The following is a 72,089-nucleotide window of genomic DNA, read 5'->3' on the forward strand; positions in this document are numbered from 1 at the left end:
GGTGGATGCGCATTACAACCTTGCGCACGCCAAGAAAATAAATGCCAGCCTGAATCAAACGTGCAGACTCATTACCGACTGCATGAGAACATGCATGAGAACAACCCCTTTAGATAAACTCTATAAAGCTTCAGGCCTTTCGGATTTTGACTTCCGTAGAACCGCCCACGAATTCACCGAAAGAACTAAATAAAACTTTGACAACTGCCACCCTCTTTTTGTCCTTTTGGAACCGTAATCTCACAGACTAAAATCAAAAAAGCGCTCCCTTAGCGCTTTGCTAGACGAACCTTCAACATGTTCCTAAAAAACTCCACAAAGCATGATTTCAAGCCACTGGTAGACGTGGCTTCTGTTTGACCGCTTAAAAACCAAGTCAAATCTTATCAAATGGGGAGTGAGGAACTGTGGAGCAATACAGAATATGGAATATCTAGTAAAGTTACGTGTGTTCTTAAAACTTTTTGTCAGAATCATTCATACACGAATTTACAAGAAGTGTGAGTTTCAAATGAGTGACACTCAATTCGGATTTCGAAATGGATTGGGAACACGAGCGGCTCTTTTTGCCTTAAATGATGCAGAGCCATGAATATATATGTATATGCATGTTTTATTGATTACCGAAAAGCATTTGACTGCGTTAACCATCAAAAGATAATCGAAATTCTGAGAACAACTGGAATTGATAAACAAGACTTGCGAATTATCTCAGAACTATATTGGCACCAAACGGTAACAATTGAAATAGAGAACACAGCATCCGAAGATATACGAATCCGACGAAGAGTGCGACAAGGTTGCGTTTTATCACCGCTATTATTTAATCTCTATTGGGAATCTATATTCAGAAAAGCATTAGACGAGGTTCAAGGTGGAATTAAGATTAACGGAACCAGCATAGACAACATTAGGTACGCTGATGATACCGTCATAATAGAAAGCAACGCACAAGAACTACAAAATATATTAAATGCGGTAGTTCGTCATAGCGAAATGTTCGGTTTACATCTAAATGTTTTTAAAACTAAAATTCTAGTATTTTCAAAGATACCAACAAACGTACATTTGTATGCCAAGGGACAAATAATATAACAGGTAATTTCCATAAAATATTTGGGAGCAAATATCAACGTTTATTGATATTTGAGCAAATATCAACGTTGATCGTTATTGTTTAACGATCAACGGGACCTCACTAGTTATTTCGGTTTCGGGATAGGCTGTTACTGATTTTATTACGTTGTGAAAACGTTTCTGGCTAGTTATATTTATAATCTATTTCAGGGCTTCCCAAACTTATTCGTACTGTGACTTTTGGGACTTCGCTATTTTTTTGCGACGCCCCCTCAACTCAACCTCCAATAATAATAATTTTAGTACTAGCCTAGTAACAGGTTATAGTTATAACAAAAACACTATTAAAACGTTATCGTTTGTATTAGAACTTAAGAACAAAATCAAAACATAGGCACAAACATGAAAAGGGATATTTATATAACTGGCTGGTTAATATGAGGGATGTGCTTGCTTTTTTGAGCACAGCTTATGAAACTGAGGCTCCAGTTTGGAAATTGCCACTCTCGTTTCTTTTTATAAGTTTATGTTTGACCTGTACTTGTTTTTAATTACTACAAATGCAGAAAAGCCCGTTTCACACAAGTACGAAGTCGCAAATGGTAATAAAACCTTTAATACAGCAGTGCTAATGGCGTGATATTCATGAGAAAGCGAGCTCCAAAATTGAAACAGTTTGTCCTTGTCGTATTGAAGCTTTAGGCTGGAATCACAGGACAATTCTGTCAGCTATTTTTCTTCCTCTGTTGAAAGTGTCGATGTCGTGAATGACAGGAAAGGGTTTCTGACTCAGTCATATTGCTACATATCAAAGGGTTCGCTCAATGATAACATGTGTTGTGTAATCATATTTTTTAAACAGGGATCAAGCATTTCTATCGATTTTTCGTGTAGAATACCTTATAAAGCAGGGAAACAATCAATTTGTTGATCTTCTAATTTTCTTTTCCATAAGAGCAACTTCTTTTGAATCCCAGTAATTTTATCTGAAAATTGCAGGATATGAGTATTGTTTCCATGCAAAGACTTATTAAGATCATTTAATTTGTCAAATATGTCACAGAGGTATGCTAATTTTATTATAAACTCTGAATTAATAAAGTTTAGCGCATTATTATGTGATTCTGTATGTAGATATGTGTAAAATTCATGTCTTAATTCGTATACACGTGCGAATACATTGCCTTTGGACAGACAACGAGAGTTGCAATAATAAATTAAAGATGTGTGCTCGGCCTCCATTTCTTTACAAAGTTTATGGAAAAAAGTCTTGATTTCATGGGTCGTATTTTAATGTAGTTCACCACTTTAATAATGCTATCCATTACAACACTTAATTCAGGTGTAACGTCCTTTGCTGCTAAGGCCTCTCTATGTATGATACAATGTGTCCATTTTACACTTGGAGCTTTGGTTTTGATGAGAGCTTGTAGTATACTGCATACTGTCCAGACATCGCTCGGGCACCATCCGTACACACGCCTACACAGTTATCCCAGTTAATATTATTTTCAGTCATATATGAGTTTAAAATTTCGAATAAATCAGTAGCTTTACAACTTTCACATATTTTTCTGCAAAATAACAAATCCTCGCATTTATTTGTTGCTTGTATGTACCGTACATAACATATCAATTGAGCGTCATCATTACTATCAGTCGCCTCGTCCAGTTGAATAGCAAATAAACCTGAAAGTTTTCTCACAATTTGCTCATTAATATCTTCTGCCATGTCGTGAATACGGCGACTAACCCTATTGTTTGAAAGAGGTACATTTTTTATTTCTTTAGCTGTCGATTCTCCAATCATCACTGTTACCATATCAACCGCTGCAGGTAAGATCAGTTCCTCAGCGACCGTATATGGTTTTTTACATTTGGCAACACGGTAAGCTACCATGTAAGAGGCGAGCAATGCTTTAGTAGGAATTGATGCTCTTGAAACCAAAACCGTGGTCTGATGTTTGAGCTCTCGCAATTTTCTTACAAAAAAGTCTCTTACTTTGTAACTGACTGTGAGTGGATTCCAAATGCCGTTTTAGTTTATTAGGAAGCTTACTTTCAGCCGCCAATACTTTGTGACAAACAACATATTGTTGAAAGTTCTACATTCCCTTTAGTAACTCCAAAGTCCAGTAAGTCCAGTAAGTCCAAAATCCAAATATTGGTCGTCATATTTCGTATATCTCTTCTTTTTACTTAAATTAACATTACTGCTCTCGCGTGATTCTTCACTTCGTTTTCCTTTTGAATATAAGTATCCATTGTTCATAGCAGAAAACTCAGCGTGCGTAATAAAACAAAACAAAAGATTGACTAAAAAACATAATAGGCGCGACAGCAGGTAACACGGGGGAGGGGAACCGACCGGCGAAAAAGAATAGGTACGCCCGGCGCACTCGACTCCAGGGTTGCCAATGTCCGGATAATTATCCGATTTTTGGATAATTTCGTGGACCGATCGGATAATTTTCGGATTGAAGAATTTTTTGAATTAGTTTGGATAATTCAAGGGTCTATCGACATGATGTTATATCTTTTCTTTGATTTGCTTATTAATACATACTTATTTATACATATAGGGCGTCGCGATGCACAGTTTGGGAAGCGCTGATCTATTTGATTCCATATTATGTGTTTTGAAGAGTCTGCTGGTGACTTCCAAGGTCGCCTATGAGACAAATGTTTTTCTTTCATTCTCTGTTCTTAATCTATTTTTTATTATAAAAACGAGTACAAGGAAATAATTAAATGAACAGAAAAATCTGAAGAAAAAAGTGTAAAAATTGATTATAATAAATTGATGATAAGAAGCGAAGTGGAAAAGTAATAAAAACATTTTTGTTATTAGTTAGAGTAATATGCTTTGAAGTTTATGAATGGCCTTCATCCTCTTGTTTAAAGAATTAAATTCTTCATTTCTTGCAGCATTATTATACATATATTGTTTTCAAATGTTTATATTATAAAACTAATTGTATCTTTCCGATCATTAAAACTCCATTTAAGTAATCTTTTTAACTAATATCATATCCTTTACCTCGTACCCAATTTTTTCCATTAAGGTAACTGTGTGTTTCCATGCGAGAAATCTCTCATTGGAGTAATAGTTCACAATTATCTAATTAATTATTTAATGAAGTTTAATCCTTTATTTTATGCATAATTTATTATGGGATTATTCATAATTAGAAAAAATATAAGAATAGAGGATGATACTTTTCTTTTACATTATCATTTTAGGTCGAACCCACTTTTGATAGCGATTATTTAACGCAGAGAAAGTGTTACTGACTGTTTTATATCAACCCATAGACGTAGCTATACAAACGTGGCATGAATATATCAGCTTACAAACAATGACATACTATCATAATTGAAATTTTACATAAAGTCTTAATGTAATATGAAAAAACTGGTTTTCTTTTAAGATAGAGAAACAGTAAAACTGTTTTAAAACATAGTGTCATCAAATAAACTGCAAGAAAACATGATGGAAACGAAACATTTTCTTAACAGTGGTAAGTTAATACAACAACACAACACTGAAAACTTTGTTTTAAAAACTTCCACAAAATTTATTATAAAACCTTATCACTACAGCTGTTTCGGCAAAGTGCTTTTCTCAAGTGATCTATTTTTGGATGTGTTTACAATTTATAGTTTTTAACGAAATAGGTGGAGGAGAGTTTGTCTCAAGTTGGTCAATCAGAATTATGTCTGTGTTTTTAATTTGTTAATTTCCACAGATTCTAATAAAGATAGCTTAAAGCCCTTATTGTGGATGTGAAGAATTTGAAATTCGTCATTAAAATAATGATTATGATCTAGAAGGTGAAGTGTATACAGAATCTGTTTTTCTATAATTGAAAGCCCTTTTATGTTCTGCTATACGTTTGTTAAACGTTCTACCAGTTTGACCGATGTAAGTTTTGGACAGTCGCTACATTTAAGTTTGTATACACCACTGTGTAAGTGCTTTTTATTTTGGCACTTGTTGTTTTTAATATATTTGCCTAAGTTGTTGTTTGTTCTAAAAGCTGGTATTACTCCTCTCCTTTTTATCTGTTTGGCTATTTTTGTTGTTATTTTGCCTGTATATGTAATCGAGCAGAATGTACTGGGTTTTTTCTCCGGTTGTGGAAATACCAATTTCAGGGCTTTCTTGTGTAGTTTTTGATTAAAAATTTTATTAATTGTTTGTTCGTTGTACCCATTGTTTACTACTATTTGCTTAATGATATTTATTTCTGTCTCAAAGTTGTATTTTGACATCGAAATTTCTATTAATCTATATAACATGCTATGATAGGCGGCCAGCTTATGTTGTGTAGGATGTGATGATAAATTGTGTATAGTCGTGTCAGTACGGGCAGGTTTATGATATACGGAGAACTCATGTTCATTTTCAAGTTTGATGATTTTTAAATCTAAAAAATTTATGGATTTATTTTGTTCTGTTTCTATTGTAAATTTAATATGATTATGGAGTGAATTAATATACGATAAAAATTGGTCAAGTTGTCTGTTAGTTTCTGTAAAACATACCAGTACATCGTCTACATATTTCCACCAATATAAAAAGTGTTTGAATACGGAATGTTTTGAAATCTTTGTCTCTAGATGATCCATAAAAATATCTGATAGCAATGGGCTTAGAGGATTACCCTATTTGATTATTAAATTATCTAGGACTAACTAGGACAATGTAGTCCTAGTTTACGCAAATTTCGAGAAGATGTAAAATTTCAGATGTAATGATTGGATTTGTAATATTATGGTCTAAAAGGTCTGTAGGAGGAATACTGGGAAAAAGATTTTTACGTCAAAATGAAATTAATTAAAATAATTTTAGTGTTTACGACAGTTTCCCTATTGTAGTTTGCTAAAAGATTATTTTTATATTTAATGCAAAGATATTTATATATTTAGATTTGATTATAATTTTACACTAGAATTGTATTACTATATTTTGAATTTAACGGCGGTCCGCAAAAAACAAGCTCACGGTCTGGATACGGACCGCGGTCCGCCATTTGGTGACTCCTAATTTAGGAGGCTGTGGATTCATGATGTGATATTTCTGCTCTTTTGAATTTAATATTGATTTTGAATTTTCTAATGCTAGTTTAATTTGTTTTTGATACTTTTTTGTCGGACCTTTGTTTACCGTTTCAATATTTTGAATATTTAAAAATTCTATTGTTTTGTTATTACATTCTATTTTATTTATAGCAATAGTAGTGTTACCTTTGTCTGCTTTTGTAAACACTATATTGTTTTCTATTGATTTATTTTTAATTGTAATGGCTGTTTGATTCTCTTTGTAATAGGACTTTTTAGTTTCACTAAGAAAAAGACGATTTTATAAAAGTCATGTTTCTTCCACCTAATGTGACTTCATTATTACAGCCCATGGATAAAGGCGTTATTGAAACTTTCAAACGGTTTTATAAAAAATAATTCTTACATAAGTGACTTTTGGAAAAAGAAGAGGGGGGAAAAGAAAGCCTGATAAGAAATCATAGAAAAATTGATTTAAAGGACGCGTCCTACATGATCGGAGCAGCATGGAATATTGTAAAAGAGCAGAACTTGAAAAAAGCATGAAATAAACTTTTGTGTTTAGTGGAAAATAGTGAAATAGTGGAAAAATAGAATACGCAAAAGAAAAATAGGAAGATAAGTCTGAAATAATAAATATGCTAAAAAACTCAATTACGACAGATGTGATGAAGAAGAAGTTCATCAATGGATGGATTTCGACGATGATAAGCCTGGATAGCAAATTATGCAAGATAGTGAAATTATAAAGCAAATGAATAATAAAACTGATACCACATCTACCGCCTTATCAACTGCAAGTTCCGATAATGAAGATAAAAACATAATTGGTGCTTCAGAAGCTTTTACTTACTTAGATATGGCCTTGCGTTAACGTTTAAAATATCTTAAATGGTCTTCAATATTACATCTAAAAATATGTTGTTGCAAAGACTGCACGTTTTTGTTTAATTGCTATATTTAATTAAAGATAAAAATAAATATGTAAGTATATAAATACGGCTTTCATTCACTTGTGGATAAATATGTATGACTATAATCAATATAGTTCGATTATCCGAACAAATCGGTTTTCCGAATACCTTGTAACATTTTTTTATATAATTAAAATATTAATTATTTTTATTCCTTTTACCCCCGTGATGATATGCTCATGTTCGGTTTACCGTCTTCAAATTTTATTGAATGCCCGGAATTTCCCTGCGTCCGAAAGGTTTTTAATCCTTTCCGTCTTAATCCGGAGTATGAAAGAAACTAATGCCTTTCGGTGAAGGCGGGTCTTTTATGATAGATTTGTAAATATTCCGAAGGCTCGTATAGTAATTTTTCTGTAAAGACCCAATCTCGGGATTTCATATTCCATCACATTTGTAGGTAGAAGTATACCGTTATGTTCAATGTTAATTAGAACCTTATCTTCTTAGAAATAGATACAGCTGGCCTATCATTTTTAGGGGGAAGATACCCTCACCTTTTCTTGGGTAGCTTAGTAAAATTTGAGAGGAACCAAGTCACTTCTCGGTGGGCACTCGTAGAGAAAACAACTTATTGGTGGGAATTCGTCGAGTTAAGACGCTTAGTTCACATTATCGTATCTGCTACCTTACCGTATCTGTGCATTTTCTTTATAAGTGTGTATACACTTGCTTATTAGAGTTTTTTTATCTTACACTATATTAGTTTAAGTATAGTTGTAAAGCACCTTTAAGGGTAATTAAATTCAGTGTTTAATACCAGTACAGTATTAACTTCAGTGAATTAAAGCAGCAGTCTCCAGGAATTACTGTAAGTGACATAATTTTAATATCTCCACCTATCTGGGCAAGTAACATGGTATAGCATCATATCATCTTCCATTATCTGGACGTATCCAACGATCATACCTGTCATCAAATGTAGTTGAGAGTAGCTACTGAATTTTGCAGTCAATTAAAGAACATTCTATATTTTTTTTGTTACGAACCAAATAATCGACTTAACCAAGTGCGGTTTGGTTAAATTTTTATGTTTTCACTTCAGTAACTTTTTTGTATTTAGTAAATTTAGACTTTATTAATTTTTGTTATCTTTGGTTTTTGTTATAATTTTTTATTCATTTTTTTTTGCTGTAATATCTCGAGATACGCCAAAACTTTATTTGTGCATGCTTGTGTTATACTTATATCTTTGTAAAGATATTTTCTAATTATATTTCTGCCTATTTTTATATATATACCACCATTTTATAGTTGTTGGGGTATGTTTATTACTTGTGTTGCATTCAGCAGCGTCGTAATTTTGTTGTTGTTTAATATATTGTTATTGTTTTATGTATGTATTTTATTTGTCGACTCCTAACAAAGTTCCCTGATATATTTGCTTTTTACCTTTAAATATAACCATACCTTTGACCAGTAGAAAGATCAGGCTTATTAAGTTTCGTAGGTAAGAAAGTGTAATACCTTATATATTTATTTTTTGTTTATGTAGAGTGTTGACCAAATTTATTGAGTAATTAACTGTGATATCTTTTCTTGGGTTTGATCTCTGAACCTAAATATCTTTCCTTATCTCTTTTCTTTTCTAAGGTTTCTTAATTTGCTCCTTAAACCCCAAAAAATTAAGTGGCGCCCTGTTCCCTATCTTGTCTTATCTTTGGTAATTTTACCCATCTATCTTTTTGTTTATTTCTGTATCTTTTCCAATATTTCTTATCGTATCTTTACTTATTTCGTCCGTTGGACCCCTTCCTGGTTCCAAAAGCTAGTTTCGAACCCACGACTCGCTCTCCACCAACCATCTGGCTGCCGTCCGCAGTGTCTCCTGGTGACCTTTCTAGCACCATCCAAAAAAGGTTTCCGAGGTTACAACCTATGTCTCAGAATTAGTTCAAATAATCGATTCTCTACTGTATATAATATATTGAGGAATTAGATAATGGGACAAACTGACAATAAAACATAATGAGAAACTATTACTCCTCTCACTGTACTAGGAGCTTACAATATATAACAACTGTTCTGTATTTCGAATTTAACTGTATCTTGACTAAGGATAAGCATATAGATAAAAAGAAGATCAAAGGTTATGTGAATTGTAAATGACGAAGTTATATGAAATATGATGTATATTATATTAAAAAAAAATTCTTATTTCGAAAAGCGGGGAAAGTAAACTAAGTTATAAGTTGGTTTCCGACCGCTTTGATGGTTAGAAATCCATAACCTACTAAACGACTGTCACTTATAATGGTTTTCAACGGTAACAACGAGTGAAATAGCAGTCTCACATTACTGGACACCAAATACAAAAAAAAATCTTGAGGAATACCTCTCAATGCAGATGTACGCCGCTGTTCGCCTGCATATAAAATCAAGCGAGTTATTTAACTGTGGCCGATGCAGAAGACAACCCTGCGTAGTGGGAAAAATGAGAGTAGGTGAAGCCAGAGTCGTAGAAATTGTGCAATTTTTTCGATTATCCGGCGTTTTTGAATTAACCGTGAACAGTCTAAGTTTGTGAGTTGGTTCACTAATACCATCAAAAATGTTCGGTGGACTTACGATTTTGTCACTTGTGTGCTTTTCAGCTGCCTTGGCTGCAGGATTAAACGAGGTATGAATTTTAATAGGAGTCGAAATGCCTAGAGAAAAGCGGTTATTGGCAAATATAAAACTTTCTTTAATAATAAAATCAGTTTACAAATGTATTATAGGTATTAACAATTATTATTATGGTATATTAAAGCTATTTTTGTTTTTATTTTAAATCAATTTCATGGAAATGTTACTTAATTTAACGTTTCAGTTTTTACAGCTAAAGCTATTTTCAAAGACTAATTCCAAAAAAAAACATACAAACTTAATCTAAGTACACACTTGAGAAGGCAAAACACTTTTCAAACTTGTTTTATCTTATCTTAATTTATCATCAAGATACTAACAAGGTACTGAGATTATATTGACATTTATGTATATGTATATAAATTTAACAAAAATGCTCTTCGTAGATTATCTAGACAAACAGAAATCAAGTTATAATATTGTCCTTTTAGATAAAGTACAATTTAGTGTCATAACTTTTATCTTTTGATTAACCATCATTTAAGTCAATTTTGTTAGATTATGGAAATCTCGAGTGATATACAGTATTCCTCTATTTGAAGTTTACCTTATTTGAGGATTCTCTTTAACTCTCTTTAACATCTCTTTGGTTTTCTCTTTTCTTATAACTCTATTTTTGCATCATTGGTTGGTAATTTCTATCTTTTTTGTTTCTGCATCCTGTCTTCCAGTCTTATTCATAGGCGGATCTAAGGGGGGGCTATCGGTCCCCCTCTCAAACCAAGTGATTTAATTTTTTTTAACTTAGTTCAAGCTGTATTAGAAACTTAAAAAAAGCAACTTTATGTTACTGTTGGTACAGTAATTACCTTCAAAAATGAAGCTGTTAATGCTGTTTAGTTACCATTTTTCAATCATATTTTAATTTTTTCAATTGGTAATTCTTTATCACTTTTTCTTCTTTTTAAAAGCTTCGTCAAAACTCATTGTAGTTCTTAAAAAAATGATAGGCCATCAATTCAGTGGTTTGTGCGGGACGAGATGGGCTGAACGTCACATCGGAGTTCTTCAATTTCGAGAATCTCTGCCACAAATTCACGAATAACTTGACACTATATCTTCGTGGAGTGATATATCATCATCCAGCCTTAAAAGTCCACTGCTTCTTCCTCGTGTTTCCAAGCTCGTCTATCTTGCGTTACTCTCATCCAGTTTCAGGAGTGATATATAGACTAATGCAAAGGCAAAGATATTAAAATCTTTTATATCTGAAACTGACTATTTTATGACCACTATCGGCTTATCAGTAGTACCTTTCTGCACTTTGCCATTAAATCAATTTTTTTACAAATAAAAAATCGATTTAAAATTAGTACGTGATATGCTTAATGATGTTTTGAAGATTTTAAATCTAAAACAAGAAAATGTAATGAAATGTTTTTAAGTTTAAAATGTGAAAGTCCTCAAGAAGAATTTAGATGATCTATATATACTCCTATAATTGATAACATCATCGAAGATTCAAAATCTCGCTTTTCTGAAGAAATAATAAATTTGTACAGTTTCTCAATTATATTTCCCGAGTTATTAGAAAAATCTGACGAATTGTCAATAGCAAATGCTGTTCATTTTCTTGTTGATATAAAACTTCTGGATATAAAACTCTAAGAGCAGAATTGGAATTGTGGGAAGCAAATTGACGAAAAGAACAATACGGCATTTCTTATGTTAGTTTAAAACTATTAGAGTTTTGTGATATTGATGATATCTATCCTACAATTCATATTTTCTTGAAAATGTTTGTGATATTACTTTTGACTGTATCTAGAGCAGAAAGATCATTCTATACTTTAAGATTAATTAAAATTTGGCTACGGTCACCCATGGCTGAAGAAAGACTAGTTGGCCTGGCATGGATGAATATTCATTATGATATTCATATAGATCTCGATAAAGTCATTGATCGTTACGCGCTTATAAGAACACATCGTTTAGATTTTGCATTGAAATTTTTATTACTTGCTTAACAATTAAATATTACTTTTTAAATTTTTTATTTATTAGCAATATATTATTATAAATTAACTACGTAAAATATGAAATGATTTAATTTTTGTATGTGAAATTAAAAAAAGTTAAATCTTCTTCTTAAAGTGCCCTCTCCTCAATGGAGGTTGGCTACTACAATTTTAAACTCTTCTCTATCTTCAGCTGTTCTTATTAGCTGTTCAAAATTTAGCCCTGTCCATTGTCGGATGTTTCTGAGCCACTATAGTCTTTTCCTTCCTAGGCCTCTCTTTCCCTCGATTTTTCCTTTCACTATAAGTTGGGCATATTGGTACTTATTATTTCTCAGTATGTGGCCTAGGTATGATGTTTTTCTAACTTTTACTGTGTTAAAAAGTTCTCTTTCCTTGCCTATTCTATGCAGCACTTCGTTTGAGGTATGCGATGTCCATGAAATTTTGAGTATTCTCCGGTGGATCCACATTTCAAAGGCCTCCAATTTATTTACGGTTGATGTTTTAAGGGTCCACGTTTCAACTGCATATAGAAGAGTCGACCAGACGTATCATTCTGATAAACGTAGTCGAATTTCGAGTTTTATTCGAGAATCACAAAGCAGTTTTTTTATTTTTTCGAAAGATTTTCTGGCCTGTTCTATTCTCGATCTTATTTCTAGATCAGGATTTAGGCTGCTATCGATCCAACATAACTTAAATCTATTGACCTGTTCTAAAATGTGCCCATTTATTGTGCAAGGTTGAGTTACGTTTTGGTTTTTTCGGATTGACATCACTTTGGTTTTTTTAATGTTTATTTTCATACCAAATTGCTCACAGGTCGAGTTGGTCTTGTCGATGAGTCGTTGTAGACCTTAGTCGGAATCCGCAATTAGCACTGTATCATCGGCGTATCTGATACTGTTGATATTTACGCCATTCACATTGACTCCATCCTTGGAATCCTCCAATGCTTCTTTAAATAGAAACTCGGAGTAAAGATTAAACAGCAGACAGAACACATCCCTGTCTAACTCCACTCCTAATTTCTACTTCTGCGAATGTGGAACCTTCGATCCTAACTCTGGCGTTTTGGTTCCAGTACAAGTTTTTTAAGAATTTGATGTCTTTTCCATCTAAACCGACTTCTTGCAAACGTTCTAATAGTAGGTCGTGTCTTACTCTATCAAATACTTTTTCGAATTCTATAAAGCATATAAATATATCTTTCTGTTGGTCGTAGCATTTTTGGGCGAGAACTAGTAAACTGAACAGGGCTTCTTTCGTTTCCATGCCGGCTCTGAATCCAAACTGATCGTCTCCGATGATTGTTTCGCACTTTCTATAGATACGATTATGTACGATTTTTAGTAGGACTTTTACTGCATGACTCATAAGGCTTATCAGACGGAACTCATTGCAGTGTTGTGGGTTTGGCTTTTTTGGTAGTGGGATGAATATTGACTCCAGCCAATCTTGGGGTATTTTGCCTGTATCATAAATGCCATTGAATAAAAGGACAAATATTTCGATATTTTCTTCGCTGATTAATTTTAACGTTTCTGGGTATATTCCGTCTGGACCTGGGCTTTTATTTGTTTTAAGATGATTAATTGCATTTATGATTTCAGATTTCAGAATTGTTGGCCCTTCGTTGTTATTTTCCAATCTTGGTTCTTCTCGTATGTCGTGAAAAAGAATTTTAATATAGTTTTCTCATTCTTTCAGTTTATCTTCCGTTGATTCTAGCAGTTTGCCATCCGTGTTCAGCATGGTGTAAAAAGTCGTTCTCTTGGTAGTCGATGTAAACTCTTTTACCTTTTTATGTAAATTAAAAAAATCGTGCCTTTGTTGTAGTTCTTCTATTTCCACGCATTTTGTTTCCAGCCATTTCTCTTTTGCTTCGGTTATTTTTTTTTCGAATTATTCTATTTAGTCTTTTGTATTCTCCGTCCTTGTCATTTTTTCCTTTAGATTCTCTTCGTCTGTTCTAAATCTAAATACTTTAGTTAGTAGTAGCTAAATCTAAATAGTTTTATACTGTCTACATTTTACGTCTACATGATTAATATTATCCAAATTTAGATATATGGCTCTCACTCCCTCTAAGAAGAAAATTCACTCATCCCAGATACCTACGTTATGAAAAGGATTATCATGCGTGTTATCGAGGATAGCGTGTTATCGAGCATTAGGGGACTTGGTATACTGGAGTGTCTCCCAAAAATATTTTCGTACACAACTCATGCAGACCCAGCTTTTTTATCTTATAGAGATGTTCATGCAGACCCAGCTTTTTTATCTTTTTAGGGGTTCTTCAGAAGGACCCCAGTAGTAGAGAAGAATAGGTATTGTCAGGATACTTTCCATTCTCCATTGTCTTCGTATTTGAATTTCCAGATCTCTGTACTTGACGATCTTTTCATTGTATTTAACACGCAGATTATTGTTCTTAGGTATCGCCACATTAATTAGTACTATCCAGATTTAGCCATACGACTCACACTTGGAAAAATTATATTATATATATATATATATATATATATATATATATATATATATATATTATATATATATATATATATATATATATATATATATATATATACAAAATTATATATAACTTAATTCTATAAAAAAATAAGTGAAATTAATTAATTAATTAAAAAAAAATTGTTTTATTATATTATCTAGAAATTTAGCCGATCGGTCTCCCCTTTTAATAATCGTAGATCTGCCACTGTTGTTATTGCTTTCATTATTTTTATGTCCTCTTTTATCTGGTCTTGCCTTTCTTTAACTAGTCTTCTTCTGTTTCTTAGTTCCAGTGAAATCCACTTGGTGATTGTTTTTTTATTTTAGAAGGTTTTCTTATTCACCCATTCTAGACGGCTTGATATGTATTTTACTACTTTCTCCTTTAATTTCTAATTATATTTATGTGTTGGTTCTTATTCTTGTTTCTCTGTCATAAACTATTTTTGGTCTTAATATTGATCCTATTATTTGTCTTTTTTATCTTCTTGGATCATCTTTTTTGTTATTGTCTCAAGTTTCCATTGCGTAAGTGATTACTTCTCTGATCAATATTTTGTACCTTCTGATGTTAATTTGCCCGTTAAGTTTATTCTAACATTCTTCTACTTCTTCTTCTAGTGCTGACTACACTAATGAAGGTTATAATAACCGTTGCAAATTCGTACTATCTTCTGCTTTTCTTAAAAGCGTTTGTGTGTTTCTTCCAATTCAATCGCGAATGTTTTTCAGCCAGGATATTTGTCATCTACCGGTACTCTTTTTTCCTTCCATTTTACCTTTCATAATCAGCTGCAATAACTTGTACTTATCAGTTTCAAGTTTTTATTCCAAATATGCTGTTCTTCTCCTTTTAATGGTGGTCAAAAGTTCACTGTCTCTTCCCATTCTGTGCAACACCATTTCGTTTGCAATATGATCGGTTAATGGTATTTTTAAAATTTTTCTAAAAAACACATCTTAAAAGCTTCCAGCTTTCTCATCAAGTCAACATCAATAGTTTAAGCTTCAGCACTATAAATAGGAATGGACTGAATTATAACATGTTACCATCCGATATCAGATTGGCAAATGAAGTCTTTGGTTACTTAGAAATCTCCTCATCTTGTATTGAATTTCTGATTTCGTATTTAGATTTAAATAATGTTTAGTTTTTCTGATAGCTTGATTACTCTTCTGAATTGTATCCTACTTCTGTCCCTAGTTCTGTTGCCTTTTATAATCCTAGGATCTTAAAGTACCTTTAAATTTTTAATTGGCAGTTATTACTTGTCTTTTTTCTACCCCCCTTTCAATGACATGTATTTGGTTTTGCTTTCATTTATTGCTAATCTATACTTTTTGGCTTTAAATTCTAGCATATTTATGGTTTTTGTTAAGTCTTTTATCTGTTACAATTGTTTTATTCTAAACTAAATAAAAATTATTTATTGGTTATTGTTATATTTCGTCGATTTCTGGTTCTTTTATTCCAATGTATGAATTACGTTTACCTCAGTACTTCGGAAACCCTCGGATACAGGACAGAAACTTTTGAAGACGACCTTAGCAAGGAAAAGAACTAGGAGAACAAACGAACAGAAGAAGTTGATTCTGGAAAACTGTAAACTCCAGATTATGTCAGAAAATATAAAACAGTAATTTAACGAAGGTACGTAGAAAAATCATAATGGAAAATATGTCACAGATATGCTATAGTGTAGATGAGAACATTATATAGCGATTATGTGGACCACCGAATTCTAGCACGATACCTATGGGATTTCCATACACAAAGAAAAGAAAAGAAAAGAAATTCTACCAATTATCGTAGAATCAATCACGTTTCCCAATTAAACTTTTAAACTGCTGCTAGGATATTTGCTAATAAGATTAAATAAAAATACATAATAAGAGAAGAGCAACAAGGTTTCTGACAAAACAGATGATAACATTCATGGTTAGTAGTCCAGTAGGGAATGTCATTTGACCTGCATGAGGAGTTACCACAAATTTTATTGCTCCAACCTTTAGGGAGGAGGTAAATAGTAGCGTAAATTTAAAATCGCGACTAAATATTTCTCTACTAGTTGTCTCAACGCAAACAAGGCATCCGTTGTCCTCCTTTCTGGCATAAACCCAAACTGTTTACCTTCTATCGGTGTATCTCTCCTTAACCTTTGCTGCACAGTGTCTAGCTTCTTTCTAAGTTTCTTTGTCTCTAGAAGGCCCTTTACCAGATTTTCTTACCAGTTTTTCCTAGCACTCGTTCCCTCTCCCACTCCCATTACAACTTTACTGTTGGCTTCTCACCAGTCATTTACCGTATCTTTTTCCTCAAGCTTTTCCAGCACTCTACTTTTAAAGACTTTTGTCAAATCCTTATTCTTTAACTTCCATCACTTTACTTATTGGTGTCCTACTTATTTTCCTTTCCGCCTCACCTTTATCTGATTATCCACTATCACCGGTTGGTGTTGACTATCTACACACTCACCTTTGATCACTTTACAGTTCGTAACCTCTTTTAGCTGAATTCTTCTACACAGCAGAAAATCTATCTGACTTTCCCTTCTCTCGTTACTATAGATAACATATTGTCTTCAATCTTTAATAAAGAACGTATTAATGACAGCCAAATTCAACCAAAATACTGGAAGATTTTGTACAGATGCAATATTAGTCATAAAGAAAATTACCGAAAAATCACTATAATTGACCAGCATTACTGTGCCTGACTTGAAAAAAGCATTTAACAGAGTGGGACTCAAATATGTAATCAAACTTCTTCACAATAGAAAACTTCCCTTAGATATAAAAACTATTAAAAATATATACGAAAACAATAAAATGGAAGTCAAAATAGATAGACAACTTTCAAAACCTAATACATAGGCAACGGAATAAAACAGGTGGACGCATCAAGCTGTATGCCCAATAAATAAGTAATATTGGTTGCCCAAGATGAAGATAGTCTGCAAAGACCAGTCTACATATTTAAAATAAGAGCACAAGAATTTGATATGACCTTTTCGACTCAGAAAACCAAAACAATACTCATCAGCAAAGAATTAACCGTGTGTAACTTAGAAATAGATGGCATCAGTATGGAACACGTAATGGAAATAATATACCTTGGAATTATACTGTCCAGCTATGGAAACCTGAAGAGAGAATTGCGGCATCAAGTACAAAAGGCAAATAGACTGGCAATATGACTTTATTACACTGTACAGCGAAACCAACATAACACAGATAAAATCAAGAATCTATAAAGCCATAAGACCAATAATGACGTATGCATCAGTAACAAGACCAGACACAGTTACAACATAAAGGCCACTGGAAATGATGGAGATGAGAGTACTGAGAAAAATTAAAGGAAATACGGTGAAAGATCGAAAGACGAGTGAAGACTTTAGAAGAAAATGGAACGTACAGAATATAAACGATTGGACACCAAAGAGAAAAAAAGAATTGAATGACCACGTAAGCATAATTGGGGAGACCCGTGTGGTCAAAATCGCAAGAAATAAATCAACAGTCGGTAGAAGTATCGGACTACCTTGCAAAATGTGCAGTGACAACCCTCCATAGAGAGTACCGATCCGCCATTGAGCAAGAAGAATTGAATTATTAGAAGAATAGAATCACAAATCAAAAGTGAAAAGATAAGAACACCTATATGTTGAACACCTAAATAAGTATTTCAATTCCAAATATTTCATTGGTGAATACAAGGTAAAAAAATATTCAGAAGGAGATAGAAGGAAAGGGGACAGGTGACAGCCAGACTGAGAGGACAGAGATGACCACTTGGAATCGGAGGTCGTTAAACATTAACTTACGAAATTTTATTTAACTTATAGTTATTGGCCAATAGGCCATCCTCGACAAAAACTTTGACTACACTATTCATCACTATGTTCTAAAAAAATTGTGACAAAATTTAGTAACAATCAACAATATTATTACTTTAATGATATGCACCAGCCTTGACTTAAAATTCCTAATAGACTATTATTTATGCAATCATAATTATACCCTCTTCAAGGTTAAAGTGGATATTCTTCAGTTTTGACAACAAAAAAAGTGAATCGATTTGAAACAATACATTTGGCGTGCTTCCTTTAGCGTTGTGTAACGGTAAAAGTGTTCCATAATATTCAATTTGGTACGTAATAAGAATGGTGTTGTTGCTAAATTAGTGGTAATTATCTTAAAATAGATTGTATCTGTTATTGGAACTAATATATACACCTAAATATTATTTTTAAGGTATTTCTATTTTTAGCGGTTTTAGTTTCACTTTACAGTTTATTAATTCTTAATGACTTAGATAGCGGTAACTTTCTTAGTTTCGTAGAAAATGTGTATTAGATTCTTAAAAATTTTATCATAAGGTCTACTTAACACTATAAAGAAAAAGTCTGCTTGTTTGATTGAGATTGGTCAAAATACGGCCAATTTACACAACAATTTACACGAGAAAAATATGCTTAAATTAACATTTTGTCATTTATATTTGAGGTTGTTCCAGAATTTTTTTATATTTTGTTTGCTTTATTTTCGATTTTATTATTAATTCCTACATTTGTAAAAATGGGGTAGAGCCAAAAAATAACTTTAAGTCAAGTGCTGTTATTGAACCTCTTGAAACTGCTACTGCTTAGGGCTGGAAAAATTCAATATCAATCACGTTCTATGTATGATATAACTAAACTTTTAATATATATATATTTAGGGATTCTACAGTATTCACTGCCTTCCCTCGCTCAACCGTTTCCATCTCTCTCTGTTGTTCCATTCTCCATCGTTCAGTCCTCTCTTACTCATGGCGTCGTCTACTTCGTTCCTCCAGGATTTTCGGGGTCGTCCTCTTTTCCTCCTTCCTATGGGGCTCCATTCGGTTATTTTCTTTATCCATCTGCTGTCGCTAGTTCTTCTTACATGTCCATACCACTTTAGTCTTTTTTGTTCTATATATGTTAGTATGTCTGTTTCTATTGATGTTCTTTGCTTTATTTCGTCATTACTTCTCCTATCCATTCTTGTTACTCTGCAGCATCTTCGCAGGCATTCCATCTCTGTTGCTACTATCTTACTGCTGGTTTTCTTGTTTATGATCCAATTTTCAGCCCCATATGTCATAATACTTCGCACTAATGTTTTATAAATCTGCGTTTTTGTCTTCATATTTAGGTGTCTATCCCACCATACTGAGTTAAGTTGTCGGATTGCTGTTCTTGTTTGTCCTAATCTTTGTGTAATTTCTTCCTCTGTTGTTGCCTTTTTCGTGATTATAAACCCCAGGTATTTGAATTTATCCTTTCCTTTGATTGTTACGTTGTCATCAATCTGTAGATCTTCTATGTCTTCTTCACTTGTAGATAGGTACTCTGTTTTCGCGAGGTTAATATCTAGGCCAGCCTTGGTATATTCTTCTTGTAGTTTTTTCATCATGTAGCTGAGGTCGTCTTGGTCTTGTGCAATCACTACTTGATCGTCTGCAAAACTTAATGTATATAGGTATTCGTTCCGTACCGGTACTCCCATGCCTTCGCATTTTCTTTTCCATGTAGTCAAGGCTTTCTCTAAGTATATTTTGAATAGGGTTGGAGATGTGGAACAACCCTGCAGGAGCCCTTTTGTTGTGGTGAAGTCTCCTATGATTCTTGTTCCCATTTTAATGGACACTTTATTTTCTTTATATAGAGCTTTTGTAGCTTCTATGAGTTCCGTCTGTATTTCTAATTTGTACATTGCCTCCCATAGTTCTGACCTTGGTACAGAGTCATACGCCTTTCTCAGGTCCACAAATGCCAAGTGTATATCTCTATTTTTTGCTTTTTTCTTTTCCAACAGTTGTTCCAGTGTGTATATGTGGTCTATGCATGATCTTCCTGCCGTGAAGCCTGCCTGATCCTCTCCGATTTTGCCTTTTATCGCTTGCTCTTTTAATAATTCTTATAAATACTGCTGAGAGTAATCGAAGCGCAATCTCGTCAGGTGATAAATAAATTGAAGCAGGTAATGACAGATTATTCTGAAGATTTTCTTCATGTAGTTACAATGCAGATAGCCGGTCAGATAGCAAAGCGGGCCAGACGGCCGATTATCAATCGCTTCACTGTCGAATGGTTCAGTGGATATGGGTTCAAGCCCCGGCTCGGTGCACAGAAAAATAAATGAGGCTAACGCAGCAGTTTAAAATTCTAAAACATATCTGCGGCTTATACTAGAATATGCTGGTGTCTGATCGGCTAGTGGAGCAGTACGACAAGAGATAAGGGTTTGCGGCTCAGTGATACTCCTCCATAGATCCCTACCGGAAGGGCGTGACGCCTAAATACCAATATATATATATATATATATATATATATATATATATATATATAATTATATATATGTATATATGTATATCTATATATATATATATATATATATATATATATATATATATATATAAAGTAGTGTTAATCAACTGATTAAGTTAGAAAATAAACTTTGAGACTCTTTGGGTAAACACAGTTGAAAGAATAGGCTAAGTGTACTCTTGTTCCTTTATTATTCCAATATTTCGTCGATAGTCATCGACATCATCAGGGATGAGCTACAAATAGTTATACATGAAACATTTGACAGTCTATTTAACTAAGTTACTTACGATTTGAGATTATCGCCGTAAAGAAAGCTGGTCAAAGTTATAAAAATTTTGTAAAAAACTGTATAAGTTTTTTTCACAAAATACATGTATTGTAAATTTACAAAGACTGGTACAAAGACAACGCACAATTATTACTGTTGTGTATTGGACAGTCCTGTAATGATTGTACAGATTGACTCCCATATAAATTTGTAACGACCAACGCGTGTATAGAAGTATAACTTCTACCGGCAGTCCCACTGGACTGCCACATCCGTTTTTTTTATATGTTGATTCGATATTTTAAGAGTACCAGGGGGGGGGGGATATCCGTCGGATAATTTGTTATTAACAATTTAATTGTTTAAATTATTGTATCTCCTAAACTAATATAGATATTTAATTTTACCAAAATGAAAATTGTTTCTTTAAAAAAATGAACAAAATGGTGTTTGGTAAACTATGATCCGGTTCTTAGAACCGGAGTTATACAAAATTTCGTAAAAAACAATAGAAAATAGGCATTCCATGTGGCTTTTTCAAGTATAACGCATCTTTAATACGGCGATTAACTTAATTAATTACGTGCGGTTTTTATTCGCCGCGAAAATAGAGTAAAATAAAATAGAATAAAACAAAATAAAGTTAAATAAAATTAAAATTAAATAAAATAAAATAGAATAGAATAAAATGCAATAAAACAAAAATAAAATATAATAAAATCATATCTTAAATTTTATCATTGACGCTCCGGGATCGACAAAAAAAAACAATACTAATTTTATTGTTATTGGCAAGGATCAGTAGCCGTAGCGTTGGCTTCATCTGAAGGCGGACGAATTGCATATTAAATTTGTTTTAAAATTACCGTTCAACATACAAAATAATGCAACACCAGATTGCAAAATCTCCCAAAATAAAGCAATGGCGAAAATTTTACAGGTATGCAAATTAATCGTTTCAATCAAAAACATTTTTGGTGAAGCCATAATTCTATTGCCAGACTGCTCCTTATTTAATAATTATTCCCCAATTAACTGATTTAGACGAACTAAACGCATGCCTAACATCATCCTATTTGTGGCGGCATGTAAAGACAATCCAATTGACAAATAACGTGCGAGTGTTTTTGGAACCAGATCAAAGCGCAATTTTGTTTTCGAAGCACTTGTTAGATATTGGAAATGGTAAAGTCGCTATTGACATATCGACCGGATTCATTTCATTACCCAGACAGTTCTGTAGCTTAACAGAGTCGAAAGAGGAGCTTATTGAACTTTGATACATTATTTACTTTTACGAATTAAAAAACAATAATAAGTAGTGCCAAAGATAAATAATGACAAATAATAGATTCATATTCGTAATAAGATTTTCACGAACAGCATTTAAGGTAATATGCCATAAACTTGGTGGCTTCAATCCGTGTAACTAAATTCGCGAACACCAGATTCTTAGCTTTAATGCGTAATAATTATAATTGCGTTTCCGTTGTTGTTTAAAGTATAGTTTCCACCAGAGGAACATGAAGGAACTTTTGTGTTTCTGTTGCTTGTTGCTTAAAAATGTTTCGCAAAGTTCCTCAAAGTTCCTAAGTGTTTCTTCTTGTTTCGACAACAAGTGTTGCATGTTTGCGATTGTTGGTGGTTTCCAGTTTTAGCGGTAAACTTCAAAAGAAATACGGCAACAACAGGCAACATAAACATAATGTTGTCTGAGTGGAAACAGATACAGCAACTTGTAGTGACTTGTTTTTGTCTAGTGCAGCTCGACGGCGAACGTGGAATAATTTATAGTCGGTCGGACGTGTGAAAAAATAGAAAAATGCCGTTCATGTGGACAAATGAGTTAGTACTCGAATTAATCGAAAACTATAAGCTTTGTGAGTGTTTATGGAATACAAAGCACGCCCAGTATAAATGTAGAAATGCGAAACACGATGCTTGGACAACATTGGCAGAAAAAACAGGCTCAAATATAGAAGAAGTGAAAAGAAAAATGAAAAATGTTATTGCACAATTCTATAGAGAAAGAAAAAAATATCGTACGTTAAAAAAGTCGGGAGCCGGCGCCGTATTTATTTCAAAATGGTTTGCTTATGAAGTCTTGTTGTTTCTTGCGGGCAGGAACAAAGTTAGAAAATGTACTGAAAAAGGAATAACTACAAGTGAGGTACGTATTTTTTTTGTTTTATTTGTAATTTTTATACAAAGTTAAAAATTATTTTGCCATGGAACCATTCCTTCGGGTGACATAAAATATTGAGCAAATTCATCTCGAACTTGTTTAGCTTCCAACGTTGAATTACGTGCTTGTTTTTGCAGTGATGCAAACATATTGTTCTTTATTTCGTTTCTCCAAGAACCTGGGATCCTTTCGCCCGTATCTTTGTCTTCTGAATCAAAGGTGCCAGGAGGTGAGTATGACTTTCGGGAATGTAAACTGCTTCTCAGAAAATTATGGAGATATACACATGCAGCAACAACTAATTCCACTCTGTCGGGTTCAAGTAGCATGGGTTTTCTTAATACCCTGAACCTAGCAGACATGATTCCAAAAACGTTCTCAGAAATACGCCTAGCGCGTGACAAGCGGTAATTAAAAATTCGTTTTGAGGAACCTTTCTCTTGAGTGCCAGGGTAAGGTTTCAATAAGTTTGGTGATAGGTGAAAAGCGTCATCTTCTAGAAAAACAAACGGAACAGCTTTTGTTCTTCCTGGCAATGGTTCTAATTCAGGCAAATTGAGCGTGTTTTGATATAACATTTTTTTGAAATGAGTACTGTCAAACACTCCACCGTCGGATATACGACCTTGGCTGCCCACATTAAGATACATCACCTCATAATTTGCGTTGGCCACAATAAATAACACCACACTGAAGAAGGACTTATAATTATAAAATTCACTGCCACTATGTTTTGGTGCTTGTATCATAATGTGTTTGCCATCCATAACCCCGGCACATTTAGGAAAATTCTAAAGATTAGCGAATTGATGTCCCGTAATAAGCCACTCCTCTCTACTCTGAGGCATCTGAAAAATTAAAAACCGGTAAATTTGTTTAATCAAAACTTTTCTCGCTTTAAATATAATTTGTATTTCATATTAAAAGAGTAAGAAGTAAAAATATATTTTTAATTTTCAGGGTGAAGATGATGGGTCAGACAGCAGTGCAACGGACAGCGGGGAAGTTGAATCGCAAGATTCCAATATAGCAGACGAGGCAGATGCAGTAACTGATTCTTCTTTTATTGTTGGAGAGGCGAACAATGACGTCGACACTGAACAAAACTGTTGCTGCTATTACTGAAACACCTACAAAGCCTAATGAAAACAGAACCAGATCTCCAACGCCTTCCACAAGCAGCACTACAAAAAGTAAACAGGGACCTAGGCTCTTTAAAAGTCCAAAAACAATGAAGAAAAGACAAGCTGATGTGAAAACTGACGAACGACAGGAAGAGGCATATGTATTGCTGAAGCAGCTACAAAATAAAAAGCCACGTAATCGGTTCCAAATTTTCGGCGAACTAGTTGCTTGTAAAATCGAAAATCTTCAAAATGAAAACGCTAAAAACACGGTAGAGCATTTGATCTCTAATATTTTGTATGACGCATCTATGGGTAAATACGATCAGCCATTTCCATGTTATCAAAGTTGGCATACACCTTCGGCCAATAACAACACAGCAAGATATTATTCAGATAACCAGAACTATTACTCATCCAGTACCAATGATTCTGTAACATCACCAGCCTCAACAACACACACACCTATGCCATCCCCAAATAGCTCTTGTTATGAAACTAACTATCTTCCCCAAACAGAGACAAACAATTCGACACTCTCAAAAGAAAAGCAGCCTTGTAGAAATCTTCAAGAATCATCTATATCTGATGCGATACGTCTGGCCATGTCAGGTGCAGGACTTGATGTAAATTACTGATAAAATATTATTTGTTAAAAAGAATATCTCTTTAATTTTTTAATTAAATTTTTTAAATTTTTTATTTAGAATTTAAATAGAATATCTTGTTAATTTTTTTCTCACACTTCAAAAAATTGGTTTTTATTAAAATTTAATAAAATGTCTACTACTAATTACATTATGTCATTTGATTGAAAAGCTGTATATCTACCGAGGTATCTACTTACCTTAAGTTTATCCTTCAGAACTTCAGCGATTACTTTACATACTTCTGGTATAATTCTACTAATTGATGATACCGAAATTTTGAACAAGTACATCAAGGAATGGTAAGAATCGCCTGTTGCAAGGAATCGCAGTGTGAGCAGTAGTCGTTCCATTGGTGAAATGGCTTGTCTATAATTTGTATCTTCTTTCTGTATTTTGGGGGCAATTTGACATAATAACCATTCAAAATCGGTGCTGGACATTCGTAAAAAATTTTTGACACTACCATTATTTTTATTATTTCCTATGTATACATCGTCTTTTTTTAATACATTGAGTAGATGCATGCCACCATATTCACTTCTATCACAGAGACTTGGTTTCACCCAACATTTGTGCTTTCTTTTTTTCTTTTTTGCCGACAACACTATATAGGCCGCCGCTGCTGCAGCTATTTCATCATCTTGATCCATGTTTACCAACCGCGGTGGAAACACTAAGTTGCTCTCTCTCAGTTATCAGAAACGACCGGAAACAAAAAGTTCTGTCAGTGGAAATAAAAAGTTTACATTTGTTGCTAATAAGTTCCTAAATTTACAAACAAGAAGAAACACAGGCAACAAAAATGTTGCTACATGATGCTATTTGTTCCTCCGGTGGAAGCAATTTTTAAGAATATTTGTAATGATGTTTCTATAGGAGTTAAATAGATAATTAAACAATACAATTTATTTCAGACGAAACCTACCAATAAATGCGAAATTCCTGCATCAGCGCCAAAAAAGGTCGAGGAAGTAATTAACCAATGCCAGGATGAAATAAAACTAGCCATTCTTTCAGGTAATTTAATTGGTTTCGTCATTAAATTGTAAATAAAACATTATAAACGACGATAACTATTAAAAGTTAATTATTTTTTTTAATCATACGCTTATAAGTCAATTTCTATTGTATTAGTCTTATCGTTTAGTTTATTTTTTCTTTTTGGTATTTGTCGTGTCCTTGTATTTGTCGTGTCCTCGTATATTAATTACCTGTGTATGTACTGTCTGACATTTAAAATATAACATCCAAAAAATTGTAAGTAATCTTACCGAAATTCTAGTACCTAAACAATGTGTTGCACTCAAAAAAATACTAATACAAGTCACTTATTGTTTATATTTATACATAAATGCCATTCTTTCTTTTTGTAAGAATATTTACATACAGTTGGTACTTATAGTGTACGTTTAGATCTGACACTTGATATTGCATAAAATTTGTGTCAGACATACTAGTAGGAGAGCTGAAAGACATTTTGGATAGGTATTTAAGGCTGCAGTCGTGGCTGCAGGGTAGCGGTCATTTAACAACTCCTAAATAAAAAACGTAACAATTTTTATTACGAAAATATCTGTGAGGCAACTTGTAATTTTTTTGAATTGTAAAAAAGCACTGAATACGCGACAGAAATGGCTTGACGGATAGTGACCTCTGAGGTCTCGTTGGAAAGGGAAGAGGGTAACTAGTACAATGACGGAAAAAACAGACATGGGGCATTGCCAAAAAAGAATTCCATCATTAGGAATGGTATTGGCCCGATTAGAGCGTCTGATGCATTAAGTGAAAGGAGAGGGGATAACGATTATATTATACACAGATAGAAAGAACAAACAAGGCAACTACCAAAAGGGCACTATACAAAATTTTCGTTAATAATGAATGCCTAGTTACATATGAGATATCATAAGGCACTACGGATAAAAAGAGATTTACCATAAAACAAATTTTGATTTATTTAGTTCAAGAAGGCCTCTGGCTGAATACAAAATAAACAACTATTATATAAATATTACGAATTTATAAAATTAAGTGTTATTAGTTTTACCACCTTAGGGCTAGTTCAGAAACGATGAAATCTGCGCGGACGCGCAAGAAATATTGTCCATGGGTGTTATTTTCCTGAAAATATCTTACGTAGACAGAATCACGAATGAAGAAGTCTTGACAAGACTTTCAAAAGAAACAGAACTGAACAATAAAATAAAGATACGAAAACTACAATACATTGGCCACGTGATGAGAGGAAAAAAATACCAGTTTCTGCAGAATATCATGCAAGGAGAAGAATCTCAAAGAGTGGTTTAATTTCTCGTCTAACCAAGTTTTTAGAGCAGCAGAAAAGAGTCTAAATAATCGTAAACATCACCAACCTTCGAAAGAAGACCTTTAAAAACTATCCTCAAACAAAACAAACAGCAGAAACACTCAAAACCACAGAAGAAACAGGCTATTTTCTTGTGGCATCTTAACAGATTGACTGCGACGGTAAGTATATACGCACGCTCCGTAATTTTCCCAATATGCCCCGGCGGACGTATGCGACCGCTATGCAGTCCACAAAATTTTTGGGTCTATATTTGACAGCGGTCATATTTAGAACGGTTTGAGATACAGTATACGACTGCTGCGCTGTGGCATACAACGCTCGTATATAATTGCGAATTATAGAATTGCTAGACAAATATTGAAGAAAACTGGAATTTTTGTTTTTTTTTTATTGAAAAATTAAAGAACTTCTGCTACACACAACAAGAAAGAAGGCTACAGCATACTATAAAAAATTAACATAACTACTTTAAATGTATATTATAACAATATAAACAAAAATGGGGCTTGCCCTAGTAGATATCGCAATAGGCCCCAGCTTTTTTACATGATTTTTGGATATTTCTCCACGAATGCAAAAACGTGTGACCACTTCGGAGACGATTTTGGCGATGATAGGCGCGATCCGAACGATATTTTGCGCCGATTTATCACCGTTGATGAAACCTGGGTGCATTATTATCCACCGAAAACCAAAGAACAGTCGAAACAGTGACGCAAACCCGGCAAAAGGCCGCCGAAAAAGGCAAATAGTCCACATTCGGTCGGCAAAGTGATGGCGACTGTTTTCTGGGATGCGCAGGGCATCTTCCACATCGACTACTTGGAAAAAAGAAAAACAATCAATGGTGAGTACTACGCAGCATTATTGGATCGATTCGATGCCGAATTGCATCGAAAACGCCCCGGTTTGGAACGCAAAAAAGTACTCTTTCACCAAGACAATGCACCGGCTCACCGATCGACCGTCGCCCTGGCAAAATTACACGAATTGGGCTATGAATTGGTTGAACACCCACCGTATTCCCCAGATCTTGCCGCCAGCGATTTTTTTCCTGTTTCCAAACCTAAAAAAATGGCTCGGAGGACGCCGTTTCGCAACAAATGATGAAGTCGTCGCTGAAACTTCGGCCTATTTTGAAGAGCTCGAGCAAAAGTACTATTCGGATGGGATAAAAAAATTGGAACATCGTCTTACTAGTCTTACTAAGTGTATCGAGCTAAAAGGGAACTATGTTGAGAAATAAATCGATTTAATTCCACAAAACTTGTTTTTTCTATCAAAGGCTAGTTTTATATCAATCCATCCTCGTATATATGGGCAGTCAACCTGTTAATGCAATTTACTATTTTTGTTGGGAATAAGCCACAATTTTACATTAAAATTAAGTTTATTTGATGTTTCGATTTCCACTTCAAAATCAAAACGTCAAAGAAACTTAATCTTAAAGTAAAATTGTGGCTTATTTGCAACAAAAATAGTAAAAAGGATACATATTGTCTCCACAACTATTTAATATATACGGAAACACTTTAGGAGAAAGCGCTTGAAATATGGGAAAAGAGCATCTCAATAAATGGCCGAAACATAAGCAATCACTAAACTCATTTCAGTCCCTTGCATTATTATATGAGCTTTCTTACTCGAAAGTAACATCACTTGAACGAGCTGAGATGAACTGGGTGTTGATCTCGGCACCAGCTGAATTTTGAATAAAACAGGCTCCATACTTAGATGCAGAAGGACTTATACCCCCAATCAGAATAAAAATAGATTCCCAACGGGATGAATATAGTCCCTAATTCGGGGCGAGCTTGGGATATATTAAGATAAACTTGGACTTCCAACAGGATAAACTAAGATCCTAATTAGACGGAGAAAACATGAAGTCAAATATGCGAAGAACAAAAGATACAAATATAAAGAAACAAAAGGTATAAAAAAATATCTTACCCTTAATATGGGCCTCGAAAACACACGTCCAACTTCTTTTACATCTTGAGGCACAGCGGAAAATGAAATTATATTAAAAATGTATTTTTTTATAGAAACATATTTAAGTAGACAAAGCTACCGTTACTTGGTGTTTTCTGAGTGGTCGGAATAAACGGCACATTTTTCGGTTAATTTTTTAAATGGACTAAATTGGATTTTTGAAGAAATTAGTCTAAATATTTCCAAAAAAGACGTGACATGACAGAATCGGCACATTTAGCGACAAGTCGGTCAAAAACCGATGAAGCACAGAATATTTAGGTAAGAATTACACTGGGTGATCAATATAACGGAAATTTTATTGGCTCGGCCAATAAAACGTTTTTTTGGGAACTTTTTACAAAAATTCAAGTAACGTTCAGAGTGTTTTAAATAAAATTTACCGGACTACTAAAAACTACCGGATTATTGACACGTTACACTTTTATTTACCAAAAATGTGAACATTCTTTGATGTTTAATAGAACGAGTATGTTCCATTTTCAATGCCAATTAATAAATTCAATATGTTTTAACACGATTATACATTTTAAGAATTTTATTTCAGAAGCGTTGGAGACCATAAATGTTAATGAAAATGCCCACAGTCGTGCAAAACGAGCAGCGTTTACTGATGATGAAAAAAGAATTGCTGGTGTAAGTATTTTTATATAATTTAACACCGATAATTTTTGTTATCTTTCAAATTAGCAACATTGCTGCTATGTGTTTCTTGATTTTACCCATAACCTATCGTTTTACATTAAATGATATGTAATGTTGGTCGTTTTTCCAGTTATTGTGGCTCAGTTACAAACAGTTTTTGCATGTTTGTGACATCATCATCATTACGCAAAGGAAAAGAAATATAATATCTCAGTACGGTGCAGCAAAGTTAGAAAAGGAGCAATTTAACTTGGGAAAGGATCACTACAGGAGCACTGCGACCAACTAGCATTAGAATTAGAAGACCCTGATGGTTTCTAGGGCAAAAACTAACAATAACTAGGAGGAAGCTACAGCTACATGAGGAAAAGAATGCCAAACATTAAAACGTTTAAAACAAATTGTAAAGGTTAATGCGAGTGAATAATAAAAGTAAAATGTAATGGCATGTCTCGCACAGAAAAACAAAAAACAAAATAAATATATCGATGGAAAGCAACCGTTTATAGACGACCAATGACGTATAACGACGACCAATAGTCAGAAATACGTGTATACTCGGTTGTCTTCCATCGATATAAGTATTTTTTTTGTTTTGTTTTTTTGCGGGACATGCCATTACATTTTAGTTTTATTATTCACTTGCATGAACCTTTTCTATATATATATATATATATATATATATATATATATATATATATATATATATATATATATATATATATATACACGTATAGTGCCTCTGTACATCAGCTTATACGTATTTCATCCTAAAAGGAATCGTCGGAGCGGCTATTTACAGATGCTCTGAACGTGAAAACAATCTTTCCTGTCGTAATAGAAGAAACGCTAATATGGCTTTGATATGGACGCAATAGCGACATCTAATCATAAATCTCGAAACTCGAAATCCGAAGATTTCTAATTGTCGAAACCAAATTCAGATTTTTTCTTTATTATGTGCCTTCTAAGAATTGCAAAGCAAAACAGAGGTTGATAATAAAGATTTAATTAAAGAAATGGGGAACCTAAAATTGCATTACACAACATATTTCTTCAACTAAGCAAAAATTGGTTTCTAGTACTCATAAAGAGTATACCGAAATAAAAGGAAAGATGGTTAAGATTTGATTTCACGTATAGTGCCTCTGTATATCCGCTTATACGTATTTCATCCTAAAAGGAATCTTCGGAGCGGCTATTTACAGATGCTCTGAACGTGAAAACAATCTTTCCTGTCGTAATAGAAGCAACGCTAAAATGGCTTCGATATGGACGCAATAGCGACATCTAATAATAAATCTCGAAACTCGAAATCCGAAGATTTCTAATTGTCGAAACCAAATTCAGATTTTTTCTTTATTATGTGCCTTCTAAGAATTGCAATGCAAAACAGAGGTTGATAATAAAGATTTAATTAGAGAAATGGGGAACCTAAAATTGCATTACACAACATATCTCTTTAACTTAGCAAAAATTGGTTTCTAGTACTCATAAAGAGTTTACCGAAATAAAAGGAAAGATGGTTAAGATTTGATTTCACGTATAGTGCCTCTGTATATCCGCTTATACGTATTTTATCCTAAAAGGAATCTTCGGAGGGGCTATTTACAGATGCTCTGAACTTGAAAACAATCTCTCCTGTCGTAATAGAAGCAACGCTAAAATGGCTTCTATATGGACGCAATCACGACATCTGATAATAAATCTCGAAACTCGAAATCCGAGTTAAATTAAAAAGAAGAAGTGTCCTTTTCGGATAGGAAAAAAAGTGCTGGATGCGGATGACGAATTTGAGTTTAACTTGAAAGAGGATATGGTAAGAAGAAAAGAAGAATCATTTTGCTTTATCTAACTTTGAAAATACTTTTCTAGAGTTTAAATAATATAGAACAATATTTTCGTTTTCTCTCTTTTTAAATTTATTGGAACTTAATTTCTAAATCCAAACTGGCAACAAATTATCTTTTATCTCTTATTAGCACATTAACTTTTATATCTCTAATTAAAATATTCTATACATGCAACCCAAATTATGGGCAATAAAACACCTTTATATTAATTATGTCAACAGAAGGTATACAATAAAACATTAAAAATCCTTGATTAATAAATATATTGACATCCCATGCATATATCAGTCATAATACTCGTATTTAAATAATTTATAAATTAATTACTTAAGAGAAAGTATCTGTCTGTAGCTATAGGGGACATTTCTATTTTGATTTTAAGTATCACTAAATATTGGTTAACAGTAACAATAAAACTGCAAAAAATATTCAGGCATGAATAAAAACGATAAAAAGTAATATAAATAGGTATATAGGTAAATAGGTATATATCCTAAAATTCTTTATAAAGTGCCATGCTCTCATCGAACGCTGTCACAAGTAGGGTAGTTGGGGGCAAACACACGCAGTTTCGTTGTCTCCTGTCGTTTTCAGAAATTATTTACAGTTTAGAACGTTTCCAATGTTATTAAGGAAGAAAAAGTTTTTAAAAATCTTCATTTGGGTACGCTTGCCCTCACAAATGGGATAGTAGTGCCCAAGTGCGTATTGCCCCAAAACTAAAATGTATAAAACCCCAAATAAAAGAGATGGTAGGTGTTTAAAAACCAATATTTATTGAAAAAAAAAATCGGTTGCCTGTAAAGTCGGTTTTACGGGCGAAAATTTTACGTGACAACGTCTTTTTCTCGTTAGAATATTTATTGATATGAATATTATTAAATTGCACAATAGGAACAAGGAATTGAATGAAAATAAGAATCGCACAAATTTTAACTATAGAAATATATTTTGTTTACTAAAACATTGTACATGTAAACTTAAACTTAACTAATTTCTATTTGAGTGATTTTGTTGAGGATAGGACGATGATCGCACAAGCACGGAAGCACGCACCGATTCAACGCGCCTAATTCTCTAGTGCTGCGCGCGCAGCGGACCGATCATGTTTGAGTGGGAGAGAGACGCAAGGCATTCGCCGGTCCGGCGGGCCTCTCTCTCGTTCGGTGACTCACTGTAACAGACGTGAGCGGGCGTTACACTTTTTCATGAATGACTCCGAGCCACAACCTAATTTAAGACGTTGTCACGTCAAAAAAACGTAAAATACAAAACGTTAATCTAAAAGAGAACTGTATTTGGCTAGGTCGTCAGAGAATCCTAATGAATTTGAAAATCTGAAAGAGCTGGTTTTTATTGGCTTTGAAAGCTTTAAAACAATATCGTCCTTTCGAAAAAAGGCATCTTCCGTTGTCTCACGAAAACGAAATATTGTGAGCAGTCGCTTAAAAAATACGTCTTCATACCATTGTCATTTACTTAGTAGACTTTGGCGACAAATAAGCTGTATGATTTTTTTCCAAAAACCACTACCACTACCACAAAGTCATCAGGTGAAATATTTGGTACAACATTAACGTTTTCTACTCATCTACAACATCAATACTATCTTGATAGGAGAGTGCTACTGAATCATTAGATGATGATTCATTGAAAACTTTCCTTTTGGTAACACGAAATTTAGCACTTTGAGATTTGATCTTTTGATTCTTCAGTAATGCTTTCCTCTCCTTCTCTTTTTCTGTTTCCTTCTTTTCTTCTTGTTCTTCTAAAAGTCACTTCTTATTAGGTGTCGATATTAGCAGGGTAGATTTCCTGGTTCGTTTCCTTTTTATCTTAATTTTTGGGAAGGGAATAATGTCTAAAGGTGCAATTACTGACTTTTGGATGATGGCTGGGGCCCTTTCGTGTCAGTAACAGTTTCTTTTTTTAATATTTAAAGGACCAGGTACAGAAATTCTGACTTCCGATTTTGATGGCGGCTGGGGCTCTATCGCATCAGTAACAAGTTTTTCTTCTTCTTGCTGAAACTGAATAAAAACATGACCTTCATCGTCTGAATCTTCACCTAAATCTTGCTCTGTTACGTCCGCTGGCATAAAATCTACGCCCGGAAAAGTATTTTTATCTAGTGAGTAGACTCTTGTAGACCGAAAAACCTCTCTTGCTATATCTACAGTACTAGTTTTTGCAAATGCTGTGGAAAAGAGACTGTAACGATAAGATTACGTTATCGTTACTGAGAAATTTAAAATAACTTAATTCTGCCTGTAAGGTATGCAACCAACTATACATGTAATCTTATTATCAATTGTTTATCAATTGGTCAAACTGCTTACCTGCCGCTTCCGCTTAACTTGGAACTGACGGAAGCCGACGATTTTAAAAGTGTAAGAGCTCACTTTATATCCAACCTTCGAACGGGTCAGAAGAGTGATCCTTCAACGACCAACCCCACGTGGCTCAAGTTATCAGAAAAGAAATTTTAAGTTATTCAGAGGTGATATTAAGTTAAAGAAGGCGTTTTTTTTTATATTAGAAGTTTTGGAAAAAGAAGATTTTGGTTCAACTGTTGAAATATTGTTGCGTTTGGGTGAGTTTCATTTTAATTAAAGTACATCATTTTTTTTTAACCATTATTAGTTTCATATTAAAATCATTTATTCAATAATTTTACCTTAATTATATCAGTCAAATCACGTTCAGAATTCTTTCTGTTAGAAATTCTCCTAAGTACACGTTCTCATCAATATCCAAGCAATTCGGTAATGTAAGGAGATCCTTCATTACTATTTGCCTATAATGTATTCGTGATAAGTCAAATTTTAGTTCTTCAGTGAAATATTCTTAGTAAAATCTCAACATTTTTTTTAAATACATAGTTTTCGATTAATTTTCCAAGGTCACAAAAAGTGTACGAAACCTTCACTAATTATCATCTTCGGACTAGTTTTTCTTGTCCTAACCGCCTTTTTGTTTATCAACTCTGAATAAAGCTAATGAGAGCTTCTTCGATTTTATTTTAGTCGTTGGAGGAAGAAGGAATATAAAGTCAATACAATAAAGATTATTTTGGATTTGGGGTAATAGCTTTCAGTTGAGTTTAGTTTGGAGTTTTTTTGGTTTTTCCCGGATTGGAGTAGCGGTTCAGTTTGGTGCTAGAACAGTGGGCTTACAGCTTTCACCCGAACGAGTCCCGTCGGCGTAAGGCGTCCGGAAGAAGAACCTTCTCGGCTTGAGAGTAGACAGGTTCTTTTTTTTTACTGTTTTGTAATATCTTAAAAATACCTTAAGTTAAGTTACTTAAATATTATTTAAACTTTAGTGAGTGAACGAACCAAAACTTAAAAATAATTCTAGTCAATTTTCATAATTCATAATTGCGTATCATTATTTATATTACATTCAATTTTTTCTTAACATCATTTGCTTATTTTTTTTTGTCATTAAATATTTTAAATATATATATGTATTAGTAATAACAGGGTAGGAGTGGATTTTAATACACTTTGTAAGGTCATTTGTGCACAAAGGTCCATTTTGTATTTTTACAGCCCTACTGGTAACGTCACTGATTCATCTTGGATCTGTTCCTTTCTGAACGGACCAATTGAAATATATCTACAGATTATCTGATTGGAATCAACTTAGAAATTGTCAAACTGATACATTGTGTTAAATATAGGGAGGGGTAATAATTGTTTGAATATATAAATAGGTTGGTTGTCAGTAAATTTTGTTTTAATTAATGAATAAAACTTCATAATAAAGTTCCTACTTTTCTAGCATATTAGAGGGTGTAAATATATTGTAAATAGGGATCAATAGGTTTTTTGTATGATAGGGTATTTAAGTTAAATTGTACATTACGGTTTACAGGTTTTTCTATTTTATTGTTATTAAATTGGGTTATAAGTAATAATCTGTTTTATTAAACAACCTTTTTTTAATAAAGTTATATCTAGTTACAGAAAACATAGTTAGCAGCAGCAATAAAGTCACTAGGTGAAGTGTTTGTTAGACTAAGAGTCCAATAAACATCTTCCCTGGCGCCCAAATCATTCTTCTCTCATATATTCCTGTTGTCAGTACTTACCCTTAGTTCGTTTTGGTTATTCTTATATTTTCTTAGGTAATATACATCTTTCCTATTCTTTACTGTTTTCTCAGGGCATGCAAATAGGCCTAACCCTACCTTGAGTATCAACTGGCCAGTCTCAAGCATACCCAGCTAGCCGAACTGCATTCAGTTTCAACTCTTATTTTAATTTAGTTTCAAACTTATCTTCACACTACTCTACAGATCTTATAACATCAGGGACATAGTCCCAAGGGATCTGCCTACTATATTCGTTACAGTAGCGCCCAAAGTGGAGCAACATAATTTTGTTACAAGACCAGCCACATGGTAAATGAAGAGAACCTGTCCTGGATGGGAACTGATCCAGCTGTCAGCGACGCTCTCATAATAAGCTTTTATTGATTTGAAAAATGCCCGATCGAGTGGCTGGGCCTTATGGATGCTATGTGGTGGAAGACTTAATAAATGGATGAAATTATCTTTTGCAAATGTTAGTACTGCTTGAAGACTTGTGCGCGATACATGATAATCTAGAATCAGAAGAACGGGATTCTCCTCTGTTGAACTTTTGGTATGTTTCTAAAAATGCTTCAGGTACTTGATAAACGTGGGAGGGTTCATGTAACTAATATCAGTAACAGTCATGTCGCAAGCAGAATTTGATTAGAAGAAGATTCGTCCGTTTTAGAGCAAATAAGAAAAATGAGGGGACATGGTGACCAGTTGCACTCATACAGCAAATAGCCGTAATTGTTTGTCCTTGCCCGTTTCATCGACGTTATAGATATGGTTGGGAGGTAACTTATACTGTTTTATAGTGTTCTCCAAAATTTCAAAATACGGAGCTAGTTGCACTCTATTGAACCCCATGGTTCTAACAATATTTGTTTTTCGTTGAACTCGTAAAGATAGCCGGTTCCTTTTTATGAAAGATCTAATGAAGTCCCGATCAGCCAACTGATTTATAGGTGGAAATGGATTCTCAATACGGTTTTTACACAGTAAGAGTAAATTAAAAAAAGCAGTGACTTCAGCGTCATTCCATAAAATCGTTTGTCGAGTTCTTTGCAATGCTGAACTATTTCGTTGTCTTGGATCTTGGTTAGAACTACTTTAAATCTACCTAGACTGGAGACCATTTCCTTTCTTCAACCTTTGAAGTAGTGTCGCTTCATGAAATCCCACAGCTTTTGCTGCCTGGCGTATAGAAACGCCATTATTAATAAGTTCACGAGCTTCGCACAAAATAACAGAAACCAAGATTTAGATGAATTGAATATTTAATTCCGAAATTAGTAGAAACAATATTCATTTATGATAATGGGGAAATACGCGTAACTCTCGCGTATTTTTGTTCCATTCGGCAACACTGTCAAAATCATATGTTGAGATTTTAAGAACCTTATGTCACTTAAGAACACAATGTCACTTATACACGGTGAAACTATAATAGATTAAGAAGTTAAGAATAATGTGAGATTACAAATTAAAGGGTTAATTTGTGATTGAACATAACCTCAATCGAAAACTCCTAACACATTAAAAACCCACAAGCAAGCCAAGAAAACACCCGAATAAACTAATTCAACGAAAAATGCCAATTTGATTTTATTACAAATTAATTTTGTTATGCTAATATTATAGTGTAATAGTAAAAAATATTGTTTACCTAATAGTTTGTAAACAACGCCTTTAAGGTTGATTCAAACACATCAGTCACGTCTCGTCACAGTCCCGGCGCCGAACCGAACAATCCGTCATACAAAATATTCTTTAATAGAAATATGCCGCTGGCATTCACATTGATCAGTTGACGAACAGTTTCCCAGCAGTCAGGTTTCGACACGTCTATCGTCCGGCCGATTTTATAATCTCAGCGACGATTTTTTTGGTTTTGCCGGGAACATGACGGGCGGTACAAGTGAACAAAATAAAATTATTGACGAACAATTAATAGAATCTGTGAGAAAATATACTGTATTATATTATTTGTCGCATGTAAAATACATGGACATTAATTTAAAAAATAGGAAAAAGGAAAAGAAAGAAAAGAAAAACAGAAAAGCAATTTTTCGACATCCTAAAATATTGATGAAATTTTACATCATCATGAAGCAGTTCTTTATACAGTGTCACGTATTCTCCTTCGGTATCCCTTTTTTTCTATGCGTCACGGATCCATTTCCGTCTTTTTGCTTGGTTTGCTTCCGTTTCTTCTTCTTCTTCGTCCAAACATATAGCAATTATTTCTAATTCTTCATCCGAGAAACTTTCCATCTTTTCAACAGATTGTTCGCCGAAGACTGATGCATTTCGTGTGTGTGCGAATAGACGACCGAATAGTTCTGTGACCAGACGGGAACGGTTCGGCGCCGGGACTGTGACGGGACTGATGTGTTTGAATTGACCTTTAATCAGCTTTAAACTTGGAACTACATATTATATGACACACTGTTGCCAAACGTTTGTAACTAAAATCGGTTCAAACTGGACATTAGCGCCAAATTTAAATGAGGTGCGTTCTTTTGTAAGTGCGTGTTTTTACCCCCAACTACCCTACTATTTAAAATATATTTCTTTTTTAAAGATTGTTCTACATACACAATGCTATTAATGAATATTTTTTATGAATGAATGAAAAAGAAAAGTAATATTTTAAAAGGGTGTAAAGTATTTAATTCCTAGCTGAGAGCTTACGGATTACAAAGCCATCCTAAAGGCCTTATGACACTATGCATTTTCTTGCATCATTTCTTATATCGTTTCTGATATAACAAAAAAATGTTTAGTGTCATACAAGCGTATAAGTTCTTATATCAGAAACGATACAAGAATTTGTGTCCGCTGCAGTTTCTTGTACAAGAAATGCGCCAATTTGTGCGCAGAGCCGCAAAAGCAAAAACGTAAAACTTCTGTCAATGGTGGCTGGAGGCTGGAGAAGAACTTTGACTTTGATATACAAGCAGACATTAGAGAAAAGTGCCCACCAACAATAACCAAGATTAGAACAGCAGTAACCAAATTGAAAAACAGTAAATCACAGGGATTGGATCAAATAGCATCGGAACTACTGAAAGTAGGAGGAGATGTATTACTGAAAACAATACATACTACTACTACTAAGGATTTCCACAGTTTTCACTGTCTTCCTTCACTCAACCGTTTTCTCCAATTTTCCCTGTCATTCCAGTCTCCATCTCGCAGGGTTCTTTTCTCCATAGCCTCGTCGATTTCATCTCTGAATGACCTTCGGGGTCTTCCTCTCTTTCTTCTTCCAATCGGGCTCCATTCTGTGATTTTGTTTATCCAGCGTCCTCTGTCCGCTCTTCTGACGTGGCCGTACCAGGATAGTCTCTTCTCCTCTATATAGTCGATTATGTCTGATTGCACTCCCATTCTCCGCTTAATCTCTGCGTTTTCAATTCTGTCTCTTTTTGTAAGTCTACAGCTTCTCCTCAGGAACTCCATTTCTACTGCTCTTATTTTACCTCTATTTCTCTTGTTTATTGTCCAGTTTTCGGACCCATATGTCAGGATACTTCTTGTCAGGGTGTTATATATTCTCTTTTTTGTCTTTATCGTAATGTTCTTATCCCACAACACTGAGTTTAGTTGTCTTATACAGTTTCTTGTTTGTCTCAGTCTGTTGTTTATATCTTCTTCTGTTGTTCCCTGGTTCGATATTATGGTTCCTAAATACTTGAATTTATCTGTTCCATTTATTTGTCTTCCCTCGTCTATCTCTAGGTTTCTCATATCCTTGTTTTCTGTTGTTAGGTATTCGGTTTTCTCTAAGTTTATTTCCATTCCGTTGTTTTTATATTCTTCTTCTAGTTTTCTGAGCATAAAGCTGAGATCTTCTTCATCTTGTGCGATGACTACTTGATCGTCGGCAAAACTTAAGGTGTATAGGTATTCGTCTCTTACTGGTATGCCCATTCCTTCGCACTTTCTCCTCCATGGTTTGAGTGTCTTTTCCAAGAATATTTTAAACAGAGTAGGGGACGTAGCACAGCCTTGTAGAAGTCCTTTTGTCGTCTTAAATGGATTGTAGGCTTTATTTCCACATTTAATAGCTACTTTGTTTTCTTTGTATAGTGCTTTGACTGCTTTTATTAGTGTTTGTTGGATTCCGAGATCATTCATTGCTTCCCACAATTAGACTCTAGGTATTGAGTCATATGCTTTCTTTAGATCAACAAAGGCCAGATGGACCGGTCTACCTTTTGCCATTTTCTTCTCTATCAGTTGTTCTAATGTGTACGTATGATCTAGGCATGATTTTCCCACTGTGAACCCTGCTTGGTCTTCTCCAATTTGTCCTATTATTTCAGTTTCTAGTTTTTCTTTAATAATTTTCCCGTAAAGTCTACCTACCGACGATATTATACTAATTCCTCTATAGTTTTCACATTTTTTCCTGTTTCCTTTCTTATGTATGGATGTGATGTATGCTTGTGTCCATTCCGCAGGTATTTCTTCTCCATTTAGTCCTCTTTCGAACATTCTATGTAGCATGCGGAATAACTTTTCCGTTCCGTTTAAAAAAAAAAAAAACAATACATAACCGCTTTAAAAATTCGTGATGAGTTTAAAGATTATTTTATATCTCCAAATAAGAGAGCAGAATTTCAAGAGCATGCCATTCAAACACATAATTTGTAAAAAAAACAAATAAATTATTACAACCAAATTATTTATTATTTCTGTCTTCCATTACAGCCTGTTGAATAGGTTCAAAAATTGTGTTTTCCAATTTAGTTTTAATATTGGGAGATTTTATCTTTCTTTTTTGAACCACAGTCTTTTAAAAAATAATCAGTAGCATCTGGCTTGGGGTCCTCCAGGTACTGCAGTTCTATTTTTATATGTGTCGAAATTTCGACCAATCATGTGCCGAATCACATACAATTTCCGGTAAAAGAACTTGCATAGTGTCATACAGAGCACAAATGTACGTGCAAGAAACGATACAAGAAAACATAAATAACTTTATATATCAGAAACGATATAAGAAATGATACAAGAAAATGCATAGTGTCATACGGCCTTTAGAGCTATGCTACAATAAAATAAAAAAATTAATTTAACTAATTTAAGTGTTACAATGGTTACGTTTCCTTGCGTCAAAAATTTGAAAGGTACCACTAATTTCCCAATGGTAAAAAAATATCAAATTTCTTAAAAAGTTAAAAATACTTCGAAAGTCTTCAAAAAAACATCTAAAAGACAACACATATTTGCTCTTTTTAATGTAAATACGAACTTAAGTTCTTTATTTAATCTCATCCCAATGGGATTTTGGCTAGTTAAGTTGACGTCTTGTGGAATGCAATTATTAGATTCCTCATGTCAGTTCATTTATCGTATGTTTGCTTTTTAAATTGTAGAGAGCATAATATTTGGCATATTCCTGAATTGATTTCGAACGAAGTTCTATTAATTTTTTTATTTATGTCGCTGTAGCGTCTGGTCTGGGGCACATTATTTTCAAAATAATTGCTCATAAGACAGAAAGATTTTGACGGATCGATAATGCAAAACATATTTTTATAAAATATTGAATCACATACAGGGTGTCCTATTTGAAAAAAAGAAATTGGGCGAAAATTTAGGATGCCGGTTTTATGTCAATTGTGACAACACCCTGTATAATGAAAAATACTGCAAACTTTACACTGCAAACAATAATGCTGTGTGTGGTTAATAAGTTCATAAGAAATTTAAACTTTTATTCAAATTACATTAGAGGATATTGGACTTTATATACATGGTAAAAAAGTGTCATTTTCATATAAAAACCATTATTAAAAATGGTTCACAATACGTATAGGGGAGTATTAAAAAAATTTTTTGGAATAACGTGAATATTTCAAAAATTAAAAATTATAAAATATACAGGGTGCCCCATAAAAAAAAAACGAAGTTATAAGCAAATTCTGGTATAACCGGCAGTAACAAATAGATGAAAATAGTTTCATTGAATTGGTCACTCTTCAAACCCCCTTCATTCCAACTTTCATGTTTCAGTTGCTTTTAGTTCTCGAGATATTTCTAATTGATCCGTTTATCTCCGCACCCTGTATACAAAATATCAATCGTAAAACAATTTTTAGTTTTTACTATTACCAGTTAATATTTATTATGAATTTCTTTTGTTTCAGTGTTTACTACAATGTGTATACAGAAAGATGAAAGCGGTAAGTAAAATATCTTGGGAACATCCTAATCTTAAATAGAAATATTTTTAACGTTACTCAACATCTAGGCGTGACCGATCTAATCCCAAGCGTTATTCGTTTTTATTTTAATCAGCTAAGTCTAGGGGTTTAGTTTTGTATACAATATTTTTGACATATTCCCATAAAAAGTCTAATTGCGTCAAATCAGTAGATCGTGTTGGTCATTTCATCGATCCTCGCCACCCTATCCACCGATTTGGAAATATGAGGTTGAGGCACTGCCGAACATTGAGTTGGTAATGCGGTAGTACTCTATATTGTTGAAAGTATATCAAATTCGCTGAAACTTGTGAGTTTGCTTGATCATGATATAAGTTTGTCAAAGTTGATGACATTACTGATTGATAGAGTTTAGTTGACGATGGAGTTACCACTATAAATAATATGATGGTGGTGAACTTTTGATCGTGAATTGATTGTGAAAAGTAATAGATTTGGGTACCTAAGGTTGGTATTACAGAGTAATGGAGAAATATATGAATCTGAAATAGAATGAAGTAGAAGGAAGTGAATGGTGTATTTTGGAATAGAAATATTCCAGTGAAACTAAAGGAAAAATTCTATAAAATTTTCATAAGACCAAATACAATGTACAAAACTAAATGTTAGGCAGATAAAAAGAAAAAGGAACAACGAATGCATGTGGCGGAAATTAAAATACTTAGATGTATGAGTGGAGTGACAAAGATAAAATAGTAGATAAAGATAAAATTAGGAATGAGTATATTAGGGGAAGTCTAGGGGTGACACCAGTTGTTGCCAAGATGAAAGAATATAGGTTAAGATACTTCGTACATGTTCAACGTCAAGGCGTCAATCACCGAATAGCAGTAATTACTGATTTGCACGTTCTTTAAAGGAGTAGGAGAGAAAAATCAGAAGACGGAGCACTGGGAGGAGACAAATTGGAATAAAGGCAAATAAAATGATGATCCATACTAATACAATCATTCCTGGTTTTCATTATCCAAATTATCTATTCTAAATAATTAATAACCTTCAGTCAAGAAGAACGAATCACAGAAATAGTGGCGCAGTACGAATTTGGCAGAATTTACAACAACGAAATAATGCAAGCAACATTTCAATAAACAGATTGGTAGAAATAAACGTAAGATTTGTTCTACAAATCAGGATGGCGATCTTACTACCATTTAGAGCGTACTAAGTAATGTAATTAATTCCAATTCGAAGGATCACCCACTAACGTGGGAAATAAGAACCGAAGTATTAAATAATAAGTAATTTAATAATTAACTTCGTTACTACAACTAAGTTAAGATTGAGCAAAAGTTTTAGCGCAACATTTTTATATCTAAACCGCCAATCACTGTCCAATTTACATGAGTCCGAGAAACACCACACGAGAGCACTGTTAAAGTTTAAATATGTCACTTATAAATTGTCACATTAACCAAGGATGTTTTCTTCAGTATTAATATACTTGATTAATAATGAGCGTTTGTGAAACATGTAGCCTTTAAACTATCAACTGACACTGACTAATATACGAGAGTTGAAAACCCTAACCAAGACGGGATCAGCTAAGCTGAGATACAATGTTACACTGACTACGTGACTAGTTTCACATTATCACTACCTCCATATCAGTAGTCAGGGGAAATTTCTTCGAAAGACTATCAGACTCTAGAATTTCTTCTTCTTAGGTTGCCTGTCCGTTTCGAACGTTGGCGATCATTCTGGCTATGATGACTTTATTCGTTGCTATACGAAATAGCTGTGTTGAGGTCTTTCTATACCATGCTCTCAGGTTAGCAAGCCAGGATATTCTTCTTCGTCCTGGGGCCCCTTTTCCTTCAATTTTACCTTGCAAAATGCATTGAAGTAGCTCGTGTCTGCCTTGATTTCTCATTATATGTCCCAAGTACTGCAGCTTACAGCTCTTCACGATGTTGACCAAATACGCAGTTGTGTTCATCCTTCGCAATACTTCTTCATTGGTGACTTTGTCTTTCCATGGTATCTTCAGGATCCTTCTGTATGACCTAGCTCAAAAGCCTGAAGTTTTGATAGAGTTTCCGCCGTCAATGTCCACGTTTCTACTTCGCACAGAAGCACTGAGTACATATAACATTTAAGGAGCCTTATTTTTGTTTCTAGGGTGAGGTCATGGCTCTTGAACACAGAACTTATAGTCAAGAATGCACTTGTTGCCTTTACGATGAGACCTCTTGGGTATTGTCCCACGACTCATTGATGATAGTTCCCAAATAGTTGTACTGTGAGATATGTTCAATTCTCATTTGGTTCAAATACAGATTTGCTTCAGTTATGTTTTCCTTGCTGATGATCATTACCAACCTTGCTTGGTTTTGCTGATGTTTATATCCAGTCTATATTTTCTACTTGTTTCCGTTATTTTGTTCATTAAGTTTTGCAGCCCTTCTATGGTATTGGTAAACACTATTGTATCATCTGCATACCGCAGGTTATTGAGCTTGACTCCATTTATTAAGATGCCTTCATCAATATCTTTTAGAGCCTCTTTAAAAATGTGCTCCAAGTACAGATTGAATATCAGTGGTGAAATTATGCACCTCTGTCTCACTCCCCTTAAGATTTTGACCTGATCTGTATATTCTCTATTATTTTTAAGTCTTTTTCGTCAATTCCTGTCCTCTTCAGCACTTTCATCATTTGTTCATGCCTGACTCTATCGAAAGCCTTCTTGTAGTCAATCAGGCATGCAAAAACATTACAGCTGACATCTCTATATTTCTGAAACAAAACCTGCACGCTAAATAAAGCTTCCCTTGTACCAACGGCGTTCACAAATCCAAACTGATTGGGCGCAATTTGTTCCTCGCATTTCCGGTAAATTCTTTTGTGGATGACTTTTAAAAACAGCTTCAGCAGATGGCTCATTAGCCCTATGGTCCTATAATCTTCACAAACTTTTGCTCCTGGTTTTTTGGGCAATGGTACGAACTCCGATTTGAGCCACTCTACTGGTATTTTTCCTGCCTTGTATATTTTATTTAATATTTTAGTTATTATTTTTATTTGTTCTGCATCTAATAGCTTCAATAGTTCTGCAGGAATTTCATCAAGTCCCGGTGCTTTTCCATCCTTCATTTGTCTGACGGCTTCCGTTATTTCTTCTGGTAGGATTTCGGGACCTGAATTTTCTTTAATGGTGGGCTCTTGTATTGTTTTAAGGTCATAGAAAAACTTCTCCAAGTATTCTTCCCATACTCATAGAATTATCTATGGGTATATGCAACAGAAAAAAGGAGCACTAATAATTCTAAATATAGTAGTACCCCCTTTTGAAAGTTGGGATTCTCTCTAAATAGAAAGCTTGGTTTTTTTGCAAAAAGTCATACCATCCTTAAATTGTTCACAAAATATTCGGTTGATATAGTTACACTGCAAAATATTACTATTTAGTACGTACCTATTTAAATTGTTTTTAGGTTAACGAAATTGGCTTTCCAACTGAGTCTGGCTTAATATCTCTATATACTAGCGGAATTCCACACAAAGAATACATTAAAGCTACAGTTGAAGCCGTTACGTTATGTCTCAGAGATGCCAAGAAAAAATATTTGGTTAATAAGAAGTCATTAGAAGGTAAGAACCAATTTCTTAATAAGTATAATAAAGACTACTTGCAGATTTTAATGTTTATTAAAAAAAGGAATCACGATAACCTTCAGTCTGATAAAAACGGTAAATTATATTTTATTTGAACTGTTTACCGTAATTTCTGAAGTCTGTCCAAGTTGCTTTCTCTTCAGCAGGTGTAGCTGGAAATTCTTGTGAATTATTTGAATCTGAGTTTATTAACATATTTGCTTTAAACTCGTTTAAAATCCACTAGGGGAAGATGGACTACTTAAGACAAAACTGTTATAGACTGTTGGCTATAGCTTTTACGAATTTGAAACTTATTATATGGACATTTAGTTCATTCAGTTAACCAATTCTTCTTCTTCAGTGCCTTATCCGGTCCGGATGTTGGCGATCATCAAGGCTATCATGGTTTTGTTGACTGCTCTGCGAAACAGCTCCGCTGAGGTCATCCCAAACCATTGTCGGAGATTTTTCAACCACGAGATACGACGGCGTCCCGGTCCTCTTCTGCCAAATACTTTACCCTGCATAACGAGTTGAAGAATTCGATATTTTTCTTCGTTCCGCATCACGTGGCCGAAGTACTCAAGCTTACGTTGTTTAATTAAATTAAGCACTTCTTTTTCTTTTGTCATACGCTGTAGGACCTCAACGTTGGTGAGATGGTCCACATAAGATATTTTTAGTATCCTTCTGTATATCCACTTCTCGAAGGCTTCGATTCGTTTTTCAGTAGCTTGCGTCAGTGTCCAGGCTTCAACTCCATATAGTAACACTGGAAGAACGTAGCACCTCACTATCCGCATCTTGGTTCCCAAACTGAGATCACTTCAGCACAGCAAGGATCTCAACTTAATAAATGTAGACCGTGCCATTTCAATTCTGGATCTAATCTCTTGAACGTAGTCCCATTGTACGTTGAGGGTAGTTCCGAGGTAAGTGAATCTGTCGACTCTCTGGATCTCTTCGCTACCTGCCATTAGTGCCCCGGGATCTAAATTTGTACGGCTGACAACCATGAATTTAGTTTTCTTAATATTGAGGTTCAGTCCGTATGTTACGCTCACAGTTCGCACTCGGTCTAGTAAGGCCTGCAGATCGTTTAGGCTGGTTGCTAGTACCACAGTGTCATCGGCGTAGCGGATATTATTGATGTATTCACCGTTCACTCGGATTCCCATGTCTAGGTTTGTGAGATCTTCATTAAAAATCTCCTCAGAGTATATATTGAAAAGAGTCGGCGATAGCACACATCCTTGCCTTACTCCTCGCATGATCTTCACTTGGTCGGTCAGCTGGTCTTCGACCTTGACCTTGTTAACCAATTACTGCTTCAAAAATATTATAAAATAATTACAAATATTTTCGATTAATCAGGTAATATATGACTGTGCATAAATGAATAAAACCAGTCTTTTCCATACATTTTCGTTGCCATTTTAGATGGATGTTTAATTTTGTTTTGCCCTGCATATTCAAAAACCATTTGACGTATGGTACGGGACGTAAGGTCAAAAAACGCCTTCGACAGTTCTAAAATTCTAGATACAAATTCGGATTCCTCTTCCTTGGTAAAGGCAGCTTTTCGTCCTAGTGTAATATTTTTGGCCCCGAAACGACCTTTTAATCGGTCTTGCAATGTTTCATAAGGAATGTTGTAGAACTTGGATGCTCCTCTAATCGAAAGTATTTTGTCAGTTATATCGCTGAGGGCTGTTTCCATCGCCTCTTCGCCCCATGAGGACCGTGTTGTTTTTCTGTGATATGTTCGTGGCATCTGAAATAAATAATAATATCAACTGAGGCCTATCAAAATTATAGTACCTAATATCGACCACGTTGGGGTAAAATCGACCACTATGGTCGATTTTATCCGAAAGTATGCTCATTGTTGACATGAACTTTTTTTAGAAAACATTTAACTTGAAATTATATTATGATTTTGTGATATCTGTATTCTAGAAATATGTTTTCATGCATTGAGAATACTAAAATGCTGACTTCAGCTAATAAAGGAGCCCTTACCTTAAAATACTTATAAAATTTTTTTTATAAGATTGCATAATCTTATAAAAATCTTCCACAAAATACATATTTACTAGACATTAAGTGCCTATGGCATATGAAAAACGACTACGTGGCCAGTGCACAACCCATGATACTATGATTAAGAAGATAAGATATTGCGCATAAGTCGTGACGTAATTGGAGAGTTGCACGTTCGTAATGTCAGTTTTTTGTATGTGTCAATAAATAATCTTTAATAAATAGTTGGGAGATATCCTTTTGTATACGATTATTGTAATTATTAAACCTTTATTTAATATTATTATTTTGCTAATTGAATAATTTCATCACAGAATGCATAAAAATTCCATTTAACTTTAACAAGAATTCAAATTCTACTCTCCAATGACGGCATGCGCGAACACGACCGATTTTGTGCTACGGGAAGATCCTATCGTATATCATAGCACCGAAGTTGGACCGAGTTGTTCGGTGGTCATAGTATCATGGCACAACCTGTTGTTGATGCGTTCAACATGTGAGCATTCATTTTGCTCTGCGATACTGCGATGTCAATTAGATGAAAGTTGAGAGTGATCGATATTACTCTGCGGTCACCGAACAACTGCGGTCGATATTCCCCCACCTTCCTCTACTTAGCAATTCTCGAAAATAATTCCTATTAGTTCTTTGTATGTCCCCAAGTACTATGTAATTGCAAAGATAAAAAATCTTTGTTAAAGGAAATTTCATTTATTGTTTAAGTAAACAATACAATATTTTGCAGTTCCAAATAAAAAAAATTCTTCTCAATTTATCGCCACTGCATAGATGTTTCCATTGTTTACACGTTAAAATATTTCATGGAACATCTCGCTCCAGCATTTAAAACTAGCTGTATTTACTAATTATTACCGTTGATTGAATAACCCAAATTCAATCAACGTTATTACTAATATCTTAATAAAAAACTTTTACTCCAACAAATATAGTTAAAATCTTAACCCAATATATTAGAAGTTTCACAAAACTGAATTTTAAAATGTATATAATAGCAAAGGAGGCTAACTACTTGTTACGACCTTTTCATTTATTGTTTTTAATTTAAATATTTACAACTAATGTATAAGTTGCATCAATTTAATAGAAATTGCACAAATGCTTTGTCCTAAAATACAAAAAATCTGTGACAAATGCCTTAACAGTTATGCAATTTCAACATTTCTTTGTGTAATAACTCATTAAGGTAATTAATTACTGTTTCACAATATTTGATATATATATTGTTAAGTCAATATCAACTTCTATATTCAGTATTGTTTTTAGAAGATGGCAAGACATGCGACGTTGCATATGAAGTGTTCGATTGTGTGTCGGATGAAATTGGGAAATACTGCGGACAGACGCCGTAACATTGTGGAGCCAGTAAATTTATGTTGTTAAGAATTAGTTACCATGTAAATTATTTAATTTATCTTGTAAATGTAATAAACACTTTTTTGTGTATTTTTACTTTTTTTACTTTAGATTACTTTAGAGATACGCACCATCTTGTTATATTCAAGTGACAACCGTCTTATTCAGAGTATATTTCAGATAACAAGTTTTTACTGAGATATTTTTTTTAATATATATATATATATATATATATATATATATATATATATATATATATATATATATATATATATATATATATATATATATATATATATATATATATATCATTTATATTATCATATATTATCACTTTTATCATGCGGGGATAACGTTTATTTTGATCTGGTTTACCGACTCTATAAAATGTAACAGGACTTTCTTGACATCCAATGACTTCTAGGGCTGAATTTATTTTATTCTTATCATGATCTTTTTTATGCGTCCCCTGTAGGTTCGGGGACGCCTCTAATCAAAAAATTTTTCTCGACCGACAGATCCGTACAAGAAATGTGTATTGGTTTCTTACAGCCATCACACTGGAGCTTTCTATCGGAGGTAGAAGTTAGCTTTGAGCAATTAGCGCAAAACGATGTATTAGGATAATTAACTTTGCTAGTTTTAGATATGAATTGTAATTATTTGATTGATAATAAACACCAAATTTATCGTTATCACTTACTTGAATGTCTACAAACACAATCACAATAAATTATTTCTTTGGTTTTAAAATCAATTAAATTTTTAATTTGTCGGAGTGTAGCAAAATACGACCGCTTCAATCGAAGTCTGATATTGGTATCTCAAAATAGTAAATAGCAAAGTATAGGTACTTCCCAAATAAATATCTGTATAGTACATCCACTAATAATTTTCCAACATAAACATGCCTCATTCTGGTATCAAAGAGACCGCCTTTCAAATCAAGGTTGTCAGACATATTTCCTAAAATTCCTAAGGTTATATTTAAAAAATATGCTCTATTCTCTATTCGTTATTATTCAATTGCTAGTCAACGAACGACACTCTTAAAAAATAATATGAACATATTCTCAAAAAATATATCTATAAATTAATTAACTAGGTACTAATATTTCCATGGACTCTTCACTAATGAATTAAAGCAACCGTGAACTTTGTATATATTACTTATACTCTAAGTAATTTTCGAATATCGGCAACATTGTAGTCTGGAGAGAATTTGAACCTTCCGTCCATATCGACGTTGCCATGTTGGTGAATTTAGCGGTAATACCTTTATAGATATAATGATCGACTTTTAAGAAATCAGACAACTTTTAAGAATCCAAGTTCTCAAAAACGGTTTCAAGAATTGTATTATTTTTTTCCAAATTTCATTGATTTTATACCTTACCTGGAAACATGAAAAATTGCAGATATATTAATATGGTATTAAAGTTATATTCACTAATTTTAAACTCATGCATTATGGCAACAGCGAAGCGCAAAGCTATAAATAGTAATGAATACCTGTTTGTCTCGCTATGTGACACCCTAAAATATTTTCTTTTGCAGAGGCGGAGGCTTATTATAAGGTAAGTAATATTATATTTTTCTAGGATGGCATTTTTTAAGAGCTCCTTTTAAGCTCCGAATTAAAAAATAAAGATTTGCACGTACAATCCCAAAGAATAGTCTTAAATATGTATGAGTGTTTGAAAAAAGAAAATATTGGGATGGCTGATAATCCAATTGTTCTAATTGTATCTAATGCATTGCTATTGTCGGCCAAAAATATAACAAAGTCTTCTGCCGATTATCACGAAGATATGACAGCCGATTTATTTGAAAAGTGGTTTGTTGAACAACTCTTGCCCAATATTCCGCTGAATTCAGTGATTGTTATGGATAATGCTTCGTATCATTCCCGCATATTAAATAAAATACCTAATAATATCCCGAAAAAGGACGAAATGTTAAAATTTATGCAACTTAAAAACATCACTGTTCCTAAAAAGATTCCAGTAAAGAAAGAATTAATTAGAATTATCAAAAGTCGGAATTTTAAAAACGAATACGTTATTGACACCATTTGCAGCAGGCACGGCCATACTCTTTTGCGATTACCCTCATACTATTGCATTTTTAATTCAATTGAAATGGTTTGGGGTACCGTAAAAAAACGATTGCCAAAATATAATCAGTCACCAACATTAAGCGCAATGGCCATTGAGAATATTCGAGAAATAATTAGTGGCATTAATAGCGATGTGTGGAAAAATTGCGAAGCTCATGTTGTAAAAATAGAAAACGAATATTCTGTTTTACCGGCAATAGCACCAATAGTTATCCAACCTGGGAACGATTCGACTTCAGAAGACTCTGACGATTCTTTTCAGTCCTTCTAATTAATTTCTTTACAGCTATCGCGATGCATCTTGAACACTAGTATTTATTATTATAAAGTGTGTCGCATTTAAGATGAAGACACCTCTATATATCAGCTACTAAAATACATACAGATTTGACATTTTGCACAGTCATACATGTTGATAGTGCACATTTTTTTAAGATAGTCATCTGAAATTTAAATTTTAAAAGCGGCTTACTGCGAATCCACAAACAGGGTAAATTTTCGATATTTTGCTTCGCGTTAGAGAAATCGGAAAAACTTATTTGGAAAAGTTGTTCCACTTATTGTAACCGCACATACCAAATTTCATGACAAAATTCGCAATTTTTGTTTTTCAGTATTATTTGTAATCTCCATTCTAAATCTACAATTGGCTGTCTAAAGATGCATCTCGGGACAGTCAACTGTCCGTTTTAGAATCCTGACTACAATTGAAGAGCTTATTTCCAAAGTGTCTTAAATCCATATAATGAAATCCATGAAATTACAGATTTTCATACAAATTTAACATACAAATTATACAATTTTACAATTTTCATATGCACTTTTAAATGGTAAATAAGAAATTGTTTTGGTACATATAACTTTATTCTAGACTTGAAGAAATCTATAAAGTTTAAAAAAAGAAAATTAAAAAAATCGAAATTTTGGATTTAAGACACTTTGGAAATAAGCTCTTCAATTAATGAAAAAAGTAAAAGTGCGAATTTTGACATAAAACTTTGTTATGTGGGGTTATAAGAATATTTGGAACATCTTTTCCAAATAACTTTTTCAGATATCTTTAACTCGAAGCAAAATATTGAAGATTCACCCTGTTTGTGCATTAACAGTAGGCCGTGTTTAAAAATTAATTTTCAGTTGACTATCTTAATTGCTGGATAAACAATCTTTTAAAATTTTCTGACAGAATGAGCCATTATTTACAGATAATTGTAAAAAAATATTATGGTTTATGTAAAAACTAAATAATAAGTCCAATATTCTTATAAATCACTAAAATTAACAAGCTTTAATTTGAAAGAATTAATTTGTTATTTATTCGATGTTGTGAGCCCGCTCCCATTTGAAAAAAAAAACTGATTCTGTCCTTTGAAGAGTCCTATTCAAAAATGCCCCGTTTAAACAAATCGAAGGTTGAAGGGTGCCGGACATTTTTGCCGGAAACAATTCAAATTCAAAAGATCACCTTTTTCTGCTACGAAAAATATTGCTCCGATTTCTCACCAAAATCAATGTTGAGACTTTAGTTTAGATACTCTTGAATCTCAAAAATACTTATTTACATATTTTTCAAGCCTCGAAAATGCATATTAGGTATCGCATTTTTCGGATTTTAAATCGCCTATATCTCCAAAACTATTAACTTTTGAGAAAAATGACATAGATCTTATTTAGAGTCACCCAAAAACCTAAAAAATATTTTTTGGAGCACAAAAGGTGATATTTTGAATTTGTTTAAAACATTTTTTAAACATTTTCTGCCCAAAAATTGAGAAATTTTCCTGAATATAATTATGTAAAAATTAATAAAAATTATATGATTTTTCTTGAAATATGCGTTTGATAACTGATCCCTTTTCTTAATTTCCACGCCAATGGTCGGCATTGGCATCAAAGAATCTCAAAAGCCGACGCTTGGCAAACTGACATTGGAAAAAGTATAATCCTCAGCACAATCACCTTAATATCTGTAGGAATTAAACTTTAAAATGTGGAGAAACTTTTAAAATTTGTATGAACACTGACAGTTATTTGAGTTGTCAAATAATTTTTCTGGATCTGACTTTACATAGAGTAAATACTACTATAACTACTTCATCGTACACCAAAAAACCTGGTCGTCAAGATATCTGAATTTCAACTCTGGACTACCTAAGTCTGACATCAAAGTGGGCTGGGTTTTAAAAACATTTACAAACATTTCTAATTTCTGTGTATATGTCCCATAAGAAGTTGTAAATACTGGTTTTTTTTAAATTATTTGAAGAATAAATAAGGACTTTTGGTTATGAACATTCATTCTGTGCGATTAATATTCTTTGTTGTTTTACCGTATTTCGAGATATTTTGTTGTTGTTTTTATCAGGGTTATTTCAAAATAAATCAATAAATCATTGAATTTATTTACGAAGTTAAAAAATTTATTCTTTTTTCGTTGCCAGAGATTTTATCCTGTTAAATACTAAAGATATTATTTTTCTCGTTGTTTAAGTTGTTATATAACATTTTGTGGAAACCTTTATATCAAATTGCCATAATGAGTGTTTTAAAATATGTTTTTTGAATGCTGTAATAGTTTTTGAGTTTATTTTTTAGATCTGGGCATACAATGGCTAGTAAACATAAAGGGGTATTTTAGGGGATAAAAGAGGTCTTTTAGGGGATAAAATGAATGGCACTTAAAAAGATTAAAACATGAATTTAACTATTTTTTAATTTCGTAAATAAATTCAATGATTTATTGATCAATTTGGAAATAAACCCGCTAAAAACAACAACAAAATATCTTGAAATACAGTAAAAAATAATTAAAGTTTTAATCAAACCATAACATAACCTTAAAATATGAACATTCATAGTAAATATCTTAATCATTTGATATTCTAATCTCACAAATTTTTAAAAGGAATTTTTCAAAACTAAAAACGAAAATCACTCAATTAACAAAATCGCACGTTGAATATCAAATTCCCTGCTAAAATTGCGATAGGGTAAATATTGGACAAACCAGTCAGCTACTTAACTCAAGGATACGTTCTCATAAATATCACAAAATAAAACTTAACAGCCCCCACAAAACATGAAAATGAAAAGAAGCATACATTTAATTGTGGCAAAACTAAGATTCTAAAAATTGAACAGAACAGAAAAACGAGAACATAGAAAATTGGAGATAGAAATAAAAAAATAATAATAATGGAATAAATGATAAAAAGTCATAAAATTTAAACAAAATACATTTTAATTTAATTTGAAATATACAAAAGAATAATTTCAGAATGCCTATAGTGTAAAACAATTTATTGTTTAAATTATAAACCTAAAACGAACACTATATTAAATTTGAAATATATTTTACGTGCACTGACTTAGTGGGTCTGTTTTTACCATTATTTTAATTGTGTACTTTTTCGCAATCAACTTTTACATGCTTGGTAAGTCAAAGATTCTTTGTAACTCTTATTATATTTTTTAATAAAGTTTTTTTTAGTTTATGCTTCGCTCCTGTCCTATCAAAAGCGTATATGGTGAATCCAATGAACCTCTTCTCACCTTAAGATAACAATCTCTTCTACTTTCATATGCTGCTTCAACATCCGCAAATCCCTTCAATCACGCTAATTACCAGAATAGCCTCAACAATGTCCAACATCATATTATAAAACCTATACCTGAATTAATTACTCCATTACTTAAAAATATTGACCTCCGTCTAAACTGTTGTTTTAAACGGCGCATTTATCTACAGCACTAAGTGGTCTTGGTTTTTTTTTTCGAAACAGCGGCTTAATGGCGTATTTCGCTGCGTGTTAAAAGAGAAGGGAGAAGATAAATCAGTTTGGAAAAATAGCTGACTTTCTGTATGTGGTGCATCTATTTCTAGTGCACGTGTAGGCGGTTGTGAATGTAGCTCTTGTCAATGTGATTCCTCAGAGGCATTATCATTATTTTCCGATACAACATCCTCGACTACAACTTCAGTAGAGTCTTGTGTGTCTTGCGATTCGTGCAATTTACCTATATTTCTCTCCTGAGCACGACTCTTCGTAAATGGATTTATAAATCTCAAATACTGCGCTAGGTAGTATTCTTCTTTTGATCCTGCACCAGAACCGCTTTTGGATTTGCTGTTCACACTTCTTATGTAGGACGAACGTATTGTTTTCCACTTGGCTCTGCAATCATTGCCTAAAAATCATAGAATAATAAATAAGAATATTAAATAAATAAAATCATAAAATGTAATAAGTATCTCAATTAAAATACTGGAACAGAAATGAATGAACACCCCCGTAATGTGCGTAGTTTTAATTTATATTACGAGTACATATTTATCTTGTGGCAGGTACATAGCCACAGAAGCATCTTTTCGATCAATGTCTTATGTATTTATGAGGAGTAAAACGACGATTAAAAAAATTGTTACAGAAACCTGTAATGTCATATTGAAAACTTTACAACTAGTATATATGAAGAAACCGAAAACAGATGATGGGATACATATTTCATTACAGTTTTTAAAAATTTAGGAATTTGCCCAATTGCTTAGGTGCAATAGACGGAAAACATATCCGCATTAGGAAATCATCAAATACCGGTTCTGCATAATTTTAATTATAAAGAATGTTTTTCAATTAATTTAATGGCATGTTCGGATGCAAATGAACTATTTGCATCTATAGATGTGGGTGATTATGGCAGAAATAATGATTCTGGGGTGTTTAAACATTCAGGATTAGGCCAAGCACTTTCAAATAATACTCTAAAGATTCCTAATCCATCACCATTGCCTGGCGAAGAGGAATTTGGACGCACATTTAACTATTGTTTTGTTGCTGATGAAGCTTTTCCTTTTTGTAGAAATATCATACGACCCTTCAGCCAAAGAATCTTAAACAATGATCACCGAATATATAATTACCGTTTATCCCGTGGACGAAAAATCATTGAATGTGCTTTTGGAATGCTCGTGTCAAAATTCCGCATATTTGAAACTCCCATATCGTGTTCTGTAGAGAGGGCGATTAAAATTGTAAAAGCCGCTTGTGTATTACACAACTTTATCAAAATAAATGATAAAATTAATTTCATCCCTGAGCACAACTTGACACCCAATACCTCCAATACTAGAAACCACAACCATAACGGAAGACCAAATGACGATGCTGTGGAATGTCGCGATTATTTATGTCAATATTTCACAAAACCCTACGGTTCGGTACCTTATCAATATAATTATATAGTCTAGTTCTAATTATTACCTTTGGTAAGAAAGAAAGTACTTAATTAATTAATTTATTTATTCGTACTATACTAATGTCAATAAATTAGTTTGGTATACGAAAATAATACTTACCTGATTCATTAAATATTTTTCCTATTCTTCCCCATATTATTTCTGTCTGTCTTCTATTACTAAAATCTGGCCGATGATCATATAGTGAAGGGTGTTTCTTGAATAAAAGATATAGGTACATACAAAACTCCAAATTTTCCTTCATTTTTGTAAACACCTATTTGTGTGTCCACAAAACTGAATGTTGCGCCGCAAAGATAGAGCTTGTTCTATCAGGCAAATATGCGGTGCGTCTGTACGCTGGATTCAAATGTGTCACGACGCAAATGTTTCGTAGGTGTGCGTATTCGTATTTAAATACAAGTGGTAAACCCAGATAGGCCCAACGTCCTACATATAGAACGCCTGAACCAAGTCCGATCCTGTCTCATTCTTTTCCAGTAACTAAATGCGGACTACAGGTAATCGATCTCTAGAAACCACTCGATGTAATAAAATATAAAACGAAAACGACTATTAGTTACACCATAATATTTGTGTAGTTAACATCAAAAATTGTGTAAATTTGAACATGGCCAAGTATGGTGTTTCGTTCGCAAGGTAAGCAAAATTTTTATTTTTAAAACTATATAAATAATATTTTGGGATGTGCATTTTGACGTAAAAAGAAGTATACTTAGCAGTATAGGATCAACAGTAATGTACAAATATGTTATGATATATTTTTTAACCTCTTTTCCACAGCGTCCTACATGTAGGACGTTGACACATAGCAGTACTACATACAGAACTTTATTTTTGCGTAAATTACATGCTTTTATACAAAATATATTAATAATTTAGCATATGTCATGTATATTTACACTTCCAGGGGTTTTTCTCTAAATTATGCACTGGCTATGCTGGAGGACGAGGAAGATATGATAGAGAACGTTGAGTCATTGACTATTTATCCGCCAGAAAATTCCACGAATTCTCAAACTGATGAAGATTCTGGTGACGAAGACACACTTACCATAAATAATCTACCTGCTAAACAGCTTAGAGCGCCTGCTAAAATAAATTTTCATAAATATAATACAAGGCAAAACATGTTTTCTAATACAGAAGTGACAAAGATGGCCCATCAGTGGAAGAATATGAAAAGCCATCAAAGAGAACAAAAACAATAAAGAGAAAAAATATTTATAAATGAGAAACCAAAGATTTGGTTTATGATGGTGAAGAATTTAGTAACGATGAAAAAGAAATACCTCTGCAAACCCCTTTAGATATGTTTTTTTATTTTTTGATGACAAAATATTTGGACCTAATAGTTGTCGAATCAAATCGATATGCAGGGCAACAAAACCATTGTCTGAAAATAGAAAAACGTGAGCTAAAAGCATTCATTGGGGTGTTATTACTCAGTGGATATGTGCCAGTTCCGAGGCGGAGAATGTTCTGGGAAAATGAAAGAGACAGTCAACTGTGTACTGGTTTCTGAAGCTTTGTCAAGGAATAAATTTGAATATATTTTATCTCACTTTCACCTAACTTACAACGTCACTATAAATACATCCGACAAATTTGCTAAAGTTAGGCCATTGTTTGATTACCTCAATGCTGCATTTTTGAAATTTGGTAAATGTGGGGAAATGCAATGTGTTGACGAAGCCATGGTACCATATTTCGGCCGCCATGGCTGTAAACAATTTATTCACAATAAGCCAATTCGCTATGGCTACAAACTGGTACGAGCAAGTAGATTAGGCTACGTAAATTGGATGGAACCAAGGTGCTACCACAAATTAGCGAAAAGTATATTGATTATGGAGTAGGGCCATCTGTTGTATTGGAGTAGGTTTTAAGAACCAGGTGGCCTAATAAATGGATGCACTTATTTTTTGATAATTTCTTTTCCACGTTATCTTTGTTAGAATTCCTATCGGAGAAAACTTTCAACGCTACCGCCACAATACGTGAATATTGTATAGCTAATAGGCCACTAACAAACTCAAAAGAAATAAAAAAGCAAGCTCGAAGTGTTTTCGATTTCCAAAAAAAAAACAGAAAACCAGAACATTATTGTCGTGAAGTGGCATGACAACAACATTGTCTCCCTGTGCTCAAATGCAGTAAGCGTAAACCCCCTGCATAGGGTAAGAAGGTTTTCACGAAAAGAACTAACAAATATGCAGATAAGTTATAGTTTTTTAGATTATTATTACAAACGCATTTAGTTTCCATTTTCAACAAAATGCTTAGTTTCATGATATTTTACAATACATATTTTAGGTGTCGCAGCCACATATGGAGGAGCAAGAAATGGTATTTTCGCTGGAGGCACACTGTATTGATGTAGCTCTGCAAAATACTTGGCAGTTGCATAGATAAAGAGGTGGGGACCTAGATCAGTTATAATTACGAAGACGAGTAGCCACTGCGCTATTAATACAAAATAAAAAAAAATGAAACACATTTGAAAGGTCATAAGTCATTCACCGAAGGTTTAAACATTAGGTTTGATCACATGGATCATTTGGTAATTCCTCAAAATAAGCAAACACGCTGTGCACATTGCCATGAAAAAACAACCACCAGATGTTTAAAATGCGACAAAGGACTCGACGTCAGATGTTTTTTGGTATACTATACAAAAGGGTACACGTAAACTCATCACCATTTACCATAAATACCCTCGTACATAGTACAAACTCATCACTGCCATAAAAGTAGGGTTTTCAAAATAGACCCTAAGAGATTGGTAAACTGATCACTGTCCTACCTGCACCCCGGATCAGGTATATACCATAAAATCCCAGCAAACGGCTAGTTTTTGGTGATATCACAGAATAATCCAAATCCAGATGTCTTAAATGCAACTGCAATTTATTGGTTTTTATTTGGAAATTCCACAAAATTCTATTGATAGCTACCTAAAATCATGCGAAAAGAAAAATTTCTCTTCATTTGCCCTTGTTTCTTTAACATGGATAGTGAACTGCTAATTGATTACGTCCTGAGCCAATGTAGACAAAAAATGATGGTTATCAATAATTTCAAATTTCAATTGCGAAAACTCTAAAAAAATCGAATTGCCTTTTGTGGAATTGTGCGACGGAAGGGTGTAAGGCTAAATGTCATACAACTGGTGAGTGGAAATTTTATACCGTTTTTGTTTAGTTGTTTCGCGAATCATCCTGATCAAACAGAAAAAAATCAGCGTAATTAAGTTCTTTAAGTTAACTGTATAAGATGTTTCTTGTAGGCAAGGCATAATATTACTTTGTTGCTGTAGATTACCTGTTCTGATATTACATTTTGAGATTTCTAATTAAATTGTTAAAGTCACATTGTTATATGTATATATATATATATATATATATATATATATATATATATATATATATATATATATATATACAGGGTATCCAATTAAGTCGGCACCATATGTGAAACCTTTTTATTTTTAGTTTTATGAATTTTGTTATATAAAATAATTATGTTACATAAAAAATTTTGAATGATCTAAAACCTAGAATACAATGATCAGATATTAAATTTTTTTTAGTTGTATACGCGGTTTGTCAAAAAAAATGAATTTTGAATATTCTCAAGTCTTAATAAAATTCATGTTGTTTAACGAACCGCGTAAATGACTGAAGAATACTAATATCTGATTCTGATGATTAAAATTCTAAATCATTCAGAACTAGAGAATAAATTTTTTTTCATAAAACTAAAAATAAAATTTTTTTCCATATGGTACCGACTTAATTGGACTTCTTATATACATATACTGAAAAAGCGATAAACGCTTGTAGTCAACGCTGATCAGTTTGACTACAAAACACAACTACATATTTGGGTGTGCAGCCGAAGATAGGATAAAGAAGTAGTCTTTTTTGTCTACCAATCTTTCGCAAATTTTTATTTGCATCATCAGGGTGCTACAATAAACAAAATTAGTACAAATTACAGAATAAAAATTATTTTGTATCTTACACTAAGTAAGGTTAGTTGTCCTGATGTTTATAAAATGAAATGAACAACTCATCTGACTCCTAAAAATAATGGCGAAAACTAACCAAAAAATGTAAAAACATTGCTTTTAAAAGCACTCTACTTGCGGGATCTTTGTACAAGTCATTGAAAGATATAGTACAGGAAACTGTACTTAAGTATTTTGATGCATTCTGTCGTAATAAATGCATTGCTGATTACTTCAAATTTAAAAATTTCCTCCAATGAAGCCAAAAACTGTAAAGCTTTGCGCGTGTAAAAAATTAAGTTTCCTTCGACTTCAATGCACTAATAGCACACTCAAGTTTTTAGCTTTTCCTATTTTTCAGATATTTTATATTTACTATCTGTCTATTATTTTCAAGATAGTTAAATAACGCCAAAACAGTAAGACTTAGACCGAATGTATGCTTAACAAATTATCTCGTGAATTCAATGAGAAATATAAAAATGCAATGAAAATCAAATAACGAAGTTGGGACTACTTCCAATATAAACAAAAATAGCACAAAATGACAAATATTTTCATTTTAAAGTTCACTATCGAAATCCTATGCAACTAAATTTTTAGATCTCAAAACCATTTAGATTGTCAGATACGTCTAATAGGCCACACCGTGAGATATATTAATATCTCAGTTAAATTTTAAAGCAACTTGCTTAAAATAATTTCTGAATTTATTAAATTATCATATAAACGAGAACAGGTAAGAAGCAATCTTTCGCATTAGAAACCAGGCAAAAATCCCGGTGATGAGTTTACCTATCTGCGGTGATGAGTTTACCAATCTCCAAAGGATGCCGGTGATCAGTTTACTATATGTCCGAGGGTCTAATAATTTTATGGGGGGCTATATAGTGATGAGTTCGTACACGTCCATACAAAAAGTGTATAGTTAATGTAGGTACCCTTAAGTGCCCATCGTCCTACATATAGGACGCGAAAAATTTTGTATATTTATCAAAAAAATAAATTTTATTTTCGTCTAATATATTTTAGTTTACCCTAAATTAAACCATTGTAAGAAAAAAAAAATAATTAAAATCACAAGTAGACATAATGGGCATATCTGGGATGCGTCTCGAAACTTTTGCTGTGTGTATGCTGCATGCATCTTTGGTGTATGCAACTTAGTGTTCCTGTACCAATGGCCGTAGTTGTCGAGGTACTTTATGTAAATAAATAAATAAGGACCTAAAATATTCTTATTCTCACTGATTCAATTATAGTGTGCTTCTGGGAATTGTAGAACTAGAATTTTTTATCTGCCTTTTTTCTATTTAATAAACGGCTGGCTTTCCATAATTTTTCCTTTTAAGGAAATATATAGCGAACAACAGAATAATATTTATCTTAAAAAGCTACTAAGTAATGATTACTTTATTCATGATGAATAAATAATACTACTATATTTCATTCAAACCAACACGCAAAGGTAGATACGTGTCTAGATAAATGTGGGAAACGTTTAAAATTCATATTATGTATAAGAAATTAAAGTTCATAACAATAATTTACTAGTAATGTGCACTTTGGTGTAGGAAATAAATTGAATGAACTTTTTCATTAAGAAATTAACGTTCCTTAACACTTAAGGTCAACTAGTTAATGAATAAAGTAAATATTTTTTTCTGGGAACTTATATTTTGCAAAATTAAATAGTTCTCTGTAACATAATTTAACAAAGATTTACTGAAAGTAAGAGTTCACTTTATCTTCTTCTTAATGTGCCGTAACTATGGTAACTTTTCTCCCCTTATTCATACTCAAGGGCGTAGCTACCGCTGTATCGGCCGTATCAATTATGCGGGGCCCCCGACATACAGACGCCCTCGACATGTCGAAACAGAAATTCAATTTATAAGAACTGAAAAAATTATTCCACAATTTCACTATTAGGTCGTATAGTCAATGTTCTAAAGGTTGTACAACAGCAATAAAATTATTGGCCGCTTTTGTGAGATCCTTAATTCCAATACAAAGACTAATTTTACTACTACAATACATTCAACCAACTTACACCTTTCTCCATAATCTTTTTAATTACTTACTTTGTTTAGAATATTTTTGCCAAGTATTATCAGTTTGGTCTGCTTGCCATTATGCTAATTTCAGTACTGATTTCAGTAGACGGTATAAAGCACTTTTTGATCTTCTTCTTGTGGTGCTTATTCCTTTCGAATATTGGCGATCATTCTGGCTATAATTATTTTATTAACTGATGATTTAAATAGATTAGTTGTTGAGAAGAACCATTTCCTCAGGTTTGTTAACCATGATATTTTTCTTTTCATAATTCCTCGCTTTCCGAATACTTTGCCTTGAAGGATTATTTTCAGTAATCTGTATTTAGTGGCGTTTCTCATTATGTATCCGAGATATTCTAACTTTCTCCCTTTAATCGTATACATCACTTCTCTTTCCCTTCTTTGTGGTACAGTCTCGTTGGTTATCTTGTCGGTCCATGATATCCTTAGGATTCTTCTGTATAGCCACATCTCGAAAGCTTCTCAATCTCGAAAGTTTTTTCTCCATCGCTTCAGTGAGTGTCTAGGATTCAACTCCGCAGTATAATATCGAGAAGATATAACATCATAGGAGCCTTACTTTTATATCCAGATTAAGGTTGAGGCTTAAAGAGTTTGACCATATTGTTGAATGCACTCCTAGCCTTCTCTATTCTACATTTTACTTCTTGTGAGTGATCCCATTGTTCGTTTACTATTGTTCCAAGATAGATAAACTGTTTTAATCGGTCCACTGGTATTCTTGATAAGCAGTTGGATGTCTCAAATTTTATTTTTGTTGATGACTATAAATTTAGTTTTTGATATGTTTACTTGTAATCCAGATCTTTCACTTACATCATTTACTTTGATTATTAGTTGCTGTAAACTGCAAAAATAACGGTGTCATCTGCACAGCCGATGTTGTTTAAGCGTTCTCCACTTAAAAGGATTCCATGTTCGCAATTTTCCAAGGCTTCACTAAATATTTCCTCTGAATACAGATTGAATAATATAGGTGAAAGTATACATCCTTGTCTAATACCTCGCAGAATCTGGATCGCTTCCGTCGGTTCATCTCCAAGATTTGTTCTTGTTGTGGCCGATTGGTTCCAGTATAAATTTTGTATTATACGCCGGTCTTTATCATGTATTTGGGCTTTTGTTAGAACATCCATCATTTTTCGTTGTTGAACTGTGTCAAATACTTTTTGGTAGTCCACAAAGCAGGTGTAGATATCACAAGTCATATCTCTGCATCTTTGGAATAATAACTGTAGACTAAACAGTGCATCTCTCGTATCTACGCCTTTTATCAATCCAAACTGTGTGTCTTATATTCTCTCTTCGCATAGCTTGTATATTCTGCGATGTATAGTTTTAAGAAAAAGTTTTAGTGTATGGCTCATTAGACTTATTAGCCTATATTCTCCGCACTTTTTCGCTCCCTGTTTCTTTGGTAACGTAATAAATTCTAAAACTAGCCAAGCTTTTAGAATATTTCCTGTGTCATAGATAATATTGAAGATTTTACATAGTATTCTTAAAGATTCATTATCAAGAAGTTTAAGAACTTCAGACTGTTCTCCGTCTGGTCCTGGAGCTCTCCCTCCTTTTAGTGATATTATGGCTGCTCTTATTTCGGCCACTAGTATAGGTGGTCCTCTTTTCGTAGGTATTGGGGACTGGTTCTCCCTCTCATCAAAAAATAAATTTCGTATGTAGTTTTTCCAGGTATTATCAATACTCTCTTTGTCCACGATGGCCTCTTCATTGTTATTAACAAGTTTACTTACTCTTCTGTTTTTACATTTGCCTGTAATTTCTCTTACCTTTTTATGCACGTCGAAGTCATCGTATTTACTTTGTAGAATTTCGATTTCTTGGCATTTTTTCTCCAGTTCTTTCTGTTTGGCTTCATTGATCTTTGTATGTATATCTCATTGTAATGTTTTATACATAGAGTTATTGTTCTTGTTTTTCCTTCTTTCTTCAATCAGCTATAGAATCTCTGTCGTCACCCATGTCTTATTCTTTCCTTCTTCGTTCTTTATAAAATTGTCTTTAATGTCGTCTATCGTTTTATTAAGGGATTCTATCTTCTCTTCTGTGCTTTCCGTTGTATTATCGATTTCTTTGAATTTTCTATTTATTGTTGTGCTGACTATTTCTTTTACTTCACTACATTTCAGTTTTTTCATGTCATGTTTTTTACAATTTTTCCGGGTGTCTCCTTTAACTTGGTTCTATACACGCCCACTAAAGGATTGTGGTCAGATTGAATATCAGCGCCTGGGTAGGTTTTATCACTGTTGAAACTATTTCGATATCTTTTTGTTTCTTATAATGACGTCTTCTACGTTGTCTCTAGGTGATTTTCACGTCTACAGGCGTCTAAGTAGTAGTTTGTAAAATGTGTTTAGCACGATTAAGTCATGTTCAGCTGCAAAGATACTCATTGTTTCTCCTCCTTGATTTCCCTCTCCTAATCCATCTTCTTCTTTATGTGCCGTCTTCTACCGAAGGTTGGCGACCATCAAACGATAGGTTTTTCTGTTTTGTGCCGCATGTATTATGTTCGCAGCTTCTGGTATTTGAAACCATTCTCTCAAATAGCCAGGATTTCTTCTTTCTGCCCAAACCTCTTCTACCTTAAATCTTGCCCTCCACGATAAGCTGTAGCAGATTGTACTTATCATTACGGAACACATGGCCCAGGTATGACGCTTTCCTCCTTTTAACAGTTGTTAACAATTCCATCTCTTTACCCATTTGTCTTAATACCTCTGTGTTGGTCACTTTGTCTGTCCAAGGTATTCTCAGTATGCGTTGATACAGCCTCATTTCTAGAGCCGCTAACTTCTTTATAGTTGCTGCTGTTAACGTCCACCCTTCAACTCCGTAAAGTAGCGTAGAGAGTACGTAGCATTTCGTTGCGCGCTTGGAGGTTAACGCTTAGGTGGCGGTTGCTTAAGAGCTTTCTCATTTTGATGAATTTGGATCTTGTTATTTCAATTCGGATCTTAATCTCTACATCTGGGTCCCACTTATCATTTACTGTATATTCCAGATATTTAAATCGGTGTACTCTTTCAATACGTTCGGCTTCAATATTCAGGTCGATATGTTGAATGTTCTTTTTACTGATCGCCATAAATTTAGTTTTCTTTTTATTGATCTTCAGTCCAAATTTGTTGCCAGTTATATTTACTCTATTTAGCATCATCTGTAAATCTTCGATGTTATCGGCCAGTATAACAGTATCATCTGCATATCGAAAATTACTTATTGGTACGCCATTAATCTTGATGCCCTCGTTGTACTCTTCCAGTGCCTCTAGAAATATTTGTCAGCCTAGAATACAGCCCTGTCTAACCCCTCTCGAAATGGTTACGTTTTCACTCACCATATGTCCATTCTTCATGTGGGCTGTTTGATTCCAATATAGATTTTTTATAATCTGGATGTCATTAGTGTCAAGTCCTGTAAGATATAATAGTTCTATGAGTTTGTCATGTTTGATAGTATCGAATGCTTTCTAATGCTAATCCTAATCCATAAGGGCCAATATGTTGCCCTTCTTTTCCGTTACCTATTTTAGCATTGAAATCTCCCATGACTATAAGGAGTTTATGTCTCGGTATATCCCTTATAAGGTTGCTTCTTTGTTTGTAAAATTCTGATATTTTCTCATCACTGTGGTATTCTGTGGGTGCATAAACTTATATAGTATAATGTTAGTGTTCATCGGTAACGTATTTATTTGTAACAAGAGGATTCTATCTATCGTTCACTGGTATAAAGTTATTGACATGTTTGGCCATACTTTTATGTGTGATAATTCCGACTTCATTTTCATATGAATCACTTCATCATCACTTCTTGATAGACTGTCCTAAATATTTAAATCAAAGACATTCTTACAATTTTTTAAATAAACTAAAAGCATTCGATATTCGGTATAGGTAAGCATTATTAGATAAACATTTTGTTCAGGACAATTTATTAGGTTACTTAAAATGTAATGTTACACAAAATTTAACTTAAATTTGATTAAAATTAATTAATTGTTACAAATGTTTAATTGTTTACAAATTGAAGTTAATTGTTACATAATGTTTAATTTAATATTGATACAATTGTTACAGGAATGTCGCCTAATAACCTTCAGGTGGATGCGACTTGTCTTTTTTAAACAAATAAAAAAAATTAGTATATACACTTTTTTGTTTTAGTATGTATAAATGTAGTCAAAAGGTCAAAAGTAACTTTTGGTTTGCTTGTGTTTAAGCATCTTTAATAATAGTTTTCACAACGCATATCTGTATTACTGGTTGCCGGGCTAATACTTCGACAAAACTGACATGTTAAAAATAGCAAAAAAAGTCAACACCGAAACGTCAGCTGGACCAGCTGGTTATGGTTATGTTTTGGTTAGAAAATAAACAAACGCTTTCTGACTTTCTTACTGAATCAAATTACACCTTACTGAACTTACTTTGATGTTCAAAACTTAACACAACTATTATTAATTACTTTTTGATAGTTAAATACTCTCAAAAACTGGATTTTAGTGATAAATAGCCAATTTCGACTGATTCTGATTCACAAAGCAGTGGGTAGGTGTTCAGTGTTCATTCCAATCATAACATTAAATCCTGTCATGGAATTATTTTTCTTTATTTAGTGTTTTTCTGGTTTTAAAATCTCGTCATTGAGACCATGGCAGATATTTAATAATAGCCAGTTTTCTTCAACAACTTCTTTATCAGGACTTTTTAATTGTTTTTTAATTTTACGATCTGTTTTTACAGGGTGTGTGTAGATTAATAGATTTCTTTTGACAACGCTTTTATTCTTTTTAATTTGAGTTTAAATTAAGTACAAATTAGATTGCAGTTAGTTTACCGTTCGCGTTTGCACTCGGATATGTTTTTATGAAAGTAATATTGTTCATAAATCTTCCATTGACAATGTTGCCCTCTTCATCAGCCGGAGAATTTAAGGTATATGGTTGTCTTTTAGGTTGCTGCAATTAAGTATGAGCTATCACGAATTCTTTCTCTTCGCAAAACTGTATCAGTCTCTATTTCCTTATGTTCCTTTTCATCAGTTTAAAATTTACTTCTTACTATTTACTACTTCTGATACTATATCCATTACTTCCAAATATATTTCACACTGCCCATTTCGTTTCAGATACGTTTAGAATGGCGATGTTTATCCTAGACATTTACTAAGGTAATAAAATTAATTCACACATCACAAATCATAGTGAGAGACTGAATAAATAACAAATTAGAATAAATACTTTGCTGTGCTGATAATATCGCTATTGTGTGGGAAGGCAAAATGTTTTACAATAAGCTTATGTAACACCAAAAACTCAACCACAAAAAATGAAGTAATAAACACTTACAAAACTTTATATTTAGACTTATGTTTTAAGCTTAAAAAAGAAAGAAACATGTCAGAATGTTTTGAGAGGAGGGTACTGAGGGGAATAAGAAGACAATACAACTTCGAAAAATAGCGTCTATATAAGGAATCAGATATTGATAAAGGTGATGGATACAGATGATTTAAGTGAAAATTGTTAAGAGGGCTAGCACTCACATTGGATGATGGTTGATTTTATAGTGACAAAAGGGTTCATACTATTACTATTTCAAATTGTTTATTTCAACAAATCTACTTATCTATAAAAGTAAAAAAATAATTGGTAACACAAGATTAAAGTTATTTATCAAAATCATAACGACCTAATTTAAATAATGCAACAGTCAACAAAAAACTACCTTTGTCTTAAAACCTATGCCTATCCTTCTTCTTTTTCTTCTTCTTGCTACATGATTTTATACAGTGTTTAGATGTCTTTTTTAGATCCCTCACATACTTCTCATTCTCAGAGTCAGGTTGATCATCTACATCTTCAAGATTTACCTCATCTCTGCTTTTTTCTGTTTTTTTAGAATATTTAGAACACTTTTCAATGTCCTTCAGATACTTCTTGTTCTTAGAAACAGATTGCTTATTATCTTCAGAATATACTGTGTGCTTGATCATTTCTGCTTTTTTAGAATCATCAAATTCCATATGGAACATATTCTCCATTAAAGAAGGTTGGTTGTCTACATCTTCAGAATCTAATTTGTCCCATTTAGAAGGAACAAAATACATAGTTGCATCATTTTTTGAAGACTTCTCTTTCTTTGCTTTCAGACTGTCTCCTATAATTATATTTGGATCCATATCAGGATGATATCTCTTCAGCAAACTAGCACCATCTAGAGGTTCATCCATACTAGAATCATCACCTTCTTCTAGAATATCAGCAGAACAGAATATAGATCTTATAGTTTGTATCAAATTGTCACTGAAACAGTTTGAGTTGTACCAGTGCTCAATTACAGCAAGTACACGAGAAGAAAATTGATCTCTTAAGTTTGCAGTACTTAAAGTGTTTCTAAAAGTTTCTAAATTTTTAAACACTTCTATTATAATTTCTTCTTGATGTTGAATTTTCAATGTTACATTTTTAATTTTACAATTCGAAATTACATCAGACAAAAGGTATAGTCTAGCAATTCTCTTAACAATAGTACTTCCGGTATTCGTTAGTGCTTCCAAAATGATATCAATTAAATCATCAATAAAATCACTGTGTTTTAAACAAAACACCATACCTTCCGCTATTTTATTTTTCTCTGGAGATAATTTTTGAATAAGTTTGATTAATTTGTTGCACTTATCCTCCACTAACTCCTGCTCTGTTGTTGTCTTAGTCAATTGATCTGGCATGCCATCACTGTAGCAGGGAATTATGGGAGGACACCAAATAGAACCACCCTTAAACATTCTAAACTTCTGTGTTGGCCAATTAGTGGGAGAATCTCCATGTAATATTGAGTAAACTTTCCATCGATAGTACAGATGAGCCGAAGAATAGTTATCAAAGAGGAAATTGTAGGCTGGATTGTTGATTTCTTTATTCATAACCATGGCTTCAAACTCTGGACCTTCTCTTACTATAAATTCTACCATTCTATGAATCAGCATCAGCTCTTTTTTATTCATTGGGTACGTTACTTTGACATAAGAATTACATAATAGTGTATCAAACTCTTCTTTACTCATCTCACTGATAGGTTTTATAAAACCAGCTGGTGGTTGGGCATTAAACGGCAATCCAGACGATGGTGGAGGTTGATACAACTTTAATAAAGATTCTGGTATATAAATAGGATGGGTGGGAAGCTCTACAGGCTTACCCCAGCGAACTGATAAGTCTCGTCGATTTTTATTTTCTTCTAATGCTCGTTCGGCATCCTTTCTGCTCATGAACGCCACAAATCCCCGTTTTTGGTTCGGTTTAGTGCCATCTCTTTCAACGTATATTTTAACACTTGCTAAGGGTCCATAGGCTCCAAATTCCATCATGAGATCGTAATCTGTTATTTTGGGATGCACGTCCGGTAAAAATAAGTTGGTTGAAATTTGTTCCTCATTTTCCATTGGTTTATAATTTTCATCTTGATTAACAACTACTTTTAATCGATCTCTGGCTAAATGTTTTAACATTAACTCATCCTTTAAGTCCTCCAAATTTGACTTGGGCTTTTCTTGTTTTTTGTTTTTTGTAGGTACAACCTCTTTGAGAATTCTAGCACATTCAATTGCTTTATTCGTTTGGACATCTTGGGTTTGAATTAAAGGGGATGGTTTATAAATTTGCCCTGTAGTTTCCTCCTCTTTTTCTTCTTTATCAGGATACAGAACACCGGATTTGACAAATACTTTATTTGTAACTGAAGCTGAACTTTGAAAAGTTTCTATGAATTCCTTGAAAACTTGGGCTGCATCTTCTTCTTCTGCTTGTCTCCATCGTTTATAACCTCGTCTAGACATAGTTTACTTAAATAAACCCAAATAATTTATTATTATTTCAAAAACACTAATTTTTAATACTTGTCAACTTGTTTTGTATTATACACAGACCACTAAGGTTAGGTGATCTGTGGTATTATAAATAAACTAGGTTAACTAGATAGTGTTTACTTGACAGATTTCTACTATTCTACTTGACAGTGGCAGTTTTATTGTCGTAGTCGATAGTTTTCTACTTTGGTAATGACGTGACAGATGAATTGAAAAAAACGTTGTAGAGTACGGCGTACAGTAGAGTTGCGAAGTTTTATACTATGTTTTCTATATTTTTAAAATTAAATAAAGTAATTTTATTATTTATATTTTAAACAAAATATATTATATTTATTAAAATAATTAAATAAACTATTATGTTTTCTCCTAGCGCCACCTGCTAATGTATCAACAAAGTTACGTTGTATGTTTCCTTTGCATCGTTGCCAAGAGTACGTTGTTTACTTTTGACATTGAAAGTCAGACAAAAATATAAAATAATGTATTATACGAGAAAATACCATAGACGTATATTAATAGTGTTAGTACATACGTCTGTGCAAAATACATTTTATTTATTAAAATAATTCAATAAATTGTTACGTTTGCTCGTAACGCCACCTGCTAAGATATAATCTGTATTAACAAAGTCACGTTGTATAATTCCTCTGCATTGTTGCCAAGCATACGACCCGTCAAAGTCAGACTAAATATTAAACTGATAATAAAATATAAATAAATATCATTTGATAGTAAATTTAATTATTATATAAACTAAATAAGATGTTTAATAAAAATAAAATTTGAGTACAGTTTGAAATTAATTTATTAATAACAACTAATGTTAAAACATTAATACGACAGCATAAAAGCTTTTGCAGAAAACAAAAGATTATTATACCTAAGTTTATTTAATGAAGGTGGCATGATTATTTTTTTAATATTTGCAATGAAGTGACTCAAGTAATATACTCGGTTCGCTAATTCCAGTCCCAACTGTCTAGAAAGTAGAGTAATCATTTTTTACGTTGGTTACTTTTTCACGGACTGGAAATTATTATACAATCAAGCAAAGGTACTCATAGCCACTATGCCACTATTGTAACTTAAAACTTTAGCTAGTGGTTATAAATTTTTAAGTTTTTTGTCCGTATTAAAAAATAGGACCCACAGTTTGTGACTGAAATAAACGCGTAATTATTGTCTTCTTAGAAACTGTGTGTAGGTACCTACCATTTTTGGACACAATGTTCATTTTTTGCTTGATAGTAATAAGTGTCAAAAAAGCAGTTGGTACACAAGAACTTCTCACAGCTTGCTAGACAAGATGTTTTAACAGATTTTGTTTCCTTTATAGCAAAGTTTCGTTCATTTCTATCACTATTAATTGTCCACCGCTTGTAGACCGACCTCTCTGTTCCACTTCGAAAAGTTTGTGATTTCTTTCTTGGTTAAAATGACGAAAAATTTCTCTGAGGCGATTTCTTCTTTAAATTTAGAGACACTTATTTTTTTGTTTGTTATAGCCTCGTATGCAGTATGTGCATTTATAATAGATGTGCTAACCAAAAGTTCTATTGAAACTTTTCTATACCATTTATTACACCTAGGCATTGCTGATGAATATGATGCTTTTTGATCAGAGACGTCTATAAATGATTTCACATTATTATAGGGCACGATTGTGGAAGGCTTTTTCACCACACCTCTTTTTGTTGGCACGTCCATTATCTCAGACAAAGACTTTGTAGTAAGAAACTATGACTTTAC

The 72,089-nt window shown here is 33.3% G+C and overlaps 3 protein-coding genes across 4 annotated transcripts; 1 reads left to right on the forward strand and 2 right to left on the reverse strand.

Annotated features, from left to right (window-relative positions):
* Positions 1-2,473: 2,473 nt before the first annotated feature.
* On the reverse strand, positions 2,474-2,977 carry LOC140446629 (protein FAM200A-like). The gene has a single exon (XM_072539213.1). It carries the CDS (start codon positions 2,975-2,977, stop codon positions 2,474-2,476), a length of 504 nt encoding a protein of 167 aa, XP_072395314.1.
* Positions 2,978-9,550: 6,573 nt separating this feature from the next.
* Obp73a (Odorant-binding protein 73a) lies at positions 9,551-49,062 on the forward strand. 2 transcript variants are annotated; one of them, XM_072539565.1, is made up of 6 exons: positions 9,551-9,735; positions 25,722-25,824; positions 29,679-29,767; positions 41,875-41,910; positions 45,390-45,546; positions 48,886-49,062. In XM_072539565.1, the coding sequence occupies exons 1-6, from the start codon at positions 9,667-9,669 to the stop codon at positions 48,966-48,968; spliced, it is 537 nt and encodes a 178-aa protein (XP_072395666.1). In that variant the 5' UTR covers positions 9,551-9,666; the 3' UTR covers positions 48,969-49,062. The 2 variants fall into 2 exon arrangements, with proteins under 2 accessions (XP_072395666.1, XP_072395665.1); XM_072539564.1 differs by having other exon boundaries at positions 9,556-9,735; positions 48,883-49,062.
* Positions 49,063-68,071: 19,009 nt separating this feature from the next.
* LOC140445793 (U2 snRNP-associated SURP motif-containing protein-like) lies at positions 68,072-70,570 on the reverse strand. Its single transcript, XM_072538140.1, has one exon. The coding sequence runs from the start codon at positions 70,305-70,307 to the stop codon at positions 68,205-68,207; it is 2,103 nt and encodes a 700-aa protein (XP_072394241.1). The 5' UTR covers positions 70,308-70,570; the 3' UTR covers positions 68,072-68,204.
* Between the last annotated feature and the right edge of the window lie 1,519 nt (positions 70,571-72,089).

Source organism: Diabrotica undecimpunctata, chromosome 7, assembly GCF_040954645.1.
Source record: "Diabrotica undecimpunctata isolate CICGRU chromosome 7, icDiaUnde3, whole genome shotgun sequence".
Taxonomy (NCBI): domain Eukaryota; kingdom Metazoa; phylum Arthropoda; class Insecta; order Coleoptera; family Chrysomelidae; genus Diabrotica; species Diabrotica undecimpunctata.

Excerpts from the sequence above, each read along its gene's own strand:
- LOC140446629 (XM_072539213.1), bottom strand. The coding sequence starts at position 2,977 with ATGGTAGCTTACCGTGTTGCCAAATGTAAAAAACCATATACGGTCGCT.
- Obp73a (XM_072539564.1), top strand. The coding sequence starts at position 9,667 with ATGTTCGGTGGACTTACGATTTTGTCACTTGTGTGCTTTTCAGCTGCC. Across the intron at positions 9,736-25,721 it reads TGGCTGCAGGATTAAACGAG|ACGAAACCTACCAATAAATG; the intron begins GTATGAATTTTA and ends AATTTATTTCAG. Across the intron at positions 25,825-29,678 it reads AAAACTAGCCATTCTTTCAG|AAGCGTTGGAGACCATAAAT; the intron begins GTAATTTAATTG and ends ATTTTATTTCAG.
- LOC140445793 (XM_072538140.1), bottom strand. The coding sequence starts at position 70,307 with ATGTCTAGACGAGGTTATAAACGATGGAGACAAGCAGAAGAAGAAGAT.